Here is a 71,669-nt window from a genome sequence, read left to right on the forward strand (position 1 = left end):
CAAAACAAACCTACAAAGACAAAATCACAAAGAAATAAAAAAAATTTGGATGGACTGATAACTAGTAAAAAGATTCAGTTAGTTTATGAAAAAAGAAGTCCTGGACCTGCTGCTTTCCTGATGAAGTTTAGCCATATTGAAAGAACTTATAATAATCTTTTTCAAATTTTTCTAAAAAGTTGAAAAAGAATCTTGTCCAACTTACTCTGATGCATTGTTGTCCTGGACCATAGCCAGATTACCTAGAAGTAAAGACCTTTGCATCTCTTGGGAATGTTGATGTAAATATCCTCAGCAAGAGAATATTTACTTGTGGTGAAGGCTTCTGATAGAATTCTTTAAATAGCTTTGGGACCACCCCACTGGACTGAGGAAAATTTACTACAACCCTGGTGGAGAAGTTGATGCTTTCATAACATTCCTAAGGCAGAATCAAGCAACTAGAATTAATTGCACAAGACTGAATGAACAGATGAAGCCTGGTTATAGTACATAAAGATTGTTTGAATACTTCTATATTTTTATGTTCTATTCCTTGGATAGAAGGAACCTTTTTGTTTGATCTTAAGATATGTTTAACTTGCAACATACTGGTTCTGGAAATAATCAAACTAAAGTGGAAATGAAATATTTGTCTTTTTTTGCCCTATGTAATCCCTCCAGAATTTGTAGACACTTAAGTTTTGTACCAAAATAATTATTTGCATAAGATCAATATGAATCTGTTTTCCTTGTAGCAGGGCATACTAGAAACACTGGCTACATGGAATGCTGTATTTGAGAATGAGGTATAGAATCAGATATGAACCTGCTATCTGATTTTAAGTTTTAAACAGTTTTAGGAACTAAAGTTGAGTTTATGGAGCTAAAGCTGACAAAACACTCTTGGGAAACATTGCCCTGGTACTTGGTTTGTAGAATGGCTGGCATTGTAGGTGAATAAATACAGTTGTTTACTTTGAGAAGAGTTTACTTAAATATATAAATATTACAGATAAAGTAATGGTTTCTAAACTTGGCTTTCTAGCCTGAAGAAAATTATGAAAGTCTAATCTGAGATTCCTTATGAAGTACCTCAACAAAGAAAAAATTAAAAAGTTCTGTGTGTTAAGACTATCACAGCTGGATTTACACAGTGGCAGACTAAATGAATCACATTTATTTTTGCAAATAACCAATTTTCTTCTACAATTACATAGAAGAAAATTTTATGAATCAATGGAAAATTATACTATATCCTTAATGAATTTTAAATTCTTGTTTATTGTCTTTGAACTATTTTTTATCTCCAGGTTGACATATTTTACTTGATACTTTCTAACTTGGACCAGAATCTGACCCCTTGCTCATTTTTTCAGTCCCTACCAAATGCTCAAGTAATCTACTTTCCTTCAATTTCTGGCAAAAAATTCTGACATTTTTTTTCCCCCAGTTGTAGGGCTTGAACTCAGGGCCGGGTGCTGTCCCTGAGCTCTTTGCTCAAGCAGTCTTGAGCAAAAGCTCTACTTGAGCCTCAGCTCTACTTCCTGTTTTTGACTGGTTAATTGGCGGTAAGTCTCATGGGGACTTTTCTGCCCGGGCTGGCTTGGAACAATGATCCTCAGATCTCAGCTTCCTGAGTGGCTAGGATTAGAGGTGTGAGCCACTGACACCTGGTTCTGACAATAGTTTAACATTTCCAATTTTCTCCCACCCTCCCTAGTTCTAGTCAGTGAGAAGGAGAATTTGACAGGTGGCCACATAGCTGGGTTCTTCTTCCCTTCCTGACCTCCCCTCCTATAATAGGATCTACAGAAGACTTTTCATCAGGTTAAACAACATGATAAATAAGCTTCAAAGAAGTGATCAGCACACATTATCTGGGTAATCTTTGTACCTGAAATTGCTATTATGTGGGCCACTCAGAATGCTGTGAACCTAACATCTGGAAATCTTGACAGATTGCCCTATGGCAAAATGACAACAGATGGTTCAGCTTGTCTTTAATGAACAAAAGAAGAGGGAATGAAAAATGCACTTGACATTGTTCAAAGGAAGGAAGAATGTATCTCCTTTCCTTGAACAGAGCAGTATTTGCAGTATTTGATTCTTCTTGACTAAACATTAGTCAGGTCCTTCTAAGTCTTCCTTTCAATTGGGCTTCTACCTTGGCCCCCATCCTGCTGGACCTGAGAGTCCAGTTTCCAGAAGAATCCTGGGGAGTTTAGAGAGAACCTCCCACGCCTGATATCTGATCATCTTGCTGTGTCTTCATCAAGAATCCTGTCGAGTTGGATTAGCAAGAAACTCCCTACCTTTACTGTTTCCTCTTAACTATTTTCTTTAAATTTTATTGTAAAGTTGATGTACACAGGGTTACAGTTACATAACTAAGGTAATGAGTAAATTTCTTTTCTAGTAGTGTTATCCCCTTCCTCATTTTCTCCTGCTTTCCTCCCCTTAAGCTCCCCTTCCCCAAGTTATAAAGTTCATTGCCAACATAGAGTCTAGTGAGTTTCACTGTTGCATTGGTTCACCCTTTGTCCCACAGTTTCTGATTCCCTTTCCCTTCCCCAAATCAGATAAATCTATATACAAGACAAAGGGCACAGGAATAAAAAACAGTGACACCCAGTTCTTCTCCTTGACTATACAGGTGCAGTGGTATTGGCTATATTTGGAGTTAACTTTGATTCTCTACTGAGGTCTCCTTCCCTCTGTTACAATACTTTGTGAATAAAACTTGTACTTTAACCAGTGCTCAGCTCTTCTTCTTCTTCCTCCTCCTCCTCCTTTTGACGGTCCTCAACTAGGGGCTGGGTCAGATGACTTTTTTTTTTTGTTGGTCATGAGGCCTGAATTCTGGGCCTGGGCACCGTCCCTGAGCTCTTCAGCTCAAGGCTAGCATTCTACCACTTGAGCCACAGCACCACTTCCGGCTTTCTCTGCTTACGTGGTACTGAGGAGTTGAACCCAGGGCCTCATGTAAGCAAGGCAAGTACTCTACCACTGAGCCACCTTCCCAGCCCCCCAAGGGTCAGATGACTTTGATTCCTCCCTCTACCCTCCTGATTTATTTGCTAAATGGTACAACTTCTGAATCTTCAAGTCAGGTTTCACATTTCATTTTTCTCTTTTGGAATTTAAAGTTTCTCCAAAGTAAGACAAACACAACAGATTTGCTAAGGGCCTGTGAGTGTCAGGAACAGCAGAACTCCCACAACTTAGTTTCTAATTATAGCACTAACATCTTCGTTTTGCCCTCACCAATCCAATGTCTACTTTATTGAACCTCTATCTATGTCTGTCTCTGTCCGTCTGTCTGTCTAACTATATGTCTACTATCTAATCTATATAATCTGCTGATCATTTCCCCCTCCTTCCCTCCCTCCCTCCCTCCTTCTCTCCCTCCCTCCCTCCCTCCCTCCCTTCCTTCCTTCCTTCCTCCATACCTAGATTTGGATTCAGGGTGTTCAGCTTGAGCCATACTCTTAGCCTTTATGCTCTGGATGTTCTTAAGATAAAATCTTAAATTTTGTGAGAGCCAACCTGGACCATTATACTCCTTTTTAAATCTTTCCTGTCATAGGTAGAATTTCAGGCATATGCCACTGTTCCCAGCTTTTTCTGTTGATGGGCTCTTTTGAACTTTGTGCCAAGGTTGTCAAGAACTGGGAACATCCTGATCTCAGCCTTCTTATTAGCTAGAATCACATGCATTAGCCACCACAACTGGCCTCATCTTATTTCTCAGTAATTATTTAAGACTTCCAAGTTGTAGCCAGGTGCTAAGTAGCTCATGCCTGTAATCCTAGCTACTCAGGTGACTAAGATCTGAGGAGTGAGGTTTGAAACCAGTCAAGGCAAGAATGTTCATAAGACTCTTACCTGCAATTAACCAAGAAAAAGCTGGAAGTGGAGCTCATATGGTTCAATCGGTAGAAAACTAGCCTGTAGCAAAAAAAAAAAAAAAAAAAAGCGGTGCCCAAGGCCCTGTGTTCAAGCCCCAGAACTGGCACAAAAAGAAATTAGATTTCCAACTTGCTGAAATGAATCCTTTGACCATCAAAGTTGTATTCACTCATTCTTTTACAAATTATTCTAATTTTCTTAGGATCTCTAAGACCCATAAGAAGTCGATGCTATTAATTCACAAAATGAGACAACTCAAGTTCTTAGCACTGTGTCTCCTCATTTTGTAGCTGGTTGGTTTTATCTTCCCACAAATTTGACTACTTTCTTGGTGATCAGTGATCATGGATGGCCTTTCTGTTACCAGCATAATTCTCCCTCTAAGAGCAGTCTGAACCTACTGGATGCCAGAGTTGAAGTTTTGAGCAACATTTTCTTTGTATCCTTCTCATCCTCCCCCCAGCCCCACCCTATCCCCACCCCTACCACCCTGTACCTGTTTCAAACTCAGGGCTTTGAGTTAGCTGGCTTTGCTTTAACAGACATTAGGTATCATACTTGGAAAGATTGGAAATACTTGGGCTACCAGTGTGAGTAGCTGTTGGAGTCTTCATATTGGGAAGAGAAAGAACAAAGGCTATCTTACCCAAGAAGCTGAACTTTTTGTTCATTTGGAAATGGAATGTTCAGATTAAGAATGGCATAGCTTGGTAACACCTTTGACATTATTATGTTTTTTTTTTTAAACATAATGAGGGCTGGGAAGGTGGCTCAGTGGTAGAGCCCTTGCCTTGCATGCATGAGGCCCTGGGTTCGATTCCTCAGCACCATATAAGCAAAAAAAAAAAAAAAAAGCCGGAAGTGGCGCTGTGGCTCAGTTGGTAGAGTGCTAGCGTTGAGCTGAAGGACAGCACCCAGGCCCAGAGTTCAGGCCTCACGACTGGACCCCCCCCCCCCAAAAAAACATAATGAAAATATAAATTTAATTTTTTTTCTGGTCCTAGGGTTTGAACCCAGGGCCTCATGTTTATTCCACTTGAACTCTACCACTTGAGCCATTTCTTCAACCCAGCTTTTTGCTGGTTATTTTAGAAATGGAATCTCCAAAATGTTTCTGCCCTGGCTGATTTTGAACCATAGTCTTCTGCATCTCAGTAGCCTGAGCAACTAGGATTAAGGGTGTAAGCCACATTTTCATTTAAAAAATGAAATGTCTTATATAATGTGGGAAAACATTAGAGCTGTTCAAAAAACAAACATACTCATAAAACCATAAGATATATTTTGCCCTATTTAGTGTTAGGACTTTTTCTTTTAATAAATCTACATATGTGTGTTTGTATACATGATACTGGGTTTTTTGTTCATTTTTAATTAACATAACCTCTACATTTTCCAATAAGACTAATTGCTCTTCTACATTCTTTAAAATAGATATACAGCCTTACATCACTCTATCATCATCATCATCATCATCATCATCATCATCATCCTTATTTGGTTGAATTCAGGGACTGGGTCCTGTCCCTGAGCTTTTTTTTTGCTCAAGGCTAGCACTTTTCCACTTGAGCCATAGCTCCACTTCTGGATTTTTGGGGGGGTTGATTGGAGGTATGAGTCTCATGGACTTCCCTGCCTTGTCTGGCTATGAACCATGATCCTCAGATCCTTAGCCTCCTGCATAGCTAGGAATACAAAGCTGAACCATAGGTGTCCAGCTACTTTTTTAAAAATAAAAGATAGGTGGTGCCCATGTAATGCACAAGAACTCTAGATATCTCTGGTAAGAACTCAGACAATTTGGCAACCACAGGTAGAGACTGAACCACAAGGGGATGAGTAATTGCCAAACTGGCAGGAGAGAATGAAGTCATTGTTCTGTTAGGTGCATATATGTTGTGGTGACCTCTTATTATTGCCAATTTCAATGATGGAATTGTTTAGAGATGACTCTCAGACTTATCAGATAGGGACTGTGACTCAGTGTGGGACTGTAGTCCCTGTTATCATTAACATAAAGCAATATAAATATTTTAAAAGATGGGTGTTGTTCTGAAGATTCTTCTTAATTCTCCTTGTATCTCTGATATTTTGAAGCTTAATGACTGGCCTGTCAGCAAATTCAAGGCTGATAATTTGTCTACGTTAGATTAAATATCCCTCCCCCTGATAATCAATGCTAAAACACACTCCTATTTTTACTCACTTGGTAGATAGATTTCTCAGGGTTATTTTGTGGGGAAAGATTATTTGGGAGGGTATGTGTATGTGCAGTTGCATACTCTTTGTGTGAGAAGAATGTATCACAACTCCTAGTGAAGACTACAGATCATTAAGGATGAACACATTTTAGACCTCTTAATACACAGAAGCTACGCAGCATACAACGCTGTCTGTCCTGATGAAGATGGTACTTATGTGGATCATTATACAATGTGTGGCTATTTAAAAAGAAAATGTGGGGCTGGGAAGGTGGCTCAGTGGTAGAGTGCTTGTCTTGTATGCATGAGGCCCTGGGTTAAATTCCTCAGCACCACATAAGCAAAAAAAAGCCAGAAGTGGTGCTGTGGCTCAAGTGGTAGAGCATTAGCCTTAAGCTGAAGAGCTGAGGGACAGCTTCCAGGCCCAGAAAAAAAATGTATCCTTTTCTGAATGTGTGTGGGTCTGTATGTATTCAGATTATCTGGAATATAAACTGAATGAAGGACAGTAGACTGTCAGGCTGAAATATGTGAAACTTCAGTGAACTTTTCACAAGGTAGACAGGACCTTGTGGGAAAACACTGAGGATTAGAGGTGCACTGAAGCGGAAGCCATGGTACTCAGTAGGACTCAGTCCAGAACAAGAGTCTTGTTTCTGTTGTGGCTGTCCAAACAGATGGGCTCAGGGTACCATTACACAACCTGCACAAGTCCTTAATGCTATCCCAGAAATGGGCTCTACACATAACCCATAGAAGTACACAGTGACAAGACAAAGCAGATGACATCAATGCCAAACATTGCCATCTCTCAGTCAATACAACTTAGCTTACCATGGGAGACCAAACAAGGGGAAAGTCACAGCCAAAGACAAACAGAGCCAAGAGTGGAATCAATGGTAATTTAATGGAGCGGAGCAGAGAATGGAATATTCATATCTCATTTTAAAACCCTCTTTAAATGAACTCTGAGCAACCAAAGCACAGCAGAGGCACTAATGTTTTCTGCTCAATTCAGATGCTCGAAGGACTCCATTGTGTAAAAAGAAGGTCTCAAAGCATAATTTTTAAGATACAAATAGACATACACTGTGATGAGAGTGACTTTAGACAAATAAGACATAGAAGCAGATGGGAAGAGTATGTTCATCAGCTGGTGGTCATCTCCTCAAGAGTGCAGACAGCATTACTTGGTCTTCGGTTGAGCTGGACTTGGAGTGACTACTGAGGGGCAAGACTGAGGAACCTTGGACTGGCTTGGTTCTGGTACCTTGGAATAGCCTGGCTCAGGGACTGTGGTGCAGCCTGCCACAGGGGCACTGGTATTGCATGGCCCAGTCACTGTGGTATAACCAGGCCCAGGAACCTTTGAATAGCCTGGCTCAGGGACTGTGGTGCAGCCTGCCACAGGGGCACTGGTATTGCACGGCCCAGTCACTATGGTATAGCCAGGCTCCAGGACGTTGGCATTGCATGGCCCTGGGACTGTGGCAGAGCCAGGATCAGGGACACTGGTGTTGCATGGTCCAGGGACCACAGTGCTGCCTGGCTCAGGGACTATAGTGTATCCCTTCTCAGGGACCTTGCTACAGCCTGGCTCAGGAAGTTTGGTGTTCCCAGGTTGTGGAACATTTGGGTGGCATGGTTCCGTGGTGATGGGAACAAAGGGTACTTTTGGTAGAGGCTGGGAGGGCTGTTTCCTCTGCTGGTCTTGAGGCTGAGGGGGTGGAACAAGGGGCTGCTTCTGCTGGTAGGAACTCATGCTTCAGAGGATGCTGAACCTAGGGACAGAAAGCTGAGTTAGTGGTTTAGAGGACAGAGTAACATGGTCTGTTTAGTCGTACATCTCTCTCATTGCACATCCCTTCAGAAGTGAGAAACCCTCTTTTCCTTCTTTCTGTTTCTCTGAATTCAGAACATAGGATGCTTTCCTGGTTCCCACACAATTTTAAAGTAAAAGATAAAGGTGATTTGTGGAGCCCCATGTGGGTGGAGTACTTCTTTCTGCTTCCTTTCTTTTTGAAAATATAGTTCTTTTATTGTAAAGATACTATACAGAGGGGTTACAGATACATGAGTAAGATGATGAGTACATTTCCCATTGAGCATTCTTACCCCCACTCTGCTTCCTTTCTACCGAATGCATCTGACACAACCTGTACATAACCTAAGATCTCAACACAAGCAACTCATCACAATAGCAGGCTTGGAGGATTGCTGCGAGGCCCAAGTTTTCAATCATATGAGAAGATGATAAGGGAAAAGGTCTAGAGTCTACCCACTCATGTCCATCCCATAAAACACATTAGGTCTTATAGGACAACTGGTAATGAATCTCTATATGAGCCTGTGGGATCCACCTCTGAGTTTCTGCTTGTGCTGTTGTCTGCCACATGCTTTCTGGAAGGCTTTCTTGTGCATCTCTGCTGTCCCCACCTGCTCACCCCAGTGCCTCTGTCAGATTTCACGTTACCTTCATTATGTTATCCAAATCAGTTACCTTTGCTTCCTTCTACTCCTTTCCCTGCTGTATTTTTTAACAAATTAGGCCCTTATATATGTTTTCTAAGCAGTCATACACTCACAGAGTAAAGAAAATATTACTTTTCAGTGTCCATATTTCTAATGTCACATTTTCTATGGCATAACCTCTCAGTGAATTCCACAGGAGGAATTAGAACATCACTAAAATTTCCTAGGAGATAGCATATCCTCCTGGTCATTTAACAGATCAGTATTTCCCTCCCTTCTCTGTCCACAAGGCCCATGCCTCTCATATGAGGAGAAGGTCAAAGATGTATAAATGGAAGTTGCCCATGCATGAAAATAAACATAATCTTTAGTATGGAAAAGAAGTCTCCATCAATATAAAGCTGTGACAGGAGACTATAGAGAAGTTCCATGTGGGGAGACTTACCTGGGCTGCCGGGAAGTTTGAGTTCTTTCTCCTCGCAGGTCTGGTGTGGAGTCTCTGACCAGCTGGCATTTTATACAGAAAATTAGTCCTGCCTTAAGGAAATAGGATTTCCTTTCTGACAGCTCGTCTCATCCCAGCGTTTGTGATGAAAGTCTATGGCGTAACATTTTTTGATGCTTACTGTTTGACAATGTGTCACCTACTCCTGTGATCAGTGTCCACCCTTTCTGGTGGTAAAAGGAAATGCAGAAGGCAATGGATTAAGACAGGAGGAAGTTCTTCAATTTCCAGGACCAGAAAGTCGTGTTTGCTGGTTAGAACCCTAATCCTATTTAGTTCAGATCAATTCTGTTGAATCATTTTCTATTTGATCAGACATTTCTGATTTTTTCCAGATGCCTTGCAGGGAAGAGAGGTGCTGCAGATTGAATGAGTCATCTGATTTTCAATTACTCAGTGGACCAATGCCTGGGAAATAAAATGAATGAGAAAAGTCTTCTTTGGAAATAAGTGGTTTTTATTTTGGAGGAGGTCTTTTTTCTTTTTAAAAAAATAGCTTTAGAAAGAATTTACTATACCAGGGTTAAAGTAGGGAGAAATAGAAAAACGAAAAGAAGCATTTCCTGTTTCCCATATAGGAAATTAGAGTTAAGGACTCTGAGTTTTGAGAGATCTTTACATGTGTTGGTTCTAGGTACAAGACTTTTGTTTGTGCCCTGTCAGAAAGTGCATGCCTGTAATACCAGCTATTTTAGAAGGTAGAAGGAGGAAGATCATCAGTCTGAGAGCAATGGGGAGAAAGATGAACTACTAAGACCCTATTTCAGAAAGAAAATACAAGCAAAGGGCTGGAAAAGTGGCTCATGTGGTTGTGTACTTAAAGATCCTTGTTAGATATAAATGATTTGTAAATGTTTTCTCAAGTTCTCCTTTCTTCCTTTTTATATTGTCTCTCATAGAATAAAAGCTTACTTATTGCTGGCCAGTGGTTCACACCTGTAGTCCTAGCTACTTATGAGGCTGAGATCTGAGGATTGTGGTTTGAAGCCAGCCTGGGTATAAAAGTCCCTGTGGGACTCTTATCTCTAATTATCCACTCAAAAACCAAAAGTGGCACTATGGCTTAAGAGGTAGAGCACTAAGGTTGAGCATAAAGAGGATCAGGGACAGTGCCCAGGCCCTGAGTTCAAGCCTTACAACTGACAAAAGCCCCTACATACATTTATTTTAATTAATTAATTAATTAGTTAATTAATTAATTAAGCTGGTCCTGGGGCTTGAACTCAGGGACTGGGCACTGTCCCCAAGCTTCTTTTGCTCAAGGCTAGCACTCTATCACTTGAACCACAGTGCTACTTTGGGTCTGAGTAGTTTATTGGAGATAAGAATCTCATGTATTTTCCTGCCCTGGCTAACTTCAAACAGTGATCCTCAGATCTCAACCTCTGGAGGAAGTCTTAAGATGCCATGTTGTACAGAATTTATTATTGAGGATGGACGGTCAGTAGCACCTGGATCTTTAGAATGTGACAACACCTTCCTGGAATATCCTGTCGGTCATGATCTCTTGGGCGACACAGGAACAAGACAACTCTGGTTTTTGAATTAATGTGCCAGCTATTTTCTCAAAGATTACTAATTTACTAACCAATCGTTTACTAGGCAAGGCCTTTAAGAAATCCAAACGTCTTCAGGTATATGGATAATGTCTTCCTTCACTGTTCTACTAGTGTATTACCTCCCATAAACTTGATAGCCTAGACTCAACCACCATCATAAGCTCCTTCCACTGTTTCCCCAATGCCAGCAATTGTTCTTCAACCTCAATATCGCCTGCTTATGACGGATGCTCAGTTAATGGAAAGTCTATTCTTTTCTGACTATATCTGTGGGTGCATAAAAAGGGAGACATGCAAGAAGGTAGACAGGAAGGAACGAAGGAAGGAAAGTTGAAGAGCGAGAGAAAGAAAAGGAAAGAGAGAAGAATGAAGTAGATGAAAGAGAAATTAAGAAAAAGAAAAGGCATAAATTTAGAAGAATGCCCAGAATTCTTTTTGAGAACCGGAGGGATGCTTTTGCAAATGACTCAGGCCTCATGATACAGGCTGAGAAGAGAGCGAGGATTCCTCAGGATGTAGATGCCCTCAGTGCCTTCCCCACCCAGTGAGTGTTTGAATAGCCTCCTCCCTCCCAAGTGCTGTCATGGCCACCACCACACCTAAGTGCTAGTCGTTTCCTATTACCTCTCCTTTAGGGTTCAATCTAGGCTCCTCTCTTTTCTAAAACCACCTCTGTGGAGTCCCAGACACAGGGGGCTCTGACCAGATGTTGCTCTCATGCTGGTATTCCTACTACCAGAGGAAAGTTCTTCTTACTCTGTCTTCCATCATACTTCATTGTTCATTGTCCTGAGAGTTTTCTTGAACTTTTCCTTTTCTTTCTTTTTTTCTTTCTTTTTTTGTGTGCCAGTCCTGGGCTTATACTCTGGGTTTGGGTGCTGTCTCTGAGCTCCTTTTTGCACAAGGTTGTCACTTTAACACTTGAGCCACAGAGACACTTCTAACTGTTTCCTGTGATTAATTGGAGGTGAGTCTCAGATACTTTCCTCCTGGGCTGGCTTTGAACAGCAATTCTCAGAATTCTCAGATCTCAACCTCCTAAGTAGCTAGGAGTATAGGTGTGAGCCACCAGTGCCTGGCTTCTTGAACTTTTTTTGTGGAGAGTGCCTTGAACTTCTACCTTTACCCAGATCCTGTCATTCTTGTTCATTTGGTCAAGCACTTGCAATAGCTGAAAGCTCTTTCTGTACTTCTGAAAGCTTCTTCATGGGCAGTGTTGGGTGTGCCAAAGGATCTGGCCTCTCTTTCAGGGAGAGTAAATCCAGTACCTTCATCTGAGGGTGTGTCCTACAACCTTAGGTACTTAGGCTTTTTCCATTAGATTTTCTTCTCTCATCAATGACAGGTAGCTGCTTTGGGCTAACTTTATTATTCAGGGATTCACCAAATCTTTTGGATCTTGTATGTATGTACGTACGTAGTACATACGTATGTATGTATGTATGTATGTATGTATGTATGTATGTATGTATGTGTTTGCTTGTTTTTGTTTTTGCTTGTCTTGGCTCTATGGACCATTCCCACATGTTGCCTAGGATTCTTCTTTTCCTGACCCAATGTTTTCTGATGCCACAGTGTGAGCTGTCTGTGGAAATCTGTAGTGCCCTTGCACACATGAAAGCTAAAATTTGAACTTTGCCTCATTCATGCCCAGTGCACTAGCAGCCACATATTTTCAATGGAGGGCGTGAGATGAAAGATAATGTTTACCTCATCCTCTAGGACACAATTTTTCAGTACTCTCAGAAAGAGAGAACTTTACAACATATTGATTTTTTCCTTTTGTTTTAGTTTAATTCCCCCTTCTCCCCTTGTCATCTGTCCTATGATTGTGTTCTCTAAGAAACTAGCTGCACAAAAGACTGTCTGCAGATCTAATTTAGGGACATCTAGAGAATGTTATGAAATGCATGTTCCATTAGAGGTACAGAAAGAGGAATACAATTGCTCAATGATAGAAATCAGTGCTCAGTTCAAGGTCAGGGGATTCATTTGATGGGTCAGTGTGAGAAATTTGAAGTTGCTATAAGGTCCTGTCTTCAAAGATTCTGGAACAGAATCTAGAGCATGCTCTAGTCATATGTGACTGCTTAAATGTAAAGGTAGAGATTTGGAGCTCTGAAGAGCAGGAACTACCAGGCCTAGACAGAAGCTTTCCGATGCCTGAGCACTGGAACTTTGGTGTGAGACTATGGTCAGGTTTTATTATGCTCCTCTACATGTGATTCTGTGCCTGGAGTTGGCCTGATAATAGTAGTACAATTTTACATCTTGATAGGAAGGAGGCAAAGTGTGCTGACAGCCTCAAGGTCTGGGTTGGGCAAGGGTATCCTGGACATGAAGGTATTTTAGAGGGCTAGTCTCTGTTCTGACAGTCCAGGAGAATGCTCTGGGGATCTAGACTCACTAATTTTGTCACCATCAGTATTTTGTTCCTGTTTCTAGCTAACCTGGCACAATCACCCAGCAGATTTCTGTTCATCGGCAAATTGCTGCCCCACGTTAATGAATAGCCTTCTAATATGTGTCTACCAAGATTCCAGTATGTGATGTGATAGAGAATATATCAAGTTACTCAGATGCTTCTCGCACTGCTTTCTTTATAGGTTCTTAGAAATCAGATACAGAAGAAATGACTTTCTGTATTTTTCCTAGTCCCCTTTGTGTGCTCTCCAAAGTGTAGTTCGGCAACACTGACTTGGTTCTTGTGAAAGTTCTAGGAAGTTTCTCTTTCCCCACTTACATTAAACCATCAATGTCCTATTACCAAAACTGTTTTCAGGGTGTCTGCTTTGACTCCCAGGTCTTTGATCTATTTAGAGTTGATTCTGGTGCAGGGTGATATATAAGGATCTAGCTTTAGCTTTCTTTTTTCTTTTTAATTGTGAAAATACTGTACAGAGGGGTTACAATTACATGGGCAAGGTAATGAGTACATTTCTTATCAAGCATTGTTGCCTTCTCCTTTGTTTCCCCTTCACATCCCTTCCCATCTCGACTCCCCAATCACCCCCCCAGCCAAAGTTGTAAAGTTCGTTTTTTGACATAACGACTTGTACATCTTATTGTTGCCATGGGTCCACCTCTATCCCTATATAAAAGATTTATTTTTTTCCCTTCCCCTCCACAAATTATACCAACATCAAATACAGTGAAAGCGGGGGTCATACCATGGGGGAGGGCATATTTATAAGATGATTTAGCTTTAGTTTTCTACATGTGATTAGCAAATTTTGCTAGCACCATTTACTGAAGAGGCTTTCTTCCATTCTATTTTTTTAGCTTCCTTATCGAAGATTAGATGGCTATAGGTCTGAGGGTTCATTTCTGGGTTTTCAATTCTATTCCATTGGTCCTGAGGTCTCTTCTTGTGCCAGTACCAAGCTGTTTTGATTACTATGGCTTTGTAGTAGAGTTTGAAATTGGTATTAATATTCCTCCAGCACTGTTCTTTCTGTTAAGGATTGTTTTTGCTATTTGGGGTCTTTTATTGTTCCATATGAATTTTTTGATTGCCTCTTCTATTTCCTTGAAGAATGAAGTTGGAATATTGATAGGTATTGCACTGAATTTGTAGATAGCCTTGGGAAGTATTGCCATTTTCACGATGTTGATCCTTCCGACCCAGGAGCATGGCAGGTTTTTCTATTTCATAAGTTCTGTCTGGATTTCCTTTTTCAGGTTTTTAAAGTTTTCATCATAGAGGTCCTTCACTTCTTTGGTTAAGTTAATTCCTAGGTATTTAATTTTTTGTGGGACTATTACGAATGGAGTTGCTTTCCTGATTTCAGCCACGCTTTTCTCATTGTTGGCATACAGAAAAGCCGTTGATTTTTGAAGGTTAATTTTATACCCTGCTACTTTGCCAAAGTTTTGAATCAGCTTGAGTAATTTGAGAGTAGAGTCCGTGGAATTCTTTAAATACAAATCCTCAAAGAAACAAGTGCCCAATAAATGAATGGGCTAAACACTTACAGAGAAACTTCTCTGAAGAGGAAAGAAGGATGGCCAATAGACACATGAAGAAATGCTCAACTTCTCTAGCCATAAAAGAAATACAAATCAAAACAACACTGAGTACCACCTCATCCTAGTTAGAATGGCTATAATCAAGAACTTTAATAACAACAGATGCTGGAGGGGATGTGGCCAAGGGAACTCTACTGCATTGTTGATGGGAGTGTAAACTTGTTCTACCACTTTGCAAAGTAGCATGGAGTTTCCTCAAAAGACTCCACATAGAGCTCCCCTATGACCCAGCAATCCCACTTTTGGGCATTTACCCAAATGATCACAAACAAGACCATACTAAAGCTACCAGCATAACTATGTTTACTGCAGCATTATTTACCACAGCTTAGCTATGGAACCAACCCAGATGCCCCTCAGTAGATGAATGGATCAAGAAAATGTGGTATATATACACAATGGAATTCTATGCCCCCATCAGAAAGAATGACATTGCCCCATTTGTTAGGAAATGGAAAGACTTGGAAAAAATTCTATTAAGTGAAGTAAGCCAGGCCCAAAGAAACATAGGTCCCATGGTTTCCCTTATTTGCAATAACTAGTATATGTCTGAGACAAGTAGAAAAGGTCAGATAAATTGATATTAGGTGAATTAAACCCTAAGATAAGGACACAAGTGTTTTTTTCTTTCTTGCTATTGTTTCTTTTTTTTTTTTTTTTTTGTCGGTCGTGGGGCTTGAACTCTGGGCCTGGGCGCTGTCCCTCAGCTCTTCAGCTCAAGGCGAGCGCTCTACCACTTGAGCTACAGTGCCACTTCCGGTTTTCTGGTGGTTTATTGGAGATAAGGGTCTCACGGTCTCTCCTGCCCGGGCTGGCTTTGAACCTCTATCCTCAGATCTCAGCCTCCTGAGTAGCTAGGATTACAGGCGTGAGCCACCAGTGCCCGGCTTTGCTATTGTTTCTAACATATTTATAAGGTGATTTTTTTTTGTTGCTTTGAATGTCCCTCCCCCACTGTATAACCCCTGTTTTCACTGTATTTGATGTTGGTATAATTTGGGTAGGGAAAGGGAAAAAAACAAATTGTTTAAATAGGGATACAAGTGGACCCATTGCAACAATGAGATGTACAAGATGCTATGTTGAAAAATGAACTTTACAACTTTGGTGGGGGTTGGTGGGTGGGGGAGGGCAGGGACGGTAGGGGAAAAACAAAGGAGGAGGCAACAATGCTTGATAAGAAATGTACTCATTACCTTGTTCATGTAATTGTAACCCCTTGGTACGGTATTTTCACAATAAAAAAAAACTTATTAAAAAAAGAATTTCAATACGCCTAGTTCAGAAAAACCAAGGCAGTCATTTTTAAGGACTCAGAAATATTGACCCTTGGGACAAGGTACTGAATAAAGTCTTGAGACAAGGAGAAAGCACTTAACAAATTCAAATCTCACAAATGACTACCTCAATAGAGGTATCTTGCCAAGACTTTTGTACTTAAAGAAGGAGTAAGTGGGAAAAAATATATAACTATGGAAGATTTGAGATATAAGATCAAATTATTAAACAATTTTCAGTGTATCCATTTGCATGCTCTGTTCTTACAGATATTAAGAATTGGTAATTTGTCTGTCACCTTTAAAATGCAGAAATATGGTATGTACAGAGAGCTGCATATCTTTAGCTAAGCAAAGCAGCCTCAAGAAAGCAAAAATGATCACAGAAGCTACAGATCAATGGATGTGAACTCCCCTGTCCCCCCCAAAAACCCCAAATCAGAGTACAAATCACTCCCCTGATCCAGTCATCTTACTTGTGTTTTCTAGGGGGGAATAGCCATTGTCTTTTGCTCTGGCTCCCACTGCAGTTAAATAATGCCAGTTCTAATTAGTAAAGTCCTTCAAATATAAAGAAATAATAAGGGGATAGAAATGCTGACCACCTCTATTTGATAAGTATGTATTTGGTACTGTTCCTTGGGAATGTGTACAATTATTACTTGTTAAGTAAAAAGAAAAGTAAGTTCTTGATGAGAAAGTAATATTTATTTTAAAATTTACCCTGTATGACATGCTTTTTAAAAAAGATCTTCTATATGACAAAATGAGAAATTACACATAAGTTACTTCTGTTACATTTCAAATCTGCAGGCTCAAGAAACAGCATATGTGCCAATGAACTTTGATCTGAACTATTTTATTTTTTCATGAAGGATAATTTTACTTGGAGAAATAACTGACAGGCAAGATGTTAGACTTGATGTTCGATAGATCTTTCTTCCAATACCATCTCAGTGAGATGTCATGTTGGGAAAAAAAATGGTTAGCCTTTATGTAGACTTTAAGTGTGGATACAACTGGTGACCTTTTTCTTAGCACTAACTAAAAAATTAATGATCCAAGTCTCCTTAAAGTGTGATCCACTATATGTATGGTTCCAACTTAGCCTACTAGAGCTTGAGACTCCTTGGGCGCTTGATGAAGTAAGAGCCTATCACTGAGAACTCTGTTGGCAGGTGTAATGGGCAGCTCCTTGGAACTTCAGTTGGATTCTAGGATCTGGGCAGGATTCTCACAGGCAAGATTAAAAAGCTGCAGCTATTGTCTACTGTACTGCAAGAAAATGAACTTGGCTAACAGCCGGAATGAGTTGGAAAATGGATGAAGAATGTAGACTAGCTACATCTTGATTGAAGCTTTGTAGAGCTGATCCATGGAAACTATGAGATAATAAATACCTGCTATTTTAAGATATTAAGTTTTTACAAATATTTAAATTGTTATTATAAAGAGGATGTAGTTAAAGTTACATAAATCAGGTAATGAGTACATCAGGTAATGAGTACATTTCTTTTGTTGTTGTTTTAGTTGTTGGTTGTGAGGGCTGAACTCTGGGTTTGGGTGCTGTCACTCAGCTCTTCAGCTAAGGCTAGTGCCCTACCACTTGAGCCACAGCACCACTTCCGGGTTTTCTGCTTATGTGGTGCTGAGGAATCGAACCCAGTGCATAATGCATGCGAGGCAAGCACTCTACCACTGAACCAACTTCCCAGCCCTGAGTACATTTCTTTTTGGACAGTATCATCCCTTCCCTCAGTCTATCCCAATTTTTCCCTCCCATCCCAGATATTATGGTATTAATATGTTGCACAATAGAAAGCTAATGTAGTATTTATTGTTAGTGGTAAAACTGTAAATTATTTAGGCAAAAATAATATTTTTGGAATGCTCGTGTTGTCTTATTGCTTACATAAAAGCACCTCAGCTTCCCAATACTGATGCATTTTTATCACGAGATTAATGATGGCTTAATATAAGTTTATAGTCTGTAAAAAGAAATTGGCTTTTCCCCCCCAACTCCATATAAATTCTCAGAGGTTTATTCAAACTGTTATGTGTGTCAACAGTTCAATATGTTCAACAGTTCAGTAGTATCTTGTGTTTGAGATATACCTGTTTGTTCAATCCATCCTCTTGTTACAACCATCTGGGGCATTTCCAGATGCTGTTCTGTATGAGGACTATCTAGTCCCCTACATTGACATTAGTGATGCATTTTCTTACCAACCAAACAGACAGACATGAATACCAAGAACTCTGACTCATCTAACTCCGTGATATGCACTGAGAATCACATTTTCAAAGACTACTCCTAGGAATAATAGCCATTGATAGGGTCAGGAAGACTCAGCTATAGAGAGGTGGGATCTACTCATACAACCATGGGCAGCCATTTCCCACCTAAACACAAAGCGGTCAGAATTCCTGAAAGGATCATGCAGTTTTCCTGCCACCCTGCTACAAAGATTTGACATCAGAGGTTTCTGTCTTACTTGGCAGCCAAGTGGGAAACCTCTTCTCTGAACAGATCTTGTGTAAACCAGATGCTGTCTTGTTTTCTGTAGCACACATGAAGACTCATGGCCTTACTAGGAAAATGAACACGGGGAGTCAGAAAACCAAGAGATGGTAAGGACAGCAGCCATGTTGTGAACTGTACTTCTAACCCTGTGTGCTGAGACATGCTACCAGTGTGACTCCTCAGGGGAATGTAGTACCTGCCCTCTACTGTTAGCTTTACCAAATGGCATTCTGCTTACTGCTTAGGGAAGGAGCCTGGATCTGAGAGTACTCCATCTTGCCAGCTGTCCTATAACCTTGGGATGGAAGTGTCTTTTTGAGTCAGTGGAGTGACTGTTATTGAGGAAGCTTCCCACAAGAGAAATATTTAGAATTGCAGTGGGGGAGTTATGAGGCACAATATAAAAAGAAAAAAAAAAAACAAGCCTAAGATGCCACTCCTGACCCTTTTGGATTACTATCCTGAAAACTGTGGCAAGACTTCAGAAAGGTTCCTCTAGCTCATCAACACCTTGGGTTTTCTTTACTCCCTTAAAGAAACATTATATATAAATGCTATTTCAGTTCCTAGTGTAGCTGATGTTTAAAAAATGAAGAAGTATTCAAAGGACAAAATGTACAACACTTATTTTATCCAAAAGTTGAACATAACTACTGTTTGTTTGGCTGTATTTACTAGCATGTGTTACATGCCACAATATTTTACATGAGTTTGATATTGTCCTAACATTTTTTCCGTATGCATAAATATTCTCACATAATAATAGTATATTCCAAGACTGAGATACAAAGTAACTCAATCAATATTTTCTGTTGAGAATATATGTTGTTTTTCCTTATCCTTTATTTTAATATTAGATATAAAATTGAAACTCTCACCTTCACAAATATTTGTATGTAGGAATGAATATTTCCTGGTGGAGTACAAAGAGTGTACAGATGTTGAAGAATTTGACCTCATTTTGCTCAACTCATAAAGTAATCTTGTAACCTTATAACCCTATCAACAATATGCCACTATCAGGATTCCCAATCAAGGCTTGCTCATTTAGTGATCATGGTTCCTAGGGAAGTAGTAACTTTTTCCATCATGCCAATGAGCCACAATAAGAAATTACCTTACCATGGTTTGTTTATTTGTTTTTGGTTGATTTTTTGGTCGTGAGACTTCATCTCAGGGCTGGGCACTGTCCCTGAGCTTTTTCACTCAAGGCTAGTGCTCTACCATTTTGAGCCACAGTGCCACTTCCAGTTTTTTTGGTGGTTAATTGAGGGTAAGCATCTCATGGGCTTTCCTGCCTGGGCTGGCTTCAAACTGTGATCCTCTGATCTCAGCCTCCTGAGTATCTGGGATTACAGATGCGAGTCACCAGCACCTGGCCTTACCATGTGAATACCCATGTGATGTCATTTTCTCCTACAGGTCTAAAACTGTTCATCAATTTGCAAATATTATGGGACTTTTAGTATTTCTAACCTCTTTCCAAAGTTACTTGGAGTAGTTGTACATCATGGAGGGACCTTATATATACTCTTTGACATTAGAAAGCCTCATCTTATCAAGAGGGTCACTCTCCAATGATCACCTCAGCTGCTCTGAAAATCTACCCTCCCTCTACGAAATCCTGTTCTGGAAGGAAGTTTCTGGGTATTCTAGATCTGGTCAATAGAGTCTTTGAAGTCTGCTAGTCACCAGGAAAATTAGGAAGACAAAAAAACCAGCAGCAGAAAGTCTAAGGCTCTGGACTCTGGATGCAATTCAGAAATACAACTAATGAGCAGCCTTAAGTGCTTACCTTTGCCTCCTGGACATTCTTTTGTGTCCTTCTATGGGAAATGAATAGGCTGGATTGTGTGATTTTTTTCCAACTTCTTTTTATTTATGTAATTATTTTTAATTTGTTGTAAAGGTAATGAACAGGGGGTTTCAGTTACTTAAGTAAGGTAATGAGTACATTTCTTTTTAAACACTATTATCCCCTCCCTCATTTTCTCCCCTTTACCCCTCCCCATAATACTACCCCCAGATTGTAAAGTTCATTTAAAACATAGTGTCAAGTGAGTATCAATGTTGCATTAGTTCATCTTTTGTCCTTCTGTTTCTGTGATTCTCTTCCCCTTCCACAGATCAGACAAACTTATATACAAGACAAAGGGTACAGAAAACTAAAACAGAAAGGAAAATATAGAAATAACTGCATACAGGACACAATAAAAACCTCTAATTTCCAAGTCTTGGAGTTTATTTTGATACACTTCATTATATGGGTCCTATGCACTTAGTGATTGGGCTATTGTGATTACCTGCTAAGAATATCATAGACATATTCTATTTATATATTGTGCAACCTATATTTCTTTGGGCCTGGCTTGTTTCACTTAATATATTTTTTTCCATTTTTCCATCTTTACCCTGATATTTTACATTAGAATGACCTGCTTTCCCTCAGTTTTGTGTTTTGTGATGGCAAATAACTTAAACTCAAAGAATTCACCTTTCCCCCTGAGAGCCTATCTTAGAACTATCCTTGCTGCCATTCCCACTGAATCATCTCCCCTCCTCATTCCTCCTGAACAAATATATCCTGTGGTTTTAGAGAAGAGAGCCTAAGACCAAGGCCTGGTCTGATGCTGATGCCCCTGGCGAGCAAAGATGCCGTTGAAGCCTTGAAACTCCTCAGTCAAAATGAGATTTTTCTCCCATCCCATCTCCATCTCACTCTGCTTCCAATGCTCCACCTGACTTTACTCTTTCTGCCTAATATTCAAGGGGAGCCTAGTTGTAAGGGGGTACACCATTTCTCCTTTAGCTAGGCTAAAAGAGACTTGGTTGTCCTTCCCAAATTTCCATCCCAAGTAAAACCTATTGGTCTATTGAGTTTGCCTTTCTGCTCTTTTTCTTTTCTTACACTTTGTCTTACCTGCTTTAGCTTTCTTCTTCCTGAAAACTACTTGAAATTTTTAGTCTTCTATCATGTTTAATTTCATGCATTTATTTCTATGTCTTACATAGAAAAGCATCATATATGTGTTCTGTTTTGTGTACGTGTGTGTGTGTGTGTGTGTGTGTGTGTGAGAGAGAGAGAGAGAGAGAGAGAGAGAGAGAGAGAGAGAGAGAGAATACTTGCATGTTTATATGTGAGGAAGGCACAGATCAACAGCCTTAGAGAGCTCCTGGAGCAGGCGTGTGGATTCTATTCTCCTGGCAACATCAGGTATCTTCATAGTAGGCAAGGAGAACTCAATAAAAGAAGACTAAGGAGATAAAGTCTGTGAATATGTGCTGTGTGACTTGAGGAATCTAAGCATATGGAAGTTATGTGTATCAATGTCTGTATATCTGAAAGTCTATCCTGTGTGAGCATGTGTGGGTGCTTTGTGAGAAGTAAAGCGTGAGGAGGGAAGTGTGAATGTTTGTGTTTGGCTCCATGTGTTGGCAATATCAAAGAGGAAAGACGAATAAACAACAAAAAATTAATTTAGAGTATGCACAGGTATCCACAGTTTGGATTAATTTTTTAAGAGCAATCAACTGAACAGAATAAGTACAACTTTGGGACAAGGACTTGGAGTTGGAGATTGCTTGAAGTGGGCACCATGCGTCCTTAGCTGTGAGTCAGTTGGGAGAACCAAGAAACCCTTGATCTAGCTATGGCTGCCCAAAGTAACAGCCCGAGTGGCCTTGAATCTCCCATGACAGTCCAGGAGTGTCCCGCGCATGCAGCAGCTACATGGACACAGATATGTTCTCAGTGCCTGCATCCAGCACTTCTCACCAAAGACCTCATGACCAGGTTTACTGTGCTACTTCCTGCTTCATGATGAGAGAGCAGTGAATGTTGAACCAGAAATTGACACATAACCAGGAGTGAAGTTAACAGTGATTTAATGAGGCCAGGACAGGGAAGATTCACTTGATCCCTCTTCAGATGAACCCTGAGCCACCGGAAGACTAGCTCACTCAGTGAGCCTTTCATCCATATTTAGAGGCTCAGGAAGACACCTGAATGAGTATCAGGGATATCTTTTGAAGGGATGCAAAGGGAGAAGGATTATGACTCAGTGACAGCATGCTAATTTCAAGATCAAGCGGCCACGTGGGATTTAAGAGGAAGAAGGCTCAGCATCTGGCAATCGGCTCTTCAAGGGCGTGGCTGCAGATGTTACTTCTGCTTTATCTTCTGCTGAGCTGGTGCTGGAGTGACTGTTGAGGGGCAGGGCTCAGGCACCTTGGGGTGGCAGGGCTCAGGTGCCTTGGGATGGCAGGGCTCAGGAGCCTTGGGGTGGCAGGGCTCAGGCATCTTGGGGTGGCAGGGCTCAGGCGCCTTGGGGTGGCAGGGCTCAGGTGCTTTGGGGTGGCAGGGCTCAGGTGCCTTGGGATGGCAGGGCTCAGGCGCCTTGTGGTGGCAGGGTTCAGGTGCCTTGGGGTGGCAGGGCTCAGGAACAACTGGGTTGCAGGGCTCAGGAGCCTTGGAAGGGCAGGGCTCAGGAACAACAGGGTGGCAGGGCTCCTTGGGGGCGCATGGCTGCTGGGGTGGAGGCTGGCAAGGCTGTTTCACCTGCTGCTGCTGCAGCTGAGGAGGTACAGTGCAGGGCTGTTTCTGCTGCTGGGAGCTCATGCTTCAACAGTGGCTGGTTCTAGAGACAGAAAATAAACTCTGTAATTCCACGAAACAGAGACGAAGTCAAGTTCAATGCCAAATAGATGTCATTGCAGGCCCTTCTAAAGGTGAGGGAGCCTCTCCGTTCACCTATGAAGGCAAAATGTGCTAGAGCAAGAGCTTAAGGGCATTGTGTTCTGCTCCATTTCAGTGAGGTTCTTTCCCTGGCTTTCTTTCCTCCCCAGACATTCATTGAAATGCCCTCCCGCCCCCCCCCCCCAAGAAAGCTGGATTCTGAGAGACATGTGAGTCTATCTAGTGAGTCTTTTGGAAAGCGATATCCTAGAAACAATTGCAGTCCATCTATCCATCTACTCCTAGGCTATGTAGAATCCCTGGAGCATTTAAGGTGACTCTAGATTAATTCACACCCCTATTTTGCTTCTGGCTTTGGCTTTCATAGTTCCTTTTAAAATATGTATCGCTTCCCATCTCTGTTTACCAAATACTATTCCACTGTAGCTCACATTAAGAAGCTCTTCTTGAACCACGCTGCCCTAAACCACACAGCCCTTGGCTCCTCACAAAAATGATTTTCTTCCTTATATTTTTGCTTTCCCTTCCCTACCCCTCTCTCTCCATAGATAGATAGATAGATAGATAGATAGATAGATAGATAGATAGATATAGATATAGATATTTGAATTATCCTCACAGGTTGTAAGTTTGCTAAGTTTCGTATTGATCTCACTTACCTAAAGTGCCCAGTACATTGTCTTGAATACAATGAAAGTGCACTAGAGATTTACCTAATGAATTAACAGTTGTTTAGTAAGTATTATACCATTGTTGCTGAGAGTGTTCTGGAATGGAGACTTAGTCTTTCACTCCCTATGAACTTCCTGTGGGCATTTGAATAGATTCTGTCCCATTGCTTTTCCACTGAGGTGGCAGATTTCAGATTTAATCATTTTTAAGTTCCCTTTATACCCAAACTGTGCTGCAAGTTCAAGTGATTCCAGTATTTCTGACTCTAGTTATACCTTGCATCAACTTCTCTACACATACATACCCTGCCCACTGTATAGCAATAATAATAAACCAAGCAAGAAATTCAGATTAGTTGCAATCAGAGACTTACCTTGTACACAGAGAAGAAGAGTCTGCCTGGTTGCTCGGGTCTGGTGTGAAGGCAAGGGCCCGCTTGGCTTTTATAAGATGAACATCTCCAGGAAATAGACCTGCCCCAGCCACTATGTTTTCATTTCTACCTGTCACACATGACTCACCCCCCTCCCCTCCATCACCCTTTGACTCAGCTTTTGTGATGAAAACCACTCAGCTGATATAATGGCCTTAGCAATCTGACCATGATGTCATCTGGATCCCATTGCCACCTCTCCCTCCAACCCAGGTGGCAAGTTTGTGTTTGGGGGAGGGTTTAGCAACAGGTTCTAGAGGGTTTAATGAGTCAGCTCTGGGGTCAGGGCTGGTGGCCTTGCCACCTGCTGGGTTTACCAGTGCAAGGATTGTTTTGTGGAATAGAATAGGTATTAGCCATGAGCTGGAGGCGAAGGGAAGGGGAGAAGAGGAGTTGGGGGCACTTATTGTCTCTCAGTAAAGGTAGATGCTAGAGATGGGAGGAACTGATTTTAAACTCCTATGATCATCTGGGGAAACTTGTGATCTCTGAAATTCACTTCTCACATCCCAACTCCGCTGAAATACAAATCTTCAGAATTATTCACTTTTTACCCCAAGCCTCACCCTCATGACTGGTTGCTAATCTAGGTGAACCGGCTTCGCTTTCACCAACCACACCTTTGCCCCTTTGCTTTTGAAATGTGCCATGTCTAATCCTTCTGGGATCAGCTTGCCCTTCTGTTTCACCCAGCTGGCTGTGGCTCTTTCTTCCTTCCTAACTAGATTTTATTCTGCCCCCCCCCCCCTTAAAACATCTAGAAGACCTTACCAACCACCTTCACTCCAATCCCATCCAGAGACCTCAGTGCTGAACCCTTTGTCTTTCTTGTCCATTTTAGTCTTAGCCCCAACCTATAGATTCCTGCTAGCTGCAATATTTTCCTATCCCCGCTGACTCTCTACCCCTATGGGGCTCTCAAGGGTCAGAATTGTGCCTACTCAAACCAACAAAGTTCCCAAGGTCAATTGCTTCCTCTTCCTGCAGCAAAAATGAATGGACTGTGAATGTAGGGGCACAGAGAACCTTTAATCTCACTTCTGAAGGCCAATTGGGGATTTGAAGCCAAGAGGTGTACAACAGATCACCCTAGGGCAAACAAACAAACAAACAAACAACTCAAGAGGAAATCAACTCCAACTTTTCTTTGTTTTCACCTTCTTAGTGCCCACATAAGAATTAAGCCCAAACAGAAAAGACTAAAAGGTAGAAAAGGGAGTTCAGACTTCCTGCCCTGGTGTCAAGTCCGCTGAGTGCCTGGGAAGCCAGTGGCTCTGAGAAGACAGGAAGAAGAGTTTGGCTTTATGCAGGAGCCCTTAATTGTTGCTTAGGCTAAATCCTCTTAAGTAGGAATAAAGCTGCCTGATGTTTGAAGTGGCTCTAGAGATAAAAGGTATTTCTAATTCAGCTAAAAATAGAAGGGAGTGAATTAGTATAGGGAAAGTAAGGGACTCAGTTTACCACAAGTATGGGCATTGCATCCAGTGGCCAAGAATAGCACTGTGTTTCAAAGGACAGTCCCTGTTTGTCAGTGAACCTGGGCTTCATCCTCAGGTCATTCCTAGGCATGCCTGGCATTATTATACTCAGTAATGCTTGCTACATGGAGAGTAAACAAATATGGCCTTGGGAATACAGTTGGTTTGAACAGGCCCAATTTAGACCCTTGAGAGCTTGCAGGGCTAGAGAATCAGAGAGGGCCAGGGAAGTACTGTGGGAACCAGGACATGGGCCCAAGATAGGAAGGAAAAGGCTAAAGTCCTGAATTATCTATCTCTAATTCAGGTGATTTCACTCTGCAGGAGGACTCAGAGCGGTACAGTGCCATGGTCTGGGTTCCCAGACCAAAGAGACAAAGGATGCTGCTGAGCACCTACCCAGTGGGGCTCTCCTAGTACACATGTTCTCAGGATTCTCCCTGACTTGGGGACTTCTCTCTTCTGGGAGCCTAACAACAGCAAGTGTACCAGCAATTTCCTCTTATCAACGTAATGTGAGACTGAGATCACTGATTGAGAGCTACATTCCTAACATAATTTACTAATGGAGTGACCTTTGAAAATCCAAATTGCCCTAAATCTCAGGTGTGGATGGCTCTTCTTCTTCTTCTCAGATTTTTCTCTTCCCACCATACATACCTAAATGTTTATGGAGCACCAGCTGGCTTCACAGCTGGGTCACCTCAGGTACACTTGAGTCCAAGATTAGCCTCCTACTGTGTCTGGATAGGCATCTAAGCACAGTACGTGGTATACAGTAGCTGCTTCGCAATGGATGAGTGTAAAGTGATGGCTGGCTGACTGAATGAATGAATGAATTTACGGGTAAGGGGAGGGAATGGCATTATTTTTAATAACACACACAGAGACTTCTTTGATAACTACTGAGAAGTCTCTTGCAAGAGGAACATTCCTTTGTGTTTGTTTCTTACCATGAGACGAGAAGAGATGAGAAGACTTCGCATATGATACTTCAGTTGTCTTCCTCTTCCCCCTTCTCAGAGATCCCAATTGCAGGAGCTTGGGGGTGGTCTTCCCCCTTCTCAGAGATCCCAATTGCAGGAGCTTGGGGGTGGAACTCTCTGCTCCCTCTAGTGGGATTCCCAGGCCCAGCGAAGGTTTCTTCCTGCTCCTTAGTCTGCTGGTGCCACCCAGATTCTGAGCTATCTAAGCCCAGCTCTGATGTTGGGCTATTCTTATTCTTTTCCTGGACACAAAGGAACCTTTCCATCTTGGTACTTGCCGTGACTGAATTCTCCTATTGCCTCAACCTGCCCTTTCTTTACCCCAAGGTTGCTCTGGCTCCAGCCTCTAGATCTTACTTCTGACCCTGACATCATCATTTTCCCCATTTTTTTGGGGGGGGTCCGGTCGTGGGGCCTGAACTCTGGGCCTGGGTGCTGTCCCACAGCTCTTCAGCTCAAGGCTAGCGCTCTACCACTTGAGCCACAGTGCCACTTCCGGCTTTTTTTTCTGCTTATGTGGTGCTGAGGAATTGAACCCAGGGCCTCATGCATGCAAGGCAAGCGCTCTACCACTGCGCCACCTTCCCAGCCCCATTTTCCCCATTTTTGTATCTGAAGCCCACTTAGTGGTTTTGGTTAAGAATCTTTCTCCCCTTGACTTAAAGATTCTTGGTTTCTTCACCACCAGGATAGGTTTAGCTGTTGCTTGAAGTCTCACAAGCTGCAACGTACATGAAGAAAGGGAAATGTGGCTACTCTGTACAGTACCCAGGAGACTGTTGCTCCATATATGTTACTCCAGCATCAGAATTGACCACTGATTCAGAATGGTCCCTGGTCCTTTCCTCTTGGCTCATGTTGGTGGCCTAGCTTACTCAATGGTCAAGCTTTATCAAAACCAGTTTAGATTATATACTCCCTGCATAGAACATCCCTCATCCAACATTCACATTCCAGTTCATTTCCCACTGGAGTGTCTATTTAAAACAGATACCTAGGAACAAAATCTTAAGAGAATTTTGCCTTTGCCTGTCCTCTGATCACACTGAAGAGTCAGAGAGATCTCAATGTTGGCTACTCATTTCAGGTCATGAAGAGTGTTTTCACAAAAAGTTTCTAGTGACAGAGTGCTTGACTTGAACAAAAAAAGCTCAGCAACAGTGTCCAGACCCCGAGTTTAAGCCCCAGGATCAGCACAAAATAAACAAGTTCTGCAATGCCCAGGTCCCACATCTGAGATAGGATAGGGAAAGAAGGAAGAAATTCCAGATTCCAGGTATTAGGAGCTTCCTGTTAAGAGAAGCTATGTTTTCAAACCTGAGTGTTGGAGAGGGTGGGGGCAATGTGGGGAGAGTAAGAGAGAGAGAAAGTCAGAGAGAGAGAGAGACAGAGACACAGACAGAGACAGAGACAGAGAGGGAGGGAGAAAGAGAGGGAAGGAGATCGAGGGAGAGAGAAAAAGAGAAAGAGAAATTATAGCATCAAGAAATCTCTAACCAGCCCCTCAGCCTGAGGAGGGGGAAGAAGAAGGATTGAGGAAGAAGACTTTCAGCCTCCATAGGAGCTTATTTAAGTGGAAGATCAGACCAAAACTTGGGGGTACCTTATTCCTTCACCACTCTCTCTCCCTAAGAACAGATCTACTCTTTATTCTCCCTTTTATCATTCCATCCCTGAGGTGTTTGATAAAAATGTAGAAACCTGGGCTGGGAATGTGGCTTAGTGGTAGAGTGCTTAACTAGCATGCACAAAGCCCTGGGCTCAATTCCTTAACACCATCTAAACAGAGAAAGCCAGAAGTGGTGCTGTGGCTCAAATGATAGAGTGCTAGCCTTGAGCAAAAGGAGCTCAGGGACAGTGCCCAGGCCCTGAGTTCAAGCCCCAGGACTGGCAAAAAAAAAAAAAAAAATTAGCAAACCTTTCTTCTGTTGTATGTTTTGTGTAAGGGCCGACCACCTCCCTCAGTGGAACAACGTTCTTTCCTTATGTGATTGTGTTTTATTTATTTTTAATTTTCAGGTTTCCATGTTTTCAAGATTATATCTTGAACTACTGGATAGTGACAATGACTATTCACCCCCCACACAAGCGGTAGCTAAAGTGATTGGTGATTGTGCTATGACCTGGGCATGCCCTACTTAAGGACACGGAGGTGGGAAAACAAGTAACTCTCCAAGAGTTCATAAAGTTATGACATGCTATGATACAGTATCACGATGGGTATACTCCACACCCATGGGGCATTCTATGAACTGGAGGGCCACTCTTAGAAGAGATACTGACTGGGTCCTGACCCTCTGATATATCTGTTCTGACCAGTTGACCTGTTGTTTATTTGAAATAGAAATTCTCTGGTGTGAAAGGTTGACTCAGGGCCTCCACAGAACACTGGAATCTGAGATGGTTCAGAATGGTATGCTATCCCTTCCATCACACATTGCCCCTTACACTGTGGAGGGGGCAGTGGGACAAGCCCTTGACTAAGCTTTTCTACAAAGAATCTAAAACCTCATGGGAGATGACTGCTGTGTGTGTAGTTGTTGGTCCCTTCTTCTGCTGGTGTAGTTGTGCCTGTTTTGTCCTGAGTCTTCATCTGAAAGAAAGCTCATAGTAGTCCCTAGACCACAGGTTTGAAAACGCCTGGCTTCTAATCCTGGCTCTGTTCTTTGCTAGTTGATTGTGTGGTATTGGGAGAGTCTCCTAATACTAAAATCTACCACTGGCTTGGTTCCAGTGTTTGTAACAGCAATGCAAAGAGCAGACCACAAATCCATTCTACAGATGTATAAGCTGTAAGCACAAATATTCACTTGCCAAGTTTACAGGCAAATAGTGACCGAGCCAAGATGCAAATTCTGCACTGTGACTCTGAGGCTTTGGCAAATTTTAGTTTGTCTTACCTGTAACTTAGGAATGATAATATTTGCCCTCAGAGCTGTTATTAAATGATTACATATGCAAAGTCACAACAGTGTGGACGGACAATAGATATCAGGTGCATTTCTCTTTAGGGTCTGACTACATCTATTATTAGAAACTCATCTCCAATGACTCAGAAAATTCCATCATTTGCTTCAATTAGAAACAGTCAATCAATCATTCATTTAACACGTATTTGTGGGATGACGCTTCACTGTCAAGCATGAGAATCCAGCTTTGAGAACTCTGGTGGGGAAATAAGGAATATTTGATGAGCTTCTGGGAGCCAGCTCCCATCAGGAACAGTGTGTCCCTTCAACATAATCGTTACTTGTAATCTTACTGAAAATGTAACTATGGTCTCTCCATCCTAATGAAAGAGAAATGAGTAGGGGAAGGGTCTACATTTCTATATTACTAAACTATGCATCAGGTGGTTTCATGATCAGACAAGTTGGGATGACACTAGATTCAAAACATGGATTTTCTCCAACACAATTGACACCATCTGGGATCTTTAAGAGTGTATACATCTAATGGAGCCAGGTAACTTGAGGGGAAGGGTGGGTTAAGGTAGATGGTGGGGGAGAACAATGGGAGAGGAGACATTGATCAAGATGTGTTGTACTCATAAATTGATATGTTCAATTAAACTCCTCTGTATAACTACTTTATAAAACTATGTGAATGTCTGAATGGCATTACAGAGTTTTAGTTCAATATATTTTTAAGGAATCCACAGATAAACCAAGGGTTTATCAACCTCTAGCACTCAACCCAGTAGGAAAATTCAGTCCTCTGAATTCAGTCCTCCAGGTGGAAGGAGGTATAGGTGGGTGCTAAGGTTCCTGGTCAGATAGTGATGTTGATGCAACTAGATGCTGATATATGTGGGTGTTTTTCTTGAGGTTACTGGGAGACTTGTGACACAAGTCCTGTGGAAGGAAGGCTAAGTACTGCCACATGCCCTTGTTCCTTACTCTCCCTCCAGGGAATTTATCAAAAGACAGGTCCAGGCAGGTTTGGCCAGCCTAGGATGAGAGCCAGTAGCTTGGGGCCAGGAAATGATCTTGAGTCACATTCTTGGCCACCATCATGTGCTTGGTATGGAGACTTGCTGGTGAGTTAAAGATTCATACTTCCTAACTCAAAGAAGCTGCTCCAAGTACCAAATTTTGACCTTTGGAGTCTCAAATTACTCATAAAGAATGTATTATTTTCTGCTTGGCAAAAGGAAATCATTTCCTCTACTTCTTAGATTCAATGATGGGGCCCACTGACAAAAGACCAATGAGCAAGAAAAGCTATTCTTCTACTGATGCACAAGAATGAAATTTAAACTTTATCTTTTGTCAGATACAAACGTTGTCACAAAATGGATTAAAGATTTAAATATAGGACCTGAAACTATGAAACTACTAGAAGAAAACAAAGACCAAATGCTTTATGATATTCAAGCAATACTTTTTAGGGATTGGACCTCAAAATCACAGGCAAGATAAACAGACAAATTAGATATTGTCAAACTGAAAAGCTTCTGCCCAGCAAAAAAGAGCAATGAACAAAATGGAGATAACTTATAGAATGGGAGAAAACATTTAAAACTATACATCTAACAAGGGACTAACATCTAGAATTTACAAGTAGCTCAAAAACTCAATAGAATGAAAATAAGTAACTTGATTAAAAAGCTGTAAAAACCCTGACTAGATGCCACTTGAAAAAATTCATAGTATGTTTGATATTACCAATTTTTAGTAAATTGTGAATCAAACTGTGATGAAACATTACCTCAAGCATCTTAAAACACCTATTATTAAGAAGACAAAAGATAAAAGTATTGGTAAGAATATGTAGAAAAGAGAATCCTAATGTATTGTTTGTGGGAAAGTAAATCAGTGTAGCCTGTATGAAAAAACACTTATAGTGCTTCATAAAAGAACCTAATTAGAACTACCATATGATCTAGCTGATCCCATTATGGTATATACATCCATAGGAAATGAAACAAGTATGCAAGGGTAGTAAATGAAATGCCTAAACCTTATGTTTATTACAACTCTTTTCACAAGAGCAGGGCTCCGGTGGCTCACGCCTGTAATCCTAGTTACTCATGAGGCTGAGATCTGAGGCTATAGCACTTCAGAGCCAGCCCAGGCAGGAAAGTCTGTGAGACTCTTATGTCTAATTAACCACCAGAAAAACAGAAGTGGCTCTGCAGCTCAAGTGGTAGAGCACTTGCCTTGAGCTGAAGAGCTGAGGGACAGTGCTCAGGCCCAGAGTTCAGGCCCCACAACTGACAAAACAATCAACTTTGTTTGTCCACAGATGAGCAGATAAACAAAATATGGTATCTATCTATCTATCTATCTATCCATCCATCCATCCTATTCATCTAGAAAAAGAATGCACTTCTGTTATTTTTTGCATGGGTGGACTGGGAGGACATTATTTTAAGGGAAATATGAAAGGAATAGGAAATGGAATATCTTTTTTGGGGGGGGATCCGGTCGTGGGGCCTGAACTCTGGACATGGGCGCTGTCCCTCAGCTCTTCAGCTCAAGGCTAGTGCTCTACCACTTGAGCCACAGTGCCACTTCCGGCTTTTTTCTTTTTGCTTATGTGGTGCTGAGGAATTGAACCCAGGGCCTCATGCATGCAAGGCAAGCGCTCTACCACTGAGCCACCTTCCCAGCCCAGGTAATGGAATATCTTATGATACCATTTGTGTGGAATCTAAAAAAAACTAGTTTCATGGAAGCAGAGAATAAGTAGATGGCCTTAGTTGGTCTCTTAGTGGGGAGGGAGGATAGGGAGACATTGGTAAACAATATATGGTAAAAATCAAATATAATAAATATAATAAATGTGTTGAGAATAGGCAAATACATAGATAAGACATGTATAGCTGGTTTAGGGGTAAGGAGAGTAGAGTGGGAGAGAGAAGTGGAGAATGACTGATCATAGAGTCATAGAGTTTGTTTTTTATATGGTTAATGTTTTAGAATTGATGGTGGCAAGGGCTGTATAAGTCTATGAACATACTAAGAACCCCAAGAGTATATGCCTTCAGTGAGTGTGATACATGAATTATATCCTAATAAAGCTGTTTAAAAAGTAACGAAATTAAAACAAAAATAAATGTCAGAGAGTTTGGGCTTGATGTGATAATAAATTGAAGAAAGTGAGTGGGAAATAGAATCTAGTAGAATCTAGCGGTCATTTTGGTAAGGTTTGCTTATGGATTCATCTTGGTGCTGCTTCTCTGCCCTTGATGATGAGGGTTGATTTAACCCTCCTTAGGAGAAGGAAAAATTTATGTTATCTCCCAAAGAGAAATGTATATTCTGTTTATAGTCAGATAAGGGGAGGACAGACAACTCTTTCTATGTCTGTTTGTTCTTAGATGCATCTGATTATTTGGTATAATTCTTGTGCCAAAGTGGCAGATCCTCATTCCCTTCTTCATCTGTAATAATTCAAAACAAAATTTCAGTTTATATGATTACCAGGTCTCTTTTATTTCAAATCTTTTGGTTACCACTATCTGAAATTGTTCATGGAATCTGACCCCATCCATTTATTTATTTACTTTATTGTTTTTTTTTTTTTTCCTTTTTGGGCTCAGGCCCAAAACACTAGTCCTTTGTTAGGAAATCTCTAGCTCCACCTCTGTGGGGTGGAGAGGGTGGAGTAGGGAATAGAATCCACAAAAATGCAAAAGCTTCAAAGAATTTCAGTATCCACTTAGTTTTCAGATAAGAAGAAAGCTTCCAACCTCCCTCTCATTTAATGGATAAAGAATGGAGATTGAAGAAAGGTCAGAATCAGAATGTAAATCTCCTCCTTTCCATTTCAGAGCTTTTCCCAGGCTTTGAAATGGATAACACCTATTAGCATTGATTTCTGTGATAGAGTAAATTGATTTCCCTGCAGAGGAGTATCCTTAGCTAATGCTTTGCCAGTTACCTGCCCTGACTGTAAGTGACAGTAACATCAACGAGTTGGGGAACATGTAACTATAAGGAGCTTTCTAGATACCGGCATCAATTATGCTGCACTTAATTGCCATAGAGCCATTACTATTTTTCATGTATGAGAAAAACCGAGGCTTGGGATCTCAGTGAGTGAATGCCATCGCACAGTTTAGGGAATGGAAAAGTTGGAACTGGCCTCTGCGTAGTCTGCTTACAAAGCTCCTGCTTCTTTGGCAAAAGGAGGAATGTCTGAACAGCTCTACCACATATCTCCTGGCCTTGTCCATTTGCCTTTAAGGGCATCCTGGACCAGAAGAGGAGATGGCAGAGAATTTGACCCAGCTAGATTTGTAACAGATGGATCAGGTGGGGCTTTGTTTTGTTTCTGGGGTGGAGAAAACTTTCTGGGCAAATGGATTACCGAGGAGGGACAGGGGGAGGAGAGTGTAGTGAGCGATCCCTGCCCTACTGCAGTGTGTAGAGGCTTGGTGAATACTCAGAAGATTAGAAATGTTTTGATTTCATTCATATGTTGTGATAAGGGTTGGAAAGTATGGTGGAGGTGGGAAATTGGCAAAGTCTGCTCTGCCCAGAAACAGTGGGAAAAGTCATTGAAGTCATTCAGGGTCTCATCCCTAGCAGTCTGCAAGCTCCAATCATTCATTCTCTCTCTCTCTCTCTCTCTCTCTCTCTCTCTCTCTCTCTCTCTCTCTCTCTCTCTCTTCTCTCTTTTGTTGTTGTTGTTGTTGGTCGTGGGGCCTGAACTCTGGGCCTGGGTTCTGTCCCTAAGCTCTTCAGCTCAAGGCAAGTGCTCTACCACTTGAGCCACCATGCCTAAAAGAACAGAGAGAACAAACCCAAGGCACTACTCAGCAAGACTCTCACATGGGAGTATTTATGAGCTGGTGGCTACCCTGTAATCCTACAACTCAGGAGGCTGAGATCTGAGGATCGTGGTTCAAAGCCAGCCCAAGCAGGAAAGTCCATAAGACTTATCTCCAATTAACCACCAGAATACCTGAAGTGGCACTGTGGCTCAAGTGGTAGAGAGCTAGTCTTGAGCTGAAGAGCTGAGGGACAGTGCCCAGGCACAAAGTTCAAACTCTACAACCAACAAAAAAAGGGGGGTTAGGAGGAGGGTGATTTGTTTGTTTGTAGTTACTTCACATAAAGAAAATGATGTCAGAACACAAAATGACATTATGCATCATTTAGTTCAACTTCATTGACAAAAAAGAAAAGAAACTAAAGAGCTCCTCCATTAATTCCTATATAAAGTACAGAAACTCCTGGGCTATACCAAAATGTACCTACAAGACTCACAAAAACACACTACTATCCTGTAACTCCAAATAAAATTTGGAGTAATTCCAAATAAAAATTTGGTTTTCTGGTGGTTAATTAGAGATAAGAGTCTCACAAATTTTCCTGCTCAGGCTGGCTTGGCTTTGAAGTGTGATCCTCAGATCTCAGCCTCCTGAGTAGCTAGGATTACAGATGTGAGCCACTGGTGCCTGGCTCATTATCTTTTAACTCTACTGAAAGCACCACTCTGGAGATATACATATACATACACACATATACTCACACACACACGCACACACACACAAACACACACACAGAAAGAGAAACAGAGAGAGACTTTCTACTTTAGTATTTGTTATTTTGACATGAGCACTCCCAGAATTCACTGTTTTCTAAGTAGAATGTCACCACCCAGTACGTTCTACAGTGAAGGGTCCAGAATTTCATTCTTCCTCATGTCTGGAGTCTATTAACTATTGGCTTTTCTCTTGGTACTTCTCTGCTCTGTGGGGGCCTTTGGGACCCACAGACATTCTATAGATTTGGTTTAGATGTTCCCTTCCCTTTGCCATAGTATCTCATTGTACTCAGAAGTAGTTCTTGCTTCTGTGCTTTAGAAAAGTCAGTGCTTATGCCCTGGGAGATAGGTCAATGAGATCCCTATTCATTGAGGCTCATAATTTAATATGGGAGATTAACTTCCTAGGGTGAAATATAACAAAAGAGTACTATAGGCTTATCAAAAATAATTAAAATTGTATTCTAAACATACAAAATATTACGAAAGCGTATGCGAGTTATCAATTCTTTATTTTAGTAGCTCTGAGTGTGAACTCAGGGCTTTCATGTTTGCTAGGCAGCACTTGACCACATGAGACCTGCCTCTGGCCATCTGTTTGCTTTGGTTATTTTTGAGATAGAGTCTTGCACAGCTATTGATTGAGATGAGACCTTGTAAACCTTGAATTATGTTTCTGCTAATCTCTGCCTCTTAAGTAGCTAGGATTGCAGGCATGGGGCACTAGTGCCCAGCAAGTTCTTCTTCTTTTTAAAGAGTTAAGTGAGGTGCTACGGAAATATTTGTGCCAAACATTTAATACTCTGGGGATTCCCTAAACAGCACAATAGAGAAGTGACTCAAAGTATAAGTGATTCAACCAAACCAAACAAAGGCATCAAAAGTGAATTTGGAGAAAAACAAATTTTATTTGGAGTTATAGGATAGTAGTGTGTTTTTTGAGTCTTGTAGGAACATTTTGGTATAGCCCAGGAGTTTCTGTACTTTATATAGGAATTAATGGAAGAGCTCTTTAGTTTCTTTTCTTTTTTGTCAATGAAGTTGAACTAAATGATGCATAATGTTATTTTGTGTTCTGATATCATTTTCTTTATGTGAAAGTAACTACAAACAAACAAGTCACCCTCCCTCTAACCCTCCCACCCGCCCCCCTTTTTGTTGGTTGTAGAGCTTGAACTTTGTGCCTGGGCGCCGTCCCTCAACTCTTCAGCTCAAGACTAGCTCTCTACCACTTGAGCCACAGTGCCACTTCAGGTATTCTGGTGGTTAATTGGAGATAGGGGTTTTATGGACTTTCCTGCTTGGGCTGGCTTTGAACCACGATCCTCAGATCTCAGCCTCCTGAGTTGTAGCCACCAGCTCATAAATAATCCCATGTGAGAGTCTTGCCAAGTAGTGCCTTGGGTTTGTTCTCTCTGTTCTTTTAGGTGAGACATGTCAGAAACTGATTTCTCCCCATCAAGAGCTACCAGAGATTAACTGTGCCAAAAAGGGCATATTTTGGAGTTTAGGATCATTTACTTATATACTCACTCCCTGAAATGTTAAATATAACTTCTGAGCCAGTGAGTGGATCAAGAAATAGTGGTGAGAGTTGAGAGGAGGCATTCAGTCTAGGAAGCAGACAAATTGGTTTTTACATGAAGCACAGATTTATTAGCAGGGGAAACAGGAGAGAAGCACAGACAGGATATACTGGGGATGGGACTGAGGCAGAAGCTTCCCCTCAGCTCCAGTGTGTCTTCTCATAAGGAGGGAGCTCACAATAAGCCCAGATACTTTCCTTGCTTTGGGATATGCATGGAGCTATGGTTTTGACCAAACTGGAGACTGGAGAGGATGAAGTCTCCCTCATACCCCCTTGGGATTGTATCAGGGCAGGATATAGTAGGAGGCTTGAAGCAAGAGGATTTATGTAGTAAGCAATCTGATGGGAAACATTCTTCCACTGGATTCTGGAAAGGAGCAGGAGGTGGGAAAATTCTGGAGCTGGAGGGAAGAAGAGCAAGAGGAAGATTCCATCTGGTAGTTAGCATGGTGGACAGGTAGCAATCTCCAGTCTGCTCTTACTTCTGTTTACAACTGGGAGCTTGCTGGGCTGGGGCACACTTCTGCTGAGCCGTGACCTTGGGTGGGCATTGCTTCTTGGCCTGAGGAGTACATGGATCTTTGGTTTTGGGTGTACATGTCTCTTGACATTTGACAGGTGGTGGCTGACAGGGCTGCTTCATTTGTTGCTGCTGGGCCTGCTGGGGCGGGCATTGCTGGCTCTGGTGCTGCTGGGAAGACATTGCTCCAGGAACAGGTGAGCCTGAAGGAAAGATATATAGGGTTAGCTGAGAAGAACTCCTTATATCCTTCCTCTCATCTGACTCCTAAGGAGTGTTTACCTCCAATCGCCTATGATATGATGCATGATACACTCTCCTCAGGTAGATTCATGAACTGATTCACACTTACCCGGTGTGACCTTCCTCTTTCACTTCCTCCTTCTCTGCTATTCTAATTTACTATCTTCCTGCATCCTCCCATGGACTCCTGACTTAACTGAACACACAGTTCCTAGTCGTCCTAAGAAATAAGGTGGGGTGCTGAGTTGAGGATTTAAAGGTAGCCTTTTTGTTTGGTAAATCTAAGGCATCTTATCGTCATGGATGGACCTGACTAATATCAACTGACTACTTTTGATAATGTAGACAGAGTGAAAGGGTGCAAGGAAGAAAGGATGTGAGGAAGAGGACAGAATGGTGAAAAGTCTGGATTCTAATCCCAGTTCCACCCCAGAATGTTAAGGAGAGTCATTTAACAAGGCTACAGGATAGAGGTTCCAGCCTTCCTTGGAGAACTGGGGACTATGGTGGCCAAAGAGAGCATTAGAGACAAAGGACATAAAAAGATACTTTGCCAAAAGATAGCCTAGTTCAAGGGAAAGAGAGCTAGCCAAGTAGGCTCACATATAGTTCAAGATTCAAGCCTGTACTGATTGGCCAAGCACATGTGGATATTCTATATCTTCTCTGAATCTCTTTGTCTTTCGAGGAAGATATGAGTCTGGAAATTGTCTAAGTTCTGGAAGTTCTCTGATAATTGTGTCTGGCTTTCTTCCTAGGTAGTATTCCTCTTCTACTGAATTGACAATTACAAATGGAAAGTGCATGCCCAGAAAGAGGGGTGATAGCAATTAGGCTAATGAGGAGCTAATGTTGCATAGTAGGACATACAATAAACTTAAAAGAAAATTTAAAGCTGACGAATAGAACCAAAAGGCTTCAGAAGAGAGCACAAAAATGTCTTAGAGAGGGCCTAAGTTGCTACAAAATGCTACAGCTCTACATAGCATCCCCTGGAGGAGAAAAGCTCAGAATCAGGAAATAAGTCACTCCATGTAATAGTGTGCATTGGAGATTAATTTTTCTAGGTAATAATTAGTGTGACATTTCCATAATTCCAAGTGACAAAAGGCTCTGTCACTTCCCTGATTACCCAAGAATAGAGCAGGACCTTGGCCTAGCGGCTCAAATCAGGGTCAAGAAGGAAAGAGCTTAGTAAATCCCAGGTGGATAGGAGGATTCTCACTTACCACAGGCGAGTTGGACCCTAGAAGAAGAGGCAGACCAAAGATCTATGGGTAGCTACTCCTGGAACCCTTATAAAAGGCCCCCAACCTGCCCCAGGCCCTTGGTGTGTCCCTCATTACCACCTCCCAGGGAATTCCTCACCCACTTCTCCCACCTGCACTTCCTCCTGGGTCTTGCTTTACTGGCCTGTTTTGATGAAAACCACCCACCAGATATTTCCAGAAGTCTGGGTCCCTGTACTGGAGCTGATTTAACACACAGAAAGTGTTTGCCTCAACTCAAAGATTCAAGATCTTTTAAAAAAACAGAACAAGCTGGAGAGTCCATTTGAAAACCTGTAGTTACAAGAAATATTGTAGAGGAAAAAGAAAGAGAGGGATGACTGGGTTGGGAGCACCTGTTACAAAAATAGGAACACTTATTGAGCTGTCAATAAATGCTGACAGCATAAAGGCTCACATTTATTAAGCCAACTGTGCCTAGCAATGAGACCACTCTTCTTTGCCATTATTTCCTTGGCTCTTTATAGCCCCTCTGGACAAATGGTGTTGATGCTATTGTGCAAATGAGAAAATGAGATGGAGAAAGATCACACTGGCAGGAAGGAGCAGTGATGAGTTCTGAACTCAAACCTGGATGATATATAAGGAGAATTCAGGGCCTAGCCACAGCTGTCGTCTGTCCTTCCATTTTCTAATACACAATGTCCATGCTTCCTGGGCTCTGATGGGAATAACCACATGTATGTGAGGCTGCCCCTGGAGACCACGTAGAAGCCCATGAGAGTGGTGTCCATAGCACATGATGGTGTTGACCCTTAACTCCCTGCTCACTGGTTACTGGTGGCCAAAGAAAGTGTAAGAGAATTGATTTCAGAGGAAAGCTTGCCACATAAAATATAAGATACCAGCTAGGTACCAGTGGCTTATGCCTATGATCCTAGCTACCCAGGAGGCCGAGATCTGAGGATTGCAGTTCAGTCAGAGCCATCTGGGGCAATAAAGTCTATGAGATTCTAATCTCCAAATTAACCAGCAACAAGCCAGAACTGGAGTCATGGCTCAAGTGATAAAGTGCCCACCGTGAGGGAAATAGCCAAGCAAGAAGGGTACAAGGCTCTGAGCTCAGCTCCAGCATTGATCTGTCTGCCTGTCTGTTTGTCTGTCTGTACTATCCAGTTAATTGTGTATTTCAGATAAGCAATAGAATTCTCTGGATTGTGTCCCAAATATTGAGGGATACCTCAAACTCTGTCTTTCCAAAATGTTCTCCAAACTCATCTCATTTCATCTTTATGACAATTCTGTGGTGCAATGAAACCCGATTTTACAGTTTGAGATAACAGACCCAAAAAAGTGCAATGAACTGGTCCACAATACACAGCTTGCCAGAGTGGCATTGGGCGGGGACCCTGGTCCAGAGCTCATTTCCACCACATCAGAGCGGCCAGTATCTCCACAGTGGGCAAGTGACTGTCCAGTGTTCTGAGCTTTCTGTCACATGTAGACCAAATATTTGCTCTTCTTTTTTTTCTGGGTCAGCCTTACTTCATAGTTAACCTTTCCTGGCATTTATTTTGTTGACTTTTAATTCGGCTTTTTTAAATAAAGGAATTACACTGTTTGAGTTCTCCCCTGAATCTAAAGTATTTTAGCTAACACACACCACCTAAAGTATTTACTTAAATAAACAATTGTAGCGTCCACATACAAGAGAAAACATGGAACCTTTGGGCCAGACTTATTGGTCAAGGGTCAGGGGGACTAGTTGTATGAAGAGAAGAAGGGGGCAGAATACAGTCAAATGTTCAATGCATAAACTACAAAATTAAGAAACGTGAGGGAAGGGGTGAGATGGAAGGGAAGGATGAGAATGTTGAAAGGGGTGACGTTGATCAAAGCACATTGTATTCATAAACTGCTTGCTGGAACGGCAACTCCTTTGTGCAGCTACTTAGAGATAATAAAAATGTTTAAAAAATAGTTAACCTTTCCCTAATTTCCTTCCTCCAGGCCCAACCTCTCTCTGCTTCCTCCTCCCGAGACTGTGAACAGGAAGAACATAATGTTCTGGGTTCCAGATTCCAGGTTCTGCATTCCATCTCCCACCTCCTCTCCACCTGCATTCCAACTTCCTCTCCTCCACACCTGTACCCTTCACTTCCACGCTCCCACTCCACTCTACTCCACTCCATGATGCTCATCCCAGTCAGTGCGAACTCTGACTTGGTGCCATAAGCAGCTAGAGAGATTCGGCTGGGGCGCAGATGAATGCTCACTTTAGCACATGTGTAGTTCAACTCTTCATGTCTCTCTTGTCTGTCCACTTAGCTTCTCCAGAATGAATTTTTCTTATTTTTTTCACCAAATTGATCATCTCTGGTATCTTTATCAACAAACACTTTAGCTTTGAAGAACTCTGTCTAGTGGTAGAATCTTGGCTTAGGCTGCAACTTTCATTTCAGAGGATATTTCAGGGTTGGCTAGGATGAAGATTGAAGCCTGGTGGCCACAGTTGTCTGCCAGATCACAAATGTCCAAGATACAGTCAAACGCATGTGCTCTAAACACATTACAACTTCCCACATCTTGCTACTCAACTTCCCTGTTGGCCACATTAGCCCTATTTTATAGAGAGGGAAACTGACTCTGGAAATGAGGACACGTCTTGTCCAAGGTCACACGGGGATTAATGTCACAGGGTCACAGGTCTCCAGACTTCACAGCTGCTTTCCGCCAGCCAAAGGGCCTGAGACTCTGGTACTTTCATGGCAGAAACATAGCTGAGCACAAATTTGGATGTTGGTTCTAGTGGTCCCTGCCTGTCTTGCCTTTTCGTTTCCTTGTTTTCTTCCCTGGTACTCGGGTGCTCATCTGCTCGGCAAGCCTGTCCTCCTCTAAGAGATCCTAACTGATCCCTCTCTCCACATTGCCAGGCACAGGCACAATTTTAATATTAAACCTTATAAAGCACTTCCATATACAAGGTTGAGAATGGTAGGAAGGAATTTAATAGCCTTAGCTATTTTATAGATGGGAAAACTAGTTGCAATGGAGGCTGGATCTTGAATCCTGCTGGGAAGGCTGATCTTAGACTGTTGAAGTGGTAATGACTGGTTTAAAGATACCCTAACCTGCTGGGGCACTGGGTTATTCTTTCAAAGGAGGAGGAGAGACTTCCTGGCACCCCTCAAATCATCCCATGTAATCAACCCCTCTAGGCAGGGTGCTGTGTGGAATGGTGACTCTGTAGTCCCCCGCTTCCACTCCTACTGTCCACTGTGACCATGAGGCTGTCCCCTTGCCCATTGCAAATTCTGCATCTCTTTTCTCATCTTCAAACAAGCTGGCTCTGTGGATACTGGGGAGCCAGGATTTACATCTTTTGCTTTAGAGAACAGGGGCTTGAGAGCAGGTGTGTGTGTGTGTGTGTGTGTGTGTGTGTGTGTGTGTGTGTGTGTGTGTGTGTGTGTGTGTGAGAGAGAGAGAGAGAGAGAGAGAGAGAGAGAGAGAGAGACTCTGTTAGGGAGGGAAGGGCACAAGTAAGACTCATTTCTGAAGGTGAGTCAAAGCTTGAGCAACCCCAGCCCCACCCTGCAGGTAAACAACGGGTGACTTGGGAAGCAGGGAGCTAGGCATGGGAGGTTCCCTAATGAGATAGTACTGATCATTTACCCTTCCAGCCAGAGGCATCTCTACTTCTGCCCGTGGGCTTTGAGGAGTAGTGGGGAGGCATGGTGGATGGGAGACAAATGGCTATATTTGTTATTTCCAAGAATAAAATCAGAAAAAGCAAAGCAGAGGGCTATGGGATTAATTGTGAATGGCTGTCTTGAGAGGATCAGTGTGAGAATTGGGACTTTCAGAGCAACTATACGTTAGCTGCCTGGCCAGTCAAGTGAGCATTTAAAACCAAGCAAGAGGCAACTCAGTTTTATAATCATAATCATGTCACATTAAAGTAGTTGTCCAAAGGGGTTTCAATTCAACAAGTCAGATGAATACCAGAGTGACCTGTGTCACTCCTTCCATTGTTCTCTACCTTCTTTCCCAATTCCATCCATACTCAAGTTATATGTAGTTCATACAAGGTACATTGAAGAAAATGGCTGTATTTTCTCACCCTTCCTTTTTCCATTTATCTGTTCTCCCTCCTCTTGCCTGGTATTCATTTTGGTAAACTGTTCATTGGTTGTTCAGTGGAGTTACTCCATTGGAATCCTTCCTTGAGTATACCATCCTTTAGTCAATTCGTTTATGTATACAGTATCACATTTTCTTTATCTTAATTTCTAGTTGGTGTGCAACCACTAGTCAAGCCTTGGAACATTTTAGTTTCAAGTGTCTCCCTTCAGTCATTAGTTAGTCTGTCAACAAACCCCATAGAAGATGCTACTTAAAGACATCTTGTGACTTTCTCTCAACGTGGGAAATCGATTTGCATCAGGAATCATTTTACCCTCTCATTTACTGTTTGCCAGTAGGATGTTCCCGTACTAATGTCAGGAATTTCAATGATAGTATCCAAAGTAGTCTTGTGAAGAGAGCTGGGTGAGGCAAGGAGTTGTCACATGTGTTTATAGTTCATCTTCAGTATGTTTCTAGAGAACCCTTGGCAGTGTTGGTTTTACAAGGGGACCTGCAAGCAATCCTGGATGTGGAGAAGGCTAGTTTTAATAGAAAGTCCAGGAAGACTGACTGACTGACTGTGGACGTTGAACAGTGGCTGGGGGTGGAGGAGATGCAGCTCTGAGGAGGTTGCCAAGACCTGCCTGATGTGACACAGTCCAGCAAGGAGGGAAGTAACTCCTCTGATACTTTTCACTAGCTGTGAGATCTTAGATACGTTCCTTAACTTTCCAGACCCTCCGTTATCAAAGATGGGAGATATTGGCCTAAATTACCTTTGAAGGATCCCATTGGTCATTAGCCAGCTGTAAATATGTGATTGCATTCTGTCCTGATTGGATACATAGTGGTTCCAGGTAACTGAGGGTAAACTCAGGATCCACCAGAAAGAGTGTCTTGTGGAACAAATGAGGTGTGCTGTGAGCGGGGTAAGTGGTCACAGGGGGTAGAGGAGGTTGCTGCCTCTGGCCAAGCTCCAAACAGGGAGTGGTATCTGGGGATTGCTGAGTAAGAATCCTCCACACACTTGAAGGAGAGGATCCATGAAAGGTTTGGAAGCCTTGCATAGGCTAACATCACCTCAGTTCCTGTCTTCTCAGCATAACCCTGGACAAGAGAGCTGTTTCCAGGGCTTTCCCTATTTCTTCCTGCCTCAAACCGTGCCATCTGTGATGGTAGCCTATTCCCCAAATCCCCATAGAAATTCAGGCTTCATCTGTGATTCATTCCATCCCTCACATGTTTGTTTTTGAGTGTGATGCTAGGGATCCAACTCAGGGCCATACCTATGCTAGACAAACATTCTACTAATAAGCTACATCCCTGGGTCCTGGAAAACCTCATGAATACCACTTTCTCCTTGGCTCCTCTCTCTAATCTTTACAAAATGATGCACTTTTCTTCTCTGCTCAACACACAGCTTTTTTATCTGTAGATATTTCAATCACTCTGCATATGACGTTTTGCATTTATATATAAATATATAAATAAAAATGTACAAATATATTTATATAAAATAAGGAATAAATATATTTTATTCATATATATATGTATATAACTCTAAGATGAATTTATAGCAGCAAAGGTAACTTCCTTGATGGTAGGAGTTGTTTTTGCTCATCATGTATCCATGTTTATCACTTAAGCCTCATACACTAGCCAAGCACTTACTGCATGCACACGGTACATATGAACCAGAAAATGGATGCATGAATGAGTGGGTAAATGATTGGAAACCCAGTCATTCATTTCTGCCTTTATAAGCAGAGTCCAGGGAGCCACAGGATACTTTTGGGAGTTTTGTTTTATTGTGGTGCTAGAGATGGAGCCCAGAGCCTCACCACCTGCCAGGCAAGTGCTCTATCATTCCGCTAAGACCCCCAAGGTCTTCAGCATACTTTCTGGACTAACTTCGGTTTTCAAAGTTCAGGTTGATATTTAAGCAGTTCTCCCTGCTTAGCTTTATACCTGTCAAACTTAAAGGTCTCTGAAACTAGCCTTTTCCTGTAAGAGGCATGATGTTTTATACAGAGGCAAGTGTTTTATACAGAGATGTGAGTGCTTTGTACCCAGCCAAAGTGTAAGACTCCTGAAGGCAGGAAGGATGTTCACGACAGAGCTTATACTCTAGTCACCAGTGGCTTTGCCAGCTGTCAGATTAGCTAGGACTGGGTGGTCCAATGACTGAAGAATGCTGTGCAGTGAGTCAGTGAGTGGGTAAGTGAAAGATGGAAGGCGTGAGTAGGTGGGTGCGTAAGCAAGAAATGAGCTCATAAACTAGCTGCCTAACTGGCCAGTCTACTGAGGAACAACTGACTAGCCGGCTTGTTAAGTGGTTGACTAAACTTATTTCCTGGCTCACTGATGGGTAAGTTTGAAAAGCAGATCTCAGCATAGTCTAAAAAAAGAAGCTTTTTTGGGAGTAAGGTACAAACAACAAAAACCACAATGCTCTGTATAAGAACCCCCAAGAAGTCTAACGTACGAGTTGGACAATTATTTCTTAACGACATTTCTTCTCTTCTCTTGGAAGTTTAAATTCCTGTGGCCTAAATTTCTGCTGCTAAAGAAAGAAAAATTATTCAATGGCAATTATTAAAGTACCATAAGGAAAACTCTATTCCGAATTATAGACTAGGGACTAGGGACCACTGTAATGGGATTTTGCAGTGGAGGCGAGTGTTCCAGCTTCAGTTCTTTTCTGATGGAGTTTCTAGCAAAGGGATGGTGGTGCTCAGTGGACAGAATGTTATTGAGAGGAGACATGTGGGTTAAGGGGGATTGTGGCTAAACCAACTTAACAGGATTCTTGCTAACAATAAGGCCAGAAAGATAAGCTTACACGTGGGAGATGATGGTGAATGAAGAACCTGAATGGATATCAAGGGCAAACAGATATCAAGATGAGAGGGCTAAAGGTATAACATTCCTGTGTAGGAACCCTTGAGAAATGTATCCTAGGAGTTTGGCACTTATTAATTTTGTTTCCTTTAAATGTTGTCAGTAATCATTGTTATGGATAAAAATTATTTAATTTCTTAGGTTCATTTAATTAATTTTAATTTTAAAAAAGTGAATTGATTTTTTCTAAATTGACTTAGAAGGTGTTTTTGGCTGAACCCACCTTTTAAAAAAGTACCTTTAAGTAGTTGTACAAAGGAGTTGGCATTCAACAAAAGTGGTAAAACTGTCTTTTAAAAGAAAATGAACAAGCCGGGTGCCGGTGGCTCACGCCTATAATCCTAGTTACTCAGGAGGCTGAGATCTGAGGATCACGGTTCAAAGCCAGCCCTGGCAAGGAAAGTCTGTGAGACTCTTATCTCCAATAAACCACTAGAAAACTGGAAGTGGTGCTGTGGCTCAAGCGGTAGAGCGCTCGCCTTGAGCTGAAGAGCTGAGGGACAGCATCCAAGCCCAGAGTTCAAGCCCCATGACCAACCAAAAGAAAAAAAGAAAAAGAACAGATGGGCCTAGGAGAGATTTCAAGACCCTGAATAAAGCTTCGTCAAGGAAAGCGTCTTTGTCACTAGTTAGCTGAGTTCCATGGATGTAACTAAAGGCCAATTAGAAGCCGACATGACTGAGGAAAAAAAATCCCTGGCTGAAAGTTCATTAGGGTAGAGGAGTTTGCATCGATGGCATTGTCTCGGGGGAGACTGGCTGCCCCCTAGACCCTGGACATGGGGAACTGGCACTAAAGTGCTTCTTCAGGTCAGATAAAGAGACCTCAATGGATGGTGACTGAGATAGGACCCAAACCAAAGGGACCAATTTGCAGGCACCACAAGCTGAACCTGTTTGTCTGGTTGGTACCTTGTGGTCTGACCACGGAGACCTTCCTTGGGGAAATGGATACAAAAGGCAACAGGTCAGGATTCCCAGAATCAGTCTCAGAGTATGCCCTGTGATGGTTGAGCCACTCACCATTCACTTCTGGTCTAGGACTCCCCCAGAGCCTGAGAAACTGCCACCCCACAAAGTATAATTGGCCTTGTACATGCTCAACCCATTGATATTCACTCCCCTGGTTCCAAACATACTTCATCCATTCCCTGCTGAGCTGGATGGAAGGAAAGGGACAGGCCTGCACACCAGATCTGAATACCCAAGCCATGGCATGCTCATACCCTGCAGGGATTCCTACGATAATGACAGTCCCTTCTTCATGCTTTGGATACCTTTGAGAAAGTTTCCAGCATCTTCTCTCCTCAGTCATGTCCCCTTCTCTTCTGTGCTATACAAAGTCTGTACTGCTCCGGTCATAAGCCACAAAGAACCACTTACAGTTTATTTTCATTTTTTAAAATAATGAGCTCTTTTTCTCTTGCTGACAAACCCCATTTTATACACTGTCTGCCTGGTCCTCATCTGTGCCTGATGAATCCTTTTTTGTGACTACATGCAGTATGAACCCTCCAGTCCATAATAGATACATAAGGAATGCATGTGCAAAAAACCCCCATATATGTGGAGGCTATATAAATGTGGACTCTTCCCTCAAGTAGCTGTGATGGAGAAATTATATCTCTTTGTCCAATGCAGAATACAGTGGACCCTAGTGGTTTACGCATTTCTGGCGTCTTCCTGCCTAGGGCACTTTGTGCCTCATGGTGACCCATAAAATGAAAACTTCAATAGCCATGCCTCAGTGTGCTCTTCTACTCTGCTGCCTGAGGACTGGCCATGTTCCTGATGGAGGGTGCTCTGCCAACCTGGATCCCCAAGTTGAATTATGTAGGCAGCAAGGCTGCAGTTGACCCGCCTCAGGCGTGCTGAGTAAGTGATCAGTATGTTTGCATTTGAGCTGCTGGGATTTGTGCTTCATTAGTTACAGGGCATGATTTTGCCCAGGTTTGTAACCTTGATTTATAACCTTGGGCTATCCAAATATGGAAACTTTTCTCCCAAGGAGTTTTCTTTCCTAGTTCTACTTGATACTGGCTAAACAAAAGTAGTGCTCAAGTTCAGTGTATCCTGACGGCAGCCAACACAGTGTCTCAGGCATGTGCTCATCTGTGTGTTTGTGTGTATGTGTGGGGCAGGGAGGAGAGGAGAGAGGAAAAGAGGATGAGAAAGCCACCCTAGGATGACACAGCCCATAACAAGGACCATCTGTTTATGGAAAGCTAGCATTTTCCTATGGGTGACCTTCATAAGAAGATTGGGTGGGAAACGAAAGAAATCTGTTTTTCCTCACTGTGACCACAGGACCTTGTGCCAAACCATCCTATAGATGCTTAGGGCAGAGTGCCACCTGCTGGGGCTGTCAAGGCAGTACAACACTTCTTCATTTCAGTAGTTCTTTCAGCAGGAGACTGTTACAGACCCAATGGCCAGACCCATGGAAGACCTCCCTGTATCTCACAGTACAATTTAGGGACAGAGAGCCTTCTGTTGGCTCTCCTTCCTCCCACCCCTACTTGGTCTCCAAGGCTGGACCGAATGCCTGGTGGAAGGAAGGGCTGGCAACTTCATTATTGGAGCCAGCACCTTTCTAGAGTTTCTTTGCTAGTTGTAAAAGGCAGCGGGCTTGACTTGATTGACTGGTTGAATGGCACAATGCACAGGGACTGGGAAGGACATGGTGGAGGGTAGTCATGTTGGTGTGGATGATGAGCGGAAGGCCTCCTCTCTAGGAGAAGACTCATGATGCCTGTTCAACAAACAAAGAAATGGAAACTCAGGAAAGTAACACGGCCCATGCTGTCTGGTTGGTAAACAACTGGGCAGAACTCAAGCCTCTGCCAGCATAGTTCCAAGCCTGGACTTTTCACTGAATCATGTAACGCTCCATGCCACTTGACTGTATCCCCCCACACAGGGCACTGGCACAGGCAGGGCTCAGGAAACACAGGTCACGTCATAGTGCTCTTTCGGGGATCCTGTGGACTGCAGGGATGGTGAGGTGCAGCATGAAGGACTTGCTAAGCAGAAGAATGGTGTGTTCAGAGAACAGGTCTCTTCTGTGGACTGTGAGAGAAGCAAGGCCGGGCCACTTGATGGTAATCCACAGCAAGTTGAAACGTGCAGGTCCAATTACTGCACCTGCAAGGACCTCTGAATGACAGGCCCTGTGTTTGGAGAGCAAATGGGCAGCAGGTGGAGCAAGAGGTCCCGTGGCTATGTTATCAGTACAGTGTGAGGATTTCAGGTCAGCTAAATGAAGTCGGCCATTTGACCCGGCCCGAGAGGCCCTCAGGCATAGAAACCACAGGAGACTTCTAGACAAGGTGACACCTGGTCAGCTTTTTCCCTTTTAGAATTATTTTTAACAAGCCACTGTTACTGAAAGAACAGGAAAATGATGCCAACTGTGGAAGGCTTGGACATGCAAAGTGCTCTTTAGAGTGGAGGATAAGGTGCTCTGAATACCATCAGGGCTGGCCAAGGAGGCCTCTGGGTGGTGGAGCTAGTACTGAGAGTGTGTGAACCATGTTCATTGCCCAGATGATAAGACATGTCACTTTCTTTTTCTTTTCTTTTCTTTCCTTTCCTTTCATTTTCCTTCCTTCTTTCCTTCCTTCCTTCCTCCCTTCTTTCTTTCCTCCCTCCCTTCCTCCCTTCCTTCCTGCCTTCCTTCCTTCCTTCCTCCCTCCCTCCCTCTCTTCCTCCCTCCTTTGTTTCTTTCTTTCTTCCTTTCTTTCTTTCTTTCTTTCTTTCTTTCTTTCTTTCTTTCTTTCTTTCTTTCTTTCTTTCTTTCTTTCTTTCTTTCTTTCTTTCTTTCTTTCTTTCTTTCTTTCTTTCTTTCTTTCTTTCTTTCTTTCTTTGTTTCTGCTTGGAACCTGCATAATGCACACCATTTGTTAAAACACAGCTTATGTGGACTCAATATAGACAGAATCTGTGCATTTTTAAAAAATTTTTTTGTGAACATACTGTACAGAGGGGTTACAATTACATGGGCAGGATAATGCTGTGCATTTTTGAAACTTTTTTATCTCTCAGTGATTCATTGGGGCCATCTTATTCTTTTCTTAAAATGCATTTTATATTATGGTGGTGGTATGTACAGAGGGTTTGCAGTTACATATGTCAGGTAATGAGTACATTTCTTTTGAAACAATGAAGACATGTTACTTTCTACGTGAAGTTTAGCTTTGGAGGTGATGGATCCTTCAGTCTCATTTAAAGGCTGCTCTGCTGGCTTCATTTTGGCTCCAAAGCCTGGGATCTGCCAGGGGAAGTTGAATCCTGAGCAGTAAAAGTAGGATTAGCCCAGGGGGTTTCCACTGCTGGTTTGCAGGTGGTAGGGATTTCTCTCGGAAGGGTCTATAGTCTCCACTCATCTCCATTCTTCTCGCAAATCTTCTCTGGCTTCCACCCTGGGGCATTCATCCCCTCTTGGTCTAGTATGGAGGGGGGAAGAGCCTGTGGTGAGCTCCAGCTGTTTGTGCTCTTTTGTTGGCATCTGCCGCTGAATCATGGCAAACACTTGGCTCACCCACTCTTATATGAGATTGCTGGTCCTGCTGTCTGAGCCCATCTCTACAGTGCTCCCTTCTCTCCACCACTTCCCCTGAAGCCACAGGCTACCAGTCTCCTGGAAGAACACTCTCAACATCATCCTAATAACTGCTCTCTGATTATTCTAAGGAGTACCAAAAAAAGGAGCATCTTTAACAAAACCAATATTCTTTGAAAGCTTTGTAAAGATTATGCTTTATGTGGCACTTTCCTGATGGTCCAGAAAGAGATGAATGTGTGTACATGCATAAATACATACATGTATGCGTGAACACACATGCACACTCATGGACACACAGTGCATGCAGGGGCTCAGGCCAAGACCCCCATCTGCACCCAGTCTCATGTAGAGAGTAGAGTTTTCATCTACTCAAGTCCTGAGAGGAATGTGGCTGACAGTTGTCTACTAGCCTTAGAAACCATGAATCTCTTTCTCTAGCCCATTGGGTATTTTTCTTACCATTTACATGTGATTTTCTAAAGGCCAATATAATCAAGAAATGGGGCTCCTAACTGGTTCTAAGGAGGTTGTAGCCTTTATCTGAGCATTCCATTAACCATCATCAGTCAGAATTCTCCCCCTTCTGAGGTAAGAGAAAAACCAGCCTTACCTTCCCTGGAAGCTCTTAGCCTAACCCTAAAGGTGTGGTAGTGCGGGGGGACAGAGTCCTAGTCAAAAGGACAGGCTTATGTGAAAGACAGTCCTGTGAGTGTATATATATATATATTTTTAAGCAGACTTTTTGTTTTGGAAAATTTTTTCAGATTTTCAGAAAAGTTGCAAGGTAGAATAGGAAGCTTCTGTAATCCATCTCCCAGTTTCTCTCTCAGCATCTCTTCATTCTTTCTTTTAAAAGTGAAAATGTTGGGCTGGGAAGGTGGCTCAGTGGTAGAGTGCTTGCCTTGCATGCTTGAGGCCCTGGGTTCAATTCCTCAGCACCACACAAGCAGAAAAAAAAAAGCTGGAAATGGCGCTGTGGCTCAAGTGATAGAGTGTTACCCTTGAGCTGAAGAGCTGAGGGACAGCACCCAGGCCCAGTGTTCAGGCCCCACGACCGGACCCAAAAATAAATAAATAAATAAAAGTGAAAATGTTAACTTTACTTTTGGTTGACAAAAGGCATGTTTGATAGATAGCATGATGTTTTGGAATAATATATACATTGTGAAGTGGGTAAACTGAGCTCATTAATCAACCTCTCTCTCTACCTATCTATCAATATATAGACAGACAGATAAAACCTTCATATCTAAAATCTACTCTTACCAGTTTTCACATGTACAATAAGTAGTATTAACTATAGTCACTTTGTTGTAAATAAATAGATCTCTTGAACTCATTTCTCCTGTACTTTTGCATCTTTGACTAATATCTCTCACAGCCCCAGTCCCTGATGACCACTATTATAGTCTACTTCTATAGGTTTGTTGTTTTCTTTTCCATGTATAAGTAAGATTCTGTATATAAATAAGATCATGTGGGGTTTATTTGCTGAGACACATCTTTTTGTCAGTTGTAGGGCTTGAACTAAGGGCCTGGGCATTGTCCCTGAGCCTCTTTGTACTCAAGGCTAGTGCTCTACCATTTGAGCCACAGCACCATTTCTGGTTTTTGGGTGGTTAATTGAAGATAAGAGTCTCACGGGGACTTTTCTGCCCAATCTGGCTTTGAACCATGGTGCTCGTACCTCAACCTCCCAAGTAGCTAGGATTATAGGTGTGAGCCCAGCATAAACCCAACTCTTCAGCTACTAGCTTTCTGGTCTTGGACTAATTTTGCTACCTTCTTGAATCTTGACTTTCTTTTTTTTAAAAAACTTTCTTTCTTTTCAGAATAAGAAAGATTTAAAAAAAATCTTATATAAGTGATGGCCGATATATCAAATTGAAGTGTTGAGATCCTAGTATGGTACCTTGCTTACAGTAGTAACTTACTGTTTTTGTTTCTTTTATTATTATTTTTTTTGTCGGTTGTGGGGTTTGAACTCTGGGCCTGGGCGCTGTCCCTCAGATCTTCAGCTCAAGGCACCACTTCTGGTTTTCTGGTGATTTATTGGAGATAAGAGTCTCACAGACTTTCCTGCCCTGGCTAGATTTGAACTGTGATCCTCAGATCTCAGCCTCCTGAGTAGCTAGGATTACAGGCATGAGCCACTGGGGCCCATTACTTACTGCTTTTAAATAGCTACAAAATTGAGTGAGCCTTTAGCTGAACAGAAGAAAGCAGTGTTGAATCTTAGCCTGGGCATTCTTGAAGTGGATTTTGATTTGGGTTGAGCTTCCTCAATACTTCCATGCAGAAGCACTTGGGTGGCCTCATCTTCTAGTTTTCATGACTGTGACTAATTAAGAGAAATAGGTATTAAATAAAGATTAAAGTGAGTCACTGCAGGTTGAGACAGAGCTAGAAGGAAGCAGAGAAGGAATCCAACAAGCTTAGCAGTGTCATCACTGAGAATTCTTCCTCTATTGGAGTAGTATAAAAAAAAAATTTACAGGTGAGGATACTGAGAACTAGGAAAAAGGAAAGACTTTCCCCAAATCCCATTGGAGGCCAGAGGAAGAACCAAGACAGTACCTCAGGTTTCACATGCTCAGGTCTCTAGTGCTCTTTATCTGGAGTTATAATGTCTCTCAAGTCCATTGGAGAGAAATATCTTCATGCTCTTTTAGGAGCATTGATGAGACTTAAGGCAGGGAGATGCCTGGAAAACCCAGGGCAGAGAAAACAGTTTACCTTATATTTTATTTCACAGTGGGCTAAAAGCAGCCAGTCACATTCCTGATGGCTGGCAAAAGTCTCAGAAGATTTGAGATCTGAATTTCAGAAGCCAGTAGTTGGAGACGGAGGGGGGGGGTGGCGGGGGGGGGATAGAAGAAATAGCTGTTTTCCAAATATGCACAGGACTCCTAGACAATAACAACAACCATGCCGAGCTGGAGGGCACCAGAGTGACCTGGAAAGAGTTTCAGCATAGCTGAATGTTGGCCAATCCCACAGCATCTTCTGTGCCAGGCGTCTGTGATTCCCCAGGAGAGCCAAGTCTCCAGAGCTGCACAAACATGCAGGAGGGGTGGAGCTCATGACCGCTGGCCACACCCAGGGGCAATGCTCCCTCCAGAGGTTCCTAACTAACCCATGGAGCGCTGGAGCTTCTATGCAGAATCCACTGCCCGCTGGGACCCCCAGGGGGCATAGCAGGGCGTCAACCCAGCAGCCAGATGGGTGAGCCTTCACTCTCCAAGGACAGTTGAGGAAAGATAGACCAGCACTGTCTATCCATAACTCTTCTTAAAGTCTGAGTTATTAGCCTCATTTAGGTTTAGAGAGCAGAAGTAAGTTGACCAAGTAGGCAGGAGGGGTATGGGACTCAGGTCCAACTTTGAGATGACAAGTGGGCATTCTTTTTCTTGTGCCATACCATCCACGTATGTACTTCTCAAGGAATTTGTTTATTTGGAGTGTTTATATATATATTTTTCCTTCTCTGAGGAAGATGGGATCTTTTCAAACCTCACCCCCACCCCTCCAAGGCATCAAACTCTTTACCCTGAGATCTTTGTTCTATGGAAACTCACTCAACATGGATGGTCAGATAACCCTACTGGAATGTGGTAGGGGCCTAGAGGAAACTAAGAGAAGACATGGGGACAGAGGCTGAACTCATCCCCATGTGGCCATGATGTGAGTGAGAATGACGGTGTGTGTGTGTGTGTGTGTGTGTGTGTGTGTGTGCGCGCGCGCGCGCATGTGGGTATCTGGAGGTGTGTGTTCATAGGTAAAGACACTTTGAGTATGATGGCTGGCACATGACTGAGCCAGTGTGTGAGAAGCCCTCACGAACTTATATGTGTGGGAAGATGAACATGCATACGTGTGTGAGAGTGACTGTGTACAGGACTGTTATCAAGCAGATGCATTCCAATCTGAATGGGTATTGATGAATCCCCAGTTCAAATATTAAAGATATATAATTACCTTTAGTTCTAGAACTATCTTTAGTTGCGAGTAGCAACTGCCCCGAGGAACTTGGTGCACCATGTCTACAATGTCTTGCCACCATCCTGGTGGTAAAGAGGGGAGATGAGGAGGCCAAGGAAGAGGCCTCGGGGACTCTAACTTCTGCTGTCTTTGTTCAAAGTCAGTCTAGAAAGCTGTAGACATTGTTCTGGGTATCAGTCTCCTTGGTGGAATTCATGAGCGTGTGAATATGCTTGGGTATATGTTAGATATGTAAGTGAGAGTGAATATGTGTGGCTTTGCCTTCCTAGTGGGTTGTGGTTGGTAAATTCTGGAAAGGCATCCATACCTTATGCCTCTTACTTGCTAAGTTGCAATGAACATAGATCACGGTGTCAGCCATCCTGCATTTGAAGCCCAGCTCTACCACCTACAAGCTACTGTTACAAGGAAAGGCTGTTTTTGATCCTATCTGTCATGGAAACAATGATACCTACTTCAGTAGGGTGGTGCCAGAACTTACTGGATGGATATGAATATTTGCTTGGCACCCTCTACAGAAGTCAAGCCTTTGCCCTGTGCCTGCCGCTGTAGCTTGACACCCTCAGTTCCTGCCCTAAAGGAAGAATCTCCTACTTCAGAAAGACATGGATGACTTCACCATCTGAAAAGCTGACTGCACTAACTGGCTGCCTTGGGCTTTGTCACGCACAAGCTCATCATGAACAGATGTTAGAAACAAAAAGAGGAGGCTGGGAAGGTGGCTTAGTGGTAGAGTGCTTGCCTTGCATGCATGAAGCCCTGGGTTCGATTCCTCAGCACCACATAAGCAGAAAAAGCTGGAAGTGGCGCTGTGGCTCAAGTGGTAGAGCACTAGCCTTGAGCTGAAGAGCTCAGGGCCAGTGCCCAGGCCCAGAGTTCAGGCCCCATGATACCCTAAACAAAATCTTGCTTCTTCCCATCAACACTCACTCAGATCCTTTCCTATACTTAATTGGTCCTTGCCTCCTTGCTACCCCTGTCCCTCACAGCTTTGTTCCATTAAAGGTCTAGAGAAAGTCCACGTCCTCAAGTTGATGGGAAAGAAGGAGATCATAGCAATAAAAAGCAATAGCTAGCATTTATTGAATACTTACTATGGTGCGCCTACTGCTTTGTTTCCAGTTTCTCCTGGAACACTCACCATCCCTATCAGCCTCTAGATGCAACTGATGCTATTTAAATGAGAAAAGGGAGACCTCAAGACGTTGTTATATAATTAGCTCCAGGTCACACAGTAAAGGGAGGATCTACCCCCAGAATGATAGGAATAACAGAAAAATGAGCAAGCTTCACTGCTTATAGGCCTTTTCTCTCCTGAGAATGTTTTTCAAATACTGCATGCTTATGGTAGTTGTGTGTGTGTGTGTGTGTGTGTGTGTGTGTGTGTGAGAGAGAGAGAGAGAGAGAGAGAGAGAGAGAGAGAGAATGAGTGTGCATGCAGTCAAATGCACATACACCTGTGCAATTGTTCAAATTGTGATCATCAATGTGGGGGGCATTAAATAAAGCCCATAAGAGCAAAATTAAAGCTTGTGTTGAGCTGCTGAGTAAGGTATAGTAAGATATAGAGTAGAGATAGAGAGAAAGGTAGAGACAGTAATATATGAGGCTTTGGAGAGGGGAGACATTTGAAGACTGCTGACTTATGACCTCTGAGTGTGAGGAAATGGTCACATCATCTTCTGGGAAATTGCTTGAGGTTTATATAAGTTATCTGGCAATGCTTGGCTGTATGTCAGACTTGAGTTTTGTTGAGTGCAGCACTCTAGGGGGCAAGGGTTATGAAAAACACAAAACTGGTCATTCACCCAGATTTCTGGGATTTTCAGCAGATGTGTATAGCCAGCTTTCCTATCACTCTGTGATAGGCCTTAGATAAGGAAGGACTGCCCCTGCTGGGCATTCCTGATCCTCCAAGCATTGGTTTCATGCTATATCTAGTTCTGGAGGGCTCTTTCTCTGCCTGCTCAAATTCCCTTTGGCCTCCAGCTCTCAGTCCCACCTTCATTACTGTATATCTAGAAGTCCAGTGGTAGGTGCTAAATAAACTGTTAAGATGGCCAAGTTCTCCTTCCTCCCTCAGAAGTTCTCAGGGTCCTTACCCTCTCAGTCTCTTTTAATTCTGAGAGTCTGAACCAAGTGGTGTACTGCTCAAGTCACTTTTGAATTGGATCCTTCTTGTCTATTTTTGCTATCTTTGGACTCTCAACTTGCAATTTATTGGGATTGTTAAGCCGAAAGGCCTGGAAGCCTGAGCTGTGATTCTGTATCTTCATGATGTCTGTCACATTCTGAGGAAATGGGAAGGGTCCTTACTAAGAGTGTACTGATAGATGAATGGTAGATGGACAGGTAGGTGGATGGATAGTTGGAGAGGAACTTAAAGGCATGATTGAGAGAAAAAGTCTGGCCATCCAGGGAAGTCAAGCTAGAAGAAGCTGTGATCTTTAGTTAACTTTGCATTCCCTATCATTTGTGATATAGATTGGGGATAATCCAGATTCTCAGTTTCTATTATTTCCTTCCTTTGTTTCTTCTGGGCCCTTAAGGTTGGTTCCCAGAACTCTCTTTGAAATCAAGAAGCGTGAAAAGGAAGGCAGATATAGGAGAGAAGATTCAAATGCTCCAAGTTTTGGACTACTGCATAAAACAAAGAGGTGTGGGTAGATAAATGAAGCAAGAAAAATAAGAAGTTTGGACGGTCTTCATGTCTGAATTATTTCTCAATCATACAAGAATTTTTTTTAAAAAGCCCAAGAGAACTCCAATAAGAGCTAGAATTCAGATAAAGCAATTAACAGGTGAATACACATGTGTTGATATTTACATAGATATTTGTGTTGGATGCATAATATTTGTGTAAACTGTCCCCTGATTGCAAGTTTGGCTAGCTTGAAGAGACTTTGATCTTTTATTTATATTTTTAGTTGTGGGAAAGTTTTGGGGGAATCTCTCTTCCATTCTTTTTGAATGATTAGCCCTTAGGACATGCTCTCTGCATCAGAATTTATTTGCCTCCGACATTTTCTTTTACTTTGTGTAGCATTTTGTTGGTAGGTTCTGGGCTGTCTGGGCCTGGCAGGGTTCCTCTTCCTTGCAAACATTCTTTGGTGTACACTGCTCTCCCCGGATCTGTATGTGTTTGTTTTTTTTCTCTAATTTTCTGTGAACATGTGAGTAGCTGTGCTGTGGAATCTCCATCTTTCACTCTTTACTCTGTCAGAACCCTTGTAGATAAATTCCCTGGTACCTGAGATGTAGACCTCCTCATGTCTTCTCTTCCCCATGCACTGGGGCTTTGGATCAGGAGTAAGATACAAATAGTAATAATAATAATAATAACCTGCAGGAAGCTAAACATCTTCAAACAACAGAATCAGACAGACAGACTGTTGTGCCAGAGGAATTCTATTTTAATCATCGGGGAAGGGTGATGGGAAAGGGTGGCTTCTTGGGTGTGCCTTTGGAGCTTCCAGCAGGGTGATGCAGATGCATGTCAGCGAAGATGATTCGGCAGCTCACAGCCAGATCTTTGTCAGAGTTGGAAACTGCAGCTGCTAATTAAGAAGAGGCAGAGATCGAGGAAGCCGAGATTCCCCCGTGCTGCCTTTCACTCAAGTGTGAAGTGTAGCTGCTGTCCAGGAGCAGGGGGTGAGTGGGGCCATGCTTGGCTGATGAGAAGGAGTGTGGGGTGTGGACTCAGGGGAGTCTTCATGCTGTCTCCCTCTGGTCAGAAGCTGGGGGCTTACTTCCGCTTGGACTTCTGGCATTGCTGAGGGGGTGGGCACTTGGGTGGAGGCTGACAAACTTGCTTGGTTTGCTGGGGTGGGGGGCAGCACTGCTGGGGTGGGGGGCAGCACTGCTTGGGAGGGGGGCAGCACTGCTGGGGTGGGGGGCAGCACTGCTTGGGAGGGGGGCAGCACTGCTGGGGTGGGGGGCAGCACTGCTTGGGAGGGGGGCAGCACTGCTTTGGAGGGGGGCAGCACTGCTGGGGTGGGGGACAGCACTGCTGGGGTGGGGGACAGCACTGCTTCTGCTTCTGTTGAGACATTCTGAGCCGGATTTGTAACTGGAAACAAAAAGACACAAAAATGAACCGTACGCGAGGGTAGATCTTGAGGCTCAGGTGACCCTCCATTCACACTGGTGTGCTGCTCTGAGTTTTACCTTGCCCTGATTGCTTCACAAATTTAAGATGTATGTGTGTGCTATTGCAATTCCTTTTGAGGACAAAAAAGCAAGGAAGGAAAGAGAAAGGGAGGAAAGAGGAAAAGAAGAAAAAAGGAAGGAAGGAGAGAAATGGAGAAAGGATAAAAGAAAAGAAAAAAGAGATGCAGAGAAAGAGAGAGATGAAAAGATAAAGAAAGATGGGCAGAGCAAACAACTGTAAGCAATAATGGTAAAACTCTGGTTCTGGGATGGCCTGGTATCCGTGTCCTGCCTGAACCATTAATAGCCATATGACTTTCAGAAAGTTACTTAGCTTTTCTATACTGTCTGCTCTTAGTAGGGAAGGAGTAAGTATACAAAAATACATACATACAATCAGAGCTACAGACATCCACATGTATGTGTGTGTATGTGTGCACACACACAGGGGACAGCATGTAATGAGCATGAAGAATGGGTTTTGATTTTGTAAGTTCATGCACAGAAAATTAAAAAGAAGCATTGTAACCATTATCTAAGAGGTTTATAGAACAGAGGGACCTAGAGGAAGATGGATGAGCCATTTAGCTAGATTTGCTTGAATCTCCCTGGTTCCCAGAGCAGGCCCGTACTACTGTGTCACACTGTCTTGTCCTTCCTTTATTCCTTGGATCCTCCTCTGCTCTACTCTTCTAAGTCAGTTTACCTCCCTGACTCTCCAGACTCTACCCTTTTCCTTTTTTGTACATATTTTTATTGTAAAAATACATAGTGTTAACAGTTACATGAGTAGGGTAATGGTACATTTCCTATCGAGCATTGCTACCTCCTCCTTTGTTTTTCCCCTACCATCCTTTCCCCCCCCCCCTCCACTACTCCTCCCCCCCCCCCAGTTGTAAAGTTTGTTTTCAACATAGTGTCTTGTACATCTCACTGTTACAATGCCCACTGGCGGCACTACCTGGATCTCTCCTTCTCCTGATTCCTTCTTAGCATTTGACAAGCCACGGCACTTACATCATGCCAAGAGGGTCTCTCTTATAAAACCCCTTTCCCATCTCAACCCAGCCTCCCATACTCCTCAGCTGAATCAAGACAGTCTGGTCTCAAAAACTATGGAAAGGAACCAAAAGGGCAGATGTCCAGATGACCAACCATGTCCTTTCTGACCAACCATCTAGAGCTCCCATCCAGCTTCTAGTCAGGCATTGGGATACAGGTAGAGAGAGGCTTTTAGGAGGGTGCTACCTCGCTAGACTTACCAGAGATCACCAGCGTCTGAAGTGTGGAGATGCCAATGGGTTTGGGGTGCTCTGAGCTGGTCCACCTTTTATGTATCTCATGGCCGTGCCTGAGGTCATGAGCTGGCTCAAGATTGGGGTGGACTAATTAGCCCTTTGTCACAATAGGATCCACCTGTCCTTCCTCAAACTTCAGGTTTTACTCATCCCCTCAGGCTCGCAGTCTCCCTCGCGGCATGGTGGGACGCAGGGATGATGGTGACTTCACCCTACCCCTTGTGCCACCTCCCTATCACCTTACAAGGGCTGGCCTTGGATTTCCAAACCCATTCGTGACTTTTGACTTAGAACCTTGGCATCTGGAATGGTCCCAAGCAAGCATTCAGGACAGGGATGAGTGTGTGTGTGGAAGGGGGGGGGGGTGGATAAGGAGTGTTCCAAGGAGTTCCAGTTGGCAAATGGGGGGAGCGAGGAGAGGCGGCCTGAGAGAACTATGTGTGTTAACATCGTTTTAAGGGCAACAGCTGAGAACGTGGAAGATTCTCTTGGCATTTTATTAAGCATCGCAAAATTGGCTTTGTCTTCATCTGGCCTGAGAACCAGCCACAATCAGCTGGAAATAGGGAGAAGGAAAAACTTAGTTGTTGTTGTTTTTCTTTCTATTGTTACTTAATCGATAAAATGGGACAGTAGCCCTCTGTCCTGCCTGTCACTGGGGAAAATCATTAGGCCCCATTAGACAAACTGGGTGGTTATAGTAGACAGCACTTATCTATTTATCTCCCTACATATGTATAAGTCATTCAGACTGCAGGGTTCCAGGGAAATGATTATCATAGGTGGATAGGGGTGGGGGAACATAGATGCATTGCATTAGAATGAGCTCTCAAAGGACTTACTTTGGGTGGGCCATGGATTCTGAGATCCAAGCCCCAGTACTTCCTCCTTATTCCTGTTAGAGATCCCCAAAGGGACAGGAAGGAAGACCATAGGGCACCGGCTTGGATGCCTGCATGTCTGATAGAGGGTGGCTTGTACTCATAATGAGTTTCTGCTTTTACCAGTTGGGTGACTTGGAGCCCTTAATATTTTTTAGCTTCCTCTTTCTCATTTGTTAATGAAGATAATAATGCCATCCTTTATGTCAGTATTAAGGATTAAGATGGATAATTTGTGGAAAGTATGTGCACGTGTTTCACACCAAATGAATGTTCAACAATGGTTGGGTGCTTCATGAAGTTGGGCTTTGACTATTAGGCCAAGACACACTCTTAGAAGTATGGAGGTCAAATACAATCACAATACTCAGTGTATATATGTAAAAATGGAACTAGGAAACTTGAGGAGCTGGGTGAGAATAGGATAGATGGGAGAGAGAGAGAGAGAAGGGTGGAAAGATATGGCAATGGATCAAGATACACTGTACACATAATTGTACATATGCTAAATTGAAATCTCTTCATGCAACCATCAGGTAATTAAAAAATAAAGAAGTATGGAGTAGATAGCTGCAAACATATGACAGCAGATAGTAGCCCTTGTCACCAGTGTCATAAGATCTTGACTGTGGAGGAATCAGACAGGAGAAATAAATTCAAGACATCTATTACATATCATGGTGGCTGTAGTTAATCACAATGTAGTGAAAACTGATTTTAAGATTTTAAGTGTTCTCACCACATCAAAATAAAATGTGTCACAGTTACAACGGACTTAAAGATCTTTTTTTTTTTTTTTTTTTATCTCTGGGCCTGGGCACTGTCCCTGAGCTCTTCAGCTCAAGGCAAGTACTCTGCCACTTGAGCCACAGCCCTACTTCTGGTTTTCTGGTGGTTAATTGAAGATAAGAGTGTCATGGAGTTTCCTGCGCAGGCTGGCTCTGAACCGCGATGCTCAGATCTCAGCCTCCTAAGTAGCTAGGATTACAGCCACCGGCACCTGGCTAATTTAAAGATCTTAACTGGATTTTATTTGTGATTCTAGAACTGGCCAACACCTTAGTCTATAAAAGAAAATGAATGCTCTGGGTATGAATGAGCTGGGCAGAGCACAGGGGGTTGGTTTTATAGACAAGGAAAAACTGAGGAAGCAGAAACAAAACAAAAAGAAACAAACAAAAACGGACAAGTCAAAGTTTCTTATAAAGGTTAAAGCAGATGGGATTTCTTTATGATGCTCCCTAACAATTTATTTTTTCTCTTTCTTGATAATCTAGAAGGTCATTTAACAAGGTTTAATGTGGCAACATGGAACTTCTTTTGTTTTGATTTGGTCTGCTGGACTGAATGCAGAAACTCAGTCCAAGCCAATAGTCTACTATGATTTGATTACTTGCCCATGTAAAAAAAAGAAAAGAAAACATCCATATTATAAACCAGTTTTGGAGCTTGAGTTTTGGGCCTTGTACTCTCGCTTAGCTTTTTCACTTAATGGCTGGCACTTTATCACTTTATCACCACTTCCAGCTTTTTTTTTCTGGTTAATTGGAGACAAGTCTCTGGGATTTGTCCACCTGGCTTGGCTTTGAAGTCCAATTCTCAGATCTCAGCCTCCTGAACAGCTAGGATTATAGGTGTGAGCCATTGGTGCTTAGCTGAGATAATACATGTTAAATAGTTTAATTAAGCTACCACATACTGTATACATCTAACAAAACATCATGTTGTGTGTCATATGTATATAGTTATTATTTTTCAATTAAAGTCTATTAAGGGTCAGGCCTGGCGGTGTAATTCTAATACTTTTGGGAGGATGAGGCAGGGGATTGTGTTTGAGAACGACTAAGTTACATAGTGAGCTCAAAGGAATCTTAGGCTATGGGGTGAGACCTACTTCTAAATATTAAACAAAAAACATAATATATAATTAAACAAATACAAAAATACATTGAGAAATAAGAAAATAGCTTGACAGAGAGAAGTGGAAACAGTCAAGCTAGTCTTTGTTTTGAGAGTGGTACATCTTTGATATCAGATATGGAATTTAGCTATGCCTCTACTGGAAACCTTAGAATTTCTCAAGCTCTTAAGGAATCACTGCAACCTTAGAAGATTCAGGCAGTAATGTCTCTTCATTAAATCATAGTCCTGACTATCTGGGATTGGTCACAGGCTGTATGGAGGCAAGGAACTAGGTAAAATCTAAAGGCATACTGGTCTCTAAGGAGAATCCCTTCGTGGTCTTAGAAAGGGTCTTAGAATTTCATTACAGGTTCCTAACAAAAAGAAGAAAGGCTGTGTGGATAGTTATATTGGGATAGTCATTTATTTAGCATGATAGGCTGCATTTGTACCACATGCCAGTCAATGTGTCTGTGTGCTGGGGATAGAGGGAAGCAAGTGTGGCCTAGCTTTTCCGGTATTCAAGGAGAATATACAGCAGAGAAGGCCTATTGAGTATGTCTGCCTTTGTTTGCTGTGTCTGAGTCAGTGGGAATGAGTAGCTAGGCTGCTTCATGTTCTCTTACCTTCTTTCTCCCAACCCTTATAGATATTTTCAATTGTTTGGCTTGGATTAACCACGTAAACTAAAACCAGATGTTACTGGAGCGATCTCTGGATGTTTGGAGAAAGTGTGACCATCTACTTTGTGGGTTTTGGGGTGTTCAATCTGTCATCTTTTGTTGCATGTGCCTCCACCACCTAGAGCAGACATTTGGCAATGGAGCCAGCTACCTCAAGAATGCATGATGCAATACTTCTATGGCCAGAGGACAGAAAAAAGAATGGATAACATAGAAGCCACTAATAAAACCAAATATTTATCCTAGACCTTGGAACACTGGCCTTCAGTCAGCTTCACTCTTTGTCATTCACTTTCGCTAACACTTGGATTCTTCTCTAACAGATACAGGCATGCATGCACATGCAAGCATACACACACACACACACACACACACACACACACACACAGAGGTATTTCCAACTCTGGCACAAATATTTATAGGGAAATAAGGAGATCCCTCGGAAAGTTGATGAGATTGAAGATGGTATCTAAAACATGAATATTCATATACATACATGCATGAATGTGTATATGTGTATGTGTCTATATGCTATCTACCCTATGTCCATCAAGCAGTGACTTCCCACTTTGCATTCCTCTCATATGGCTAAGACACCTTATGGCACTGGGTGATATTTCTTCCTCTCCAGGTTTTCCTTAGAGTTCATCTCATTCTTAGTTCTCTTCTACAAATACCAGCATGATTATGGGACGTAATTCGGATGAGGGACCCTACTTCTCAGTGAGTCTATAAATGGGAAATAGACCCTCAATGTGCCAGGCTTTAGTCCTAGGCAGTAGCAACACATTTGGCCCAAGTAGGCCCTGATCCTAGCAGGGTAGGGGCCAAGGCGCTGAGTTTAGCTGGGTCCAGCCAGTTAGCAAGCACACAGGAAGCAAACTTCATGCCACATACTGTGGAGGTTGGGAAGTCCTTGAGATTTTGATCTTGGGAAGGTAAGTCCAGCCCAATGTGACAGAGGATCTGGAGCTCAGTGTGACTCAATACCCAAGGGATGACATGGAACAAGGGCATCATAGAGATCAAGGGAGAAGCTTTTCCTGTGGGATGTGCCCACTGTCAACAGCAAAGCATCAGGAAAGACCGGAAAGGCTCCTAGATTGTGAGCTGCTTATGGACAAAAAAACTTGACTTGATCTTTGTATTTTCATACCTAATAAAGGTTCTGACTCAAAACTGAAGCCAAATTAATTTCTATGGTATGAATGAGGCCATTCCAGGAAAGGAGATGTGGACAGAGAAAATCTCGAGAGGTGAGAAGCTGGTTCCTGTGTCTAATGGATCCCTGATTGGGATGGATGGTCAGTGGGAATGAGCAGTAGACAGTGAATGTCATTCAAAGTCTATGGAAAGTTTTAAACTCTTAGAGTAGGTAGGAGGGCTGAACTGCAGAGAGAAGACTGGGCCGTGGCTCTAAACAGTGGAGAGATGATTCTTTGAAATATAACAAATAATTAATTGTACCAGAGGGTTCCATTGTAATTTTCCATGAGTCTATATAATACATTATATATAGTGTACTTTGATCAAATTCATTCTTTCTCTTGTTCTTTCTTCCTTAGTCTCCTTTCCTCCTTTTACCTTTAAAGACAATATTAGTGGGTTGCATTACACTATTTTCCATGCTACATGTGTGTGTGCTGGTCCTGGGGCTTGAACTCAGGGCCTGGATGCTGTTCCTGAGCTTCATTTTTTGCTCAAGACTAGCACTCTACCTCTTGATCCACAGCTCCATTTATAGCTTTTTTCCTTTCTTTTTAGGAATTAGTTGAGATAAGAAACTCATGGGTTTACCTTCCTAGGTGGGCTTTAATCCATGGTCCTCAGAATTCAGTCTCCTAAGTAGCTAGGACTGTAAGCATGAGCCACCAAAGCTTGGCTTTCTAATGCATTTTGATTGTGCTCGCCTTACATAACACTCTTTGTTCCCTTTCCCATATAAAATAATTTATTAAATCTCCTTTTTAATAGCACAGGGAAGTGGGAAGGCATTGGCATGGATGCTTCTAGCTTGGCCAATAATGACCGTGAGCTTTCCAAATGATTGACTTTTTCTCTCTGGGACTTGGGTTTTCTTTCCCATGCAATATGACCACCTCTAAGTGTATGGGGTGATCTTCCCCTTGGGAAATGGAAAACCAAAACAAGGACAAGACTAAGGTACTCTGGGGCCTAGTTGTCAGGAGTACATACAGTAGGTAAGGTAGGGATGGGGGTGGAAAAGATGGAGGTAGGGAGATCAGATGGAGAGAAAAAAAAAGATAAAGTACTGATCTCAGATAGCAGCAATAGAAATGAAAAGGGAGGGCAGATCTAAGAATGGTCTTGAATTAACAACATAGAGGGTTTGGGAACAAAGAGGATGAGCAGAAAGGGAAGGAATTGAAGGAGCTTTTTTGGTTCCAAGTGATACAAATGGGGAAGGTAGAGCTTAGACCTAGGAAAACCATAAAGAAAAGCAAGACTCCTGTCCATACTCATGTGTTGGATAGAGTTGGACACCCAGGGAGAAGTGGCTGTCTAGGTCACAGGAGAAGGAAAGAATAATGAGGATTAGAAAGAAGATTTTCCCCACTGGGTGACAGTTTTATGGTGAGCACTGGAAAAGAGACAAACCCAGTTAAGGTAAGGTAGCCATATACCAGCTCTATCCCAGAGGTTTGGCATCTTCATGGCAGTAAGCCTTAGAGAGAATCAGAAAATGTTGTAGATTAATAGGTAGCAGAACTGGAAGGAGCCCAGCAACTAAACAGAACATTCCACTATCTCTTAAACCAACGATTTTGGTCAACAATTAATGAAATTCTCAACAAGTCACCGAAGAAGGGAGAACATGTTCTTATCTTTTAGAGAGGTTGGTATAAAGCTGCTAACTTTTTTTGAGGGTCTTTTATTTGTTGATTGTTTATTATTTTTTGAGACTATCTCTTTCAACCATTATTTCGTGAAGTGATATTAATTCTATAGGATTCCTACACTTACTTGGTAAAATTAAAAGTTAGAGCTTTTCACTGATCTTCCCTCCCTCCCTCCCTCCCTCCTCCTCTCTCCCTCCCTCCCTCCCTCCCTCCCTCCCTCCCTCCCTCCCTTCCTTCCTTCCTTCCTTCCTTCCTTCCTTCCTTCCTTCCTTCCTTCCTTCCTTCCTTCCTTCTTTCCTTCCTTCCTTCCTTCCTTCCTTCCTTTTCCTTTCTCCTTCTCTTTCTGTTTAGTGAAACTCCAAAACCTAGGAACCACTAATGTGTTCTATCAAGTCTCTTCACTAACAAATATGGAAAAGGTGAATGAGATAAGGGAAGTGACTTACTTGAAGTCATACTTTATAAATATTAGTGAACTCTGGGTACCTGACGAAAGCAAATGAAACTGACCATCCAAGCAAACAAAGAGATTAGGACTTTGGCTTGCTGCACAATCTCAACTGGGAATTCTCTTCCTCTTCTGTCCTTCCCTAACTTCAAAGTCAGGCCTTGCCAAGGGTGGCAGGAGCAGGCCTGTTAAGCCACCCACACCCCATCCTGATGTTTCCAAGACTCTCTGGGACACAGTGCATAGCTCTGACCCGCCCCTTTCTCCTTGGAGACATGCTGTGGCCTGCACCAGAGCCTCACCAAGACAGAACCTAGACTCCTTTGCCCTTAACCAGTTTCTGGGATCAGAGCGGATTAACTCCTTCAAACAACCTCTCCTTCTCCTGATTCTTAGGAGGTCTCTAGCTGTGAGAGGTGAGTAATTCACCTCAAAGTCCCCACAGCTAGCTCCTTGGCTAGTTTAACTACTTGTTCCATGCCCAGATCTAGTGAGCTTCACTATTATGATAGAGGAAGCCTGGAACACTTTGATAATTCAGCACACTGGGGCTTTTCTGTCATTTCAGTAGCCCCAAGATGTGGAATGAAATCCCAGAGAGGGTGAGGTTTTGCAGGGCTCTTCCTGAGGCTCCTGTTCTTCCTTGGTGACCTCATTCATTCCTGTGGCCCTAATTGCACCTTGGTAGCAATGACTTGCAATTCTTTCTTTAGGCCAGGCCTATACCTTGTATTCAGATCCATGGTACACCTAGTGCCATACCCTGATACCTCCACCTGATGTGGGCTGTGATGTTTTGATCTATGTATGCATTTATTACCCTATAAATACACTTAATATCATTTATTGATTAAAAAGAAACCTATTTATTTAAAAAATTGATCTGGCTATCTCAAAAGTCGCATTGATCTGAACATGTCCAATGCTGAACTTTTTGTTCTTCTCTTGTTCTCATCATTTATTTCAGGAAACAGAAACACCATCTACCACCTATTCAGCAGCTCTAGCTGGCAGACAGGCATCATCACTATGTCTATCTGCCAACTTCCATTGATCTATGACTTAATAGGTAACGTATGGCTGTCCTAGTCTGACTTTCATCAGCTCTGACCTCTGAAATGGTCTCTATTATCTCTCTTGCTGACAACTCTCTTCAGTATAGTTGTATGTTATCTCTATGATGTACATATATGCATATCCAGATGTAAATATATGCACAGATGGAACTTGTTCTGTACTTAGAATTTGTTTTACTTCAAAGTAGTGTTAAGCCACGAACACCAGTTACCAAAAACAAAACCCAAAGCACCGCAAAAATACTATAATTTGAAGTGGAGTGCTGGTAGCTTATGCTTGTAATGCTAACTACTTAGGAGGCTGAGATCTGAGGATCACAGTTCAAAGCAGCCTGGGGAGATAAATCCAAGAGACTCCTATCTCCAATTAACCAGAAAAAAAAATCCAGAAGTGAAGGTATAGCTCCAGTGGTAGAGCACCAGCTGAACAAGCAAGCCAAACAAGTGTTAAGACCCTGAGCTCAAATCTGAGTACCAGCAAAATACAAGGAAAAACAGAACAAAACAAAACCCCAAACTGTATTTTGAGTCCCCATGAAACTATTTTTATTTTCAGTATAGTATTGAAGACATTACATAAGATATTTAACTTTTTTTTTTTTGGGTCCGGTTGTGGGGCCTGAACTCTGGGCTTGGGCGCTGTCCCTCAGCTCTTCAGCTCAAGGCTAGCGCTCTACCACTTGAGCCACACTGCCACTTCTGGCTTTTTTCTTTTTGCTTATGTGGTACTGAGGAATCAAACCCAGGGCCTCATGCATGCAAGGCAAGCACTGTACCACTGAGCCACCTTCCCAGCCCCAAGATATTTAACATTTTATTTTTAAAATTAACTTCGTGTTATATGACTCTGCGCAAACTATGCTAATGTGTCTTGAGCTCATTTAATATAGGCTAGATAAACCATGATATTTAGCAGGTTAGATGTACTAAAGGTATTTTTGACTTAAAATATTTTCAACTTGTGATAGTTTTATCTAGATGCAATCCATTGTAAGTTGAGGAGTATTTTGAGGGAGGATGTGCAGGGGGGTTGGGGGGGAGAAGGGAGAGGAGGAGGAGGAAGAAGAAGAGGAAGAAGAGGAAGGAAGAAGGGGGAGAAGGGAGAAAAAAATCAACTAGGAATCTGGCATATTTGTTTGAAAGTTATCCAGAAACCTTTATACTGTTATTGAAACTTTAAGTCTGAAATGATGTCAAAAGAAACCATTTTGCATGTCCATGAGCCGCTGCCATTCTCCTACTTAGAATCTTAATCCCTCTACCTACAGAATAAAGTCGGAATTTTGATATGATGTGTTTGGCTCTGCTTACTTCTCCAGCTTTTTTTTTTGTTTTTTGGTCGGTCGTGGGGCCTGAACTCTGGGCCTGGGCGCTGTCCCTCAGCTCTTCAGCTCAAGGCTAGCTCTCTACCTCTTGACCTATAGCACCACTTCCAGTTTTCTGGTGGTTTATTGGAGATAAGAGTTTCACGGTCTTTCCTGCCTGGGCTGGCTTTGAACCGCGATCCTCAGATCTCAGCCTCCTGAGTAGCTAGGATGACAGGCGTGAGCCACCAGCGCCCAGCACTTCTCCAGCTTTATCTCATATACCCTGGCTCATGCTTTATGGCCTGTCAATAAGGACCTGGCAGCTGACCAATTATTTTTTCATCTGAAGTATTTGCTCACATTGCCATTGTGTGGGGGAATTCCCGCCTGCCCACCTACCCCTTGCCGGCCATGGATGAGAGGTCAGGGAATGATTCAAGCAGATTGGTTACATAGACCAGCTTCTAGTTTCTCTATAACCTTTTCCTTCTAGCCAGTTCACCTGTAATAATAGTTGTCTTCCCTCTCCCTTGATTACAAACAACAACAACAACAAAAAAGAAGGATTAGAAGAATAGCCTGGGATTCTAAGTGGGAAAGAACTGGACTCAGAGGACTTGAGGAGTGTCCCCAAAGACTAGCAGTGAGGCCACTGGCCCTTTAGCTTCATCTCTTTGCACTCAAGGAACAAGAAGGTCATTTATATAACTTTCAGGACAGCTGTCATCTGGTATTTCTGCATTTTGATTCTCTAAGCTTTCTCCAAAGATGGGGGAAACAATTTCCCAGACTGCAGCATACCAGGTAAGCTTAAACTAGAGGTCAAGAATGTATGTGTGTGCTTATGATTGTATGTGTACAGGGTGGGGACAGGGGTAACACAAGTAGAAAGCCCTGTCTTCTTCTTTTTTATCACACTCTTCACCCAGGTTTAGGACTGCCAAATAGTGATTTAGCTTAACAAGATTTTATGAGACAAATGTAAAAAATATGTGAGATATTTCCTTCCCCAGTCAAGAGGATATTTTGCTGAGCTCCTGTGCATGAGCTTGAAGTACATCACTGGCCTGTACTCGTTTAACCTGGGGTAAGTTCATCCCTATGGGATCTGTGGGTCTGTGTAGGATTTTCTACAGAGCACCTGTTGTACATTCTATGACCTGGGAGAGTCAAATTCAACTGGAGCTCTCAATTTCCTCTGGAAAATTTGGAGGATCATAAATTCTTCTGCCAGACTTTGGTGAAGATTAAGAGGATATTATAGTAGGTGGTTATAAGTCATCTCCCTCCTATAAATGGAAGTCTCTTATTTGTGTTTACACGTGGTTTGGAATGAGGGAAAGGAACTAATAAGGAAAACTAACCGCAACATAAATCAAAGAGGTACAGTTGATCTCCGTATTAAAGAATTAAATCATAGAGAAGAAGGGAAGAAAAATGAGGGTGTATATATCCACTTAATACCCACAAGGCTGTCAGTGAAGTTTCTGTGCAATTCTAGAGAGGAGGAAAGGATTTATTTTTATGTAGAGAAAGTTTTATCATCTGTCTGACTGTCTATCTGTCTATCATTTCTCTATCCATCCCCAGGTAGGGTGATAAGAAATGCTATTTGCAGAAATTTTGCTCTGTGTATTAAGCAAAACTTCCATTGACATTCTTCTAGTTACCACAAGGAATAATGTGAGTACTTATTGTAAGCTAATTCAGCCCTGTATTAGGTTGACAGCCTTCACCCTGGGTCATCCACAGGGTCTATAGTTGTCTATTTCCACTGACCCTGGCTGCATCAGCAATGGAGTCTGGATGCCCAGTTCCAGTCATAGTATATAATCACAAGATGCCAGCTATTGAATGCATTGTCTCTGTCATAGAATGTTTTTCCTGGCTACATGACAGCTATAAGATGTATTGACTTTGCTATGTGCCAGATATAGACTGTTTTGTCTCTGTGATGGGAAAAGATTACCTTGCAAATAAGTGTAGATTGTTTCAAAGTGAACTTGGTGAATTTTAGCTGCAGGTATATGGAAATCTATACATCTATAAATGTTTATCTATGTAAAATGCAGCCTTACAGCCTCTTTGATGAATAAAAATCCCTGAAGATAACTGTATTTAAAAAGCAATTTGAAATTTAGATAGTAAAAAAAAAAAAATCAGACTTGGCTTCTCATAGGCATGAAACAATGTAACTCAATAAAGCATGGGGAAGAGGAGCCCAAGTATGGGCCTCAGACTCCTTAAGTCCCATTGGCCTTGACTCGGTCTTTGGCAACTTCCTTCTGCCATCCGTGGAGAGGCAGAGGCTGAGAAGGAGGCAGGGGTGGCTTCCTTCACCTTTTCTGTGCACACCCTTTGTCTGGGACAACCCTGGCATGTGGGTGTGTGGAACCCAGACAAGCAGGTATGATGTTTACTTCCGAGTAGAGAAATCAGATCCTATGCCTGGAATTCTGAGTCATCTCCAGCTTCAATGAAGGTGGGTCTCTCTCTGTTCTGTGTCACATGCTCTCTCCCCCCACCATTATAATGTAAGGGGCTCTCTTTGTGTGCCGTGTCTTCTGTTAGGCCACCGAGTGAAGACTTACACGTGATATATAACCTGAATTGGGTACCACTGAAAGTGTAAAAAGACCGTCTTCAAGTTCTTGGTGTCTGCTTGGAGAA

General features: G+C 42.4%; 3 protein-coding genes across 4 annotated transcripts; all 3 read right to left on the minus strand.

Moving 5' to 3' along the window:
* Positions 1-7,278: 7,278 nt before the first annotated feature.
* LOC122109676 (cornifin-A-like) lies at positions 7,279-7,854 on the minus strand. Of its 2 annotated transcripts, none has more exons than XM_042682219.1 (2): positions 7,683-7,854; positions 7,279-7,373 (listed from the first exon to the last, which is right to left on the minus strand). In XM_042682219.1, the coding sequence occupies exons 1-2, from the start codon at positions 7,852-7,854 to the stop codon at positions 7,279-7,281; spliced, it is 267 nt and encodes an 88-aa protein (XP_042538153.1). The 2 variants fall into 2 exon arrangements, with proteins under 2 accessions (XP_042538153.1, XP_042538152.1); XM_042682218.1 differs by having other exon boundaries at positions 7,279-7,493; positions 7,566-7,854.
* A 14,555-nt stretch (positions 7,855-22,409) lies between these two features.
* On the minus strand, positions 22,410-24,400 carry LOC122109553 (cornifin-A-like). The gene is made up of 2 exons (XM_042682014.1): positions 24,200-24,400; positions 22,410-23,095 (listed from the first exon to the last, which is right to left on the minus strand). The coding sequence occupies exon 2, from the start codon at positions 23,074-23,076 to the stop codon at positions 22,621-22,623; it is 456 nt and encodes a 151-aa protein (XP_042537948.1). The 5' UTR covers positions 23,077-23,095; positions 24,200-24,400; the 3' UTR covers positions 22,410-22,620.
* Positions 24,401-37,288: 12,888 nt separating this feature from the next.
* Positions 37,289-37,513, minus strand: Sprr4 (small proline rich protein 4). Its single transcript, XM_042682349.1, has one exon. It carries the CDS (start codon positions 37,511-37,513, stop codon positions 37,289-37,291), a length of 225 nt encoding a protein of 74 aa, XP_042538283.1.
* Between the last annotated feature and the right edge of the window lie 34,156 nt (positions 37,514-71,669).

This window comes from Dipodomys spectabilis, unplaced genomic scaffold, assembly GCF_019054845.1.
Source record: "Dipodomys spectabilis isolate Male_0828 unplaced genomic scaffold, ASM1905484v1 ptg000069l, whole genome shotgun sequence".
NCBI classification, from domain to species: domain Eukaryota; kingdom Metazoa; phylum Chordata; class Mammalia; order Rodentia; family Heteromyidae; genus Dipodomys; species Dipodomys spectabilis.

Excerpts from the sequence above, each read along its gene's own strand:
- LOC122109676 (XM_042682218.1), bottom strand. The coding sequence starts at position 7,854 with ATGAGTTCCTACCAGCAGAAGCAGCCCCTTGTTCCACCCCCTCAGCCT. Across the intron at positions 7,494-7,565 it reads TGCCACAGTCCCAGGGCCAT|GCTGCACCACAGTCCCTGAG; the intron begins GCAATGCCAACG and ends CCCCTGTGGCAG.
- LOC122109553 (XM_042682014.1), bottom strand. The coding sequence starts at position 23,076 with ATGAGCTCCCAGCAGCAGAAACAGCCCTGCACTGTACCTCCTCAGCTG.
- Sprr4 (XM_042682349.1), bottom strand. The coding sequence starts at position 37,513 with ATGTCTTCCCAGCAGCACCAGAGCCAGCAATGCCCGCCCCAGCAGGCC.